This window comes from Microtus pennsylvanicus, chromosome 2, assembly GCF_037038515.1.
Source record: "Microtus pennsylvanicus isolate mMicPen1 chromosome 2, mMicPen1.hap1, whole genome shotgun sequence".
In the NCBI taxonomy this organism is placed as follows: domain Eukaryota; kingdom Metazoa; phylum Chordata; class Mammalia; order Rodentia; family Cricetidae; genus Microtus; species Microtus pennsylvanicus.
The window spans coordinates 96,728,791-96,781,424 of NC_134580.1; the positions used below are offsets into that span (position 1 = coordinate 96,728,791).

The window sequence follows — 52,634 nt, forward strand, 5'->3', positions numbered from 1 at the left end:
CTGGTGGCGGAGGTCGTGTTGAACACCATGCCTTTGGCGATCATCACTTCACCCCACTCATAAGGAGTCTTCACACCCTTCTTCCAGAGATTTCTGAGCTCCTTGTCAAGCTCTTTCCTAGGTGGTGGAGCTACGGTAGGGAATAAGACTGACCAGTTACCTCAGGCCCCTCCAGGCCTCATCAGGGACCTCCAGTCTATCTAGGCATGTCCAGAGCCACTCACCCAATCACAATCCACTGATGATCAAGAAAATGGTACCTAGATGCGCATAGCGACCCACGCCTTTTACTATAGCACTTGGGAAGCAGAGACAGATGGATCTCTCTTAGTTTGAGACTAGCCAGAGCTACATAATGCGGCCCTGTCTTGAACCCCCCTGCAAAAGAAAATGGTGCCAGATGTTAAAGAGATGCCTTAGTGGTTGGAAGCAGGTGCTGCTCTTGCAGGTGACCCAGGTGCCTTTCCCAGCACCCACATGAAACTCCAGTTCTAAGGGAACTAGCGCCCTCTTCTGGCTCCTAGGAGTCCCAGGCGTGCATATAGTGCACATAATGTAAACAAAACACTCACACCCAGAATAATAGAAACCAATCTGAAAGGAGAAAGAGAGAGAGAGAGAGAGAGAGAGAGAGAGAGAGAGAGAGAGAGAGAGAGAGAGAGAGAGAGAGAGAGATAGTGAGATAGTTAGTTAGTTCCCGGGAGGGGAACACTGAAATTTCATATTTAGAATGAACAGCTGTGGAACAGTGAATTGACTCCGTACTGGCCCTAATATCAGCAAAGAGGCTCACAGCTTTGATCCTATCAGACTCAGGACTGGAGGGTTTTTCTGTGATTCTGTTTAGAATAGTAGCCAACTCGAGTATATTCACATTTTCAGAGCCTCTGAAATTGGTGCCTGGGGCTCAGGGGCACTTGGTAAATGTGTGTTAGAAATGAGGTAACCACCGGGCATTGAACCCTCTCCACTTCAAAGTCAGAATCATGGGGCATAACCCTGGGCTCACTCAGGTGACAAACAAGAAACTTATATCAGGGTCGTACAGACCTCCTGGCCTCAGCCTGTTCCTCCTCTGGGTCTCCCATAGCCTCAGGCCATGTTGTCTGATACTTTCAAGGTCTGATTAGTTCTCAGACACTGATTCAGGATGAACCCTGAGACTCCGTGACCAGAAGTGCCTTTCTGTGTTTATGGAAAGGCACCCCTCTTTAAACTGGTTAAAAGTACTACAAAGACTGGCCACAAATGCCCTGTCTGGGTCAGAGTCGTGGCTTCCAAAAGAGCCAGTCCATTGTAACGGCTTTGGTCTCTGAGTGTGTGGACAGGAAATGTGGGTCCCTGACATCAGGAATGCAGTCTGATAAACACAAGTCTCCAGCGATTGCACAATTCTCCTTCACAGTACACAGATGGAGCAGAGGCAATGTCTCTCCTTGTGGATAAAGAAGACCCACGCAGGCTTCTAAGCCTCTGCAGTGCTTGCTCTTAAGCTTGTTGCTTTGCAATAAGACAGTCTTTATTACATTTTAAAATCTGTCTTAGCCGGGCCTGGTTCCAGCACTCAGGAGGCAGAGGCAGGTGGCAGATCTCTGTGAGGCCAGCCAGGTCTACATAGCAAGACCTACCTCAAAACAATCACACACACAAAAAAAACAACCTGATTTTGTTTTTGTTTTTGCTGTGTGTGTGTGTGAGAGAGAGAGAGACAGAGAGACAGAGACAGAGAGAGAGAGAGAAAATATGTCTCACTGTACAATCTCTCAATCTTTTCGCCTCAACCTCCCCAGTGCTGGGATTACAGGCATGTGCCAGCCATGCCCCAGCTAATTGCCTGAAATCTTACACACAAATCCTTGAGTTTAGACATACCGTATGCTTTTTTTCCTGGGGAGATGATCAGTATTTTGTTCCAGTATAAACAAAAGAATTCAAGATCTCCCACCCCCACAAAGAAACCAATGGACAAAATATGGACAGATAAGCCTAGTCCTATCCCACTGACAGATGATGATGCCCAAGACCAGAAAGGTCCTGCCCCGAGTCATTTCCCCAGTTGGTGACCGTGTCCTCTTACCAATCGCATCTCCGCAGTCCGGGCTGGGTAGGGTTTCCAATGTTCCGCGCCACCTGGATTTCTTGCAGGGTATGATCTTCAGGACAGGAGCTACGTGGCTTACTTTGGATCTGTGCCCTGGGCTTAGGATGGTTCCTTGTCTCTGCGGTCACTGGCTCATCAGTGGGCCTCACTCTCTCAGGCCCTGTCAGTGTCACTCAAATGCCGAGTGGCTTGGAGCCAGGGAAGTTTCCCACGTCCGTGGCTCACAGGATATGGTTAACATGGCTCCTTCTCAGCTCCGCAAGTGGCATTTCTTTTTTGTGTGTTCTCTTTTGATATTCGAGACAGGGTTTCTCCATGTAGCCTTGGCTGTCCTAGAACTCACTCTGTATAGCGGGCTGGCCTCGAACTCACAGAGATAGACCTACTCCTGTCTCTCAAGTGCTGGGACTAAAGGCGTGCGCCACCTCTGCCTGGACCAAATGGCATTTCTAATTTTAGTTAGATTCAGTCCTGTACAGTCTTCCCCCGTTAGGCAAAAAGTTCTCCCAGGAAGCGGGTGATCAAGGGCAGAGAAGTCGGGTTTAGTGGGCCAAAAGAGTCTCATTTTACAAAGGGATCAGTTCCAAGACCTCCAGTGAGGGGCAAAAAAAAAAAAAAAAATCACACAAAGTAAAAATTGTCCTTGAAAATCCTTTAAGATGCCCGTGAAGTTCAACAAGCAGACATGATCACTTCTCAGGAAAGCCCGGCCAGCCAGGTTTTTCTCAGTTGAGCAGCCGTCGAAAACACTGGCTGGCATTTAAAACACTGAAGCAGAGAGGCTTATCTGTGTATGATCAGACTCTGCTGTGACATGACCAGGGAAGGGCCTGTACATGCTCCATGTCACACACACACACACACACACATGCACGCACACACACACCACTTGCACATGAAGTAGAAGAGCAAGAGAGCCGTACTATGTCACTGTGCACTAATAATACATCATTGTGAGTTCCCCCTGATGCTATGAGCCCCTCTCTCTAGCCCTCCTCAGCTAAACCACACCCCTGGCTTGATGCAAACTAAATGGGCCTCTCAACTAACCCCACTTTATGCCAGCACTCCAGGCTTATTCTGCTGCCATCTTGGCTTGTCGATCGAGAATTCCTGACCCATAGAAACCGTGAGCCTGCCGGGCGGTAGCACACGCCTTTAATCCCAGCATTTAGGACTCTGTGAGTTCCAGGACAGCCAGGGATACATAGAGAAACCCTGCCTTGAAAAACAAATAAAGAAACCATGAGCTCATTAATGCCTGTCGTTTTAATCCGCTATGTGTAAGGGTGATTGGCTACACAGGGCTAACACGGTGGTATTAGTATTCCTTCAGGCCTAGGGATGCTCTGGCAGAGTTTTGTGGTAGGGGACTGAGACTGCAGTGGCCTTTACTGTTTTAAGATCTGTTTGTTTGTTTAGAGACAGGGTTTCACTATGTAAACCAGGCTGACCTCGAACTCACAGAATCTGACTGCCTCTGCCTCCTGAATACTCGAATTAAAGGCGTGCGCAACACCACATGTTGTGAAATATTACTTGAAGGTGTGGTACATTTGTTCAACGATGCAAAGATGTGTTGCATTCTTTTATGTTGCATTTGTTTAACTCTGTAAAGCTGTGTTACTACTGTGCCTGTCTAAAACACCTGATTGGTCTAATGAAGAGTTGAACGGCCAATAGCTAGGCAGGAGAGGGATAGGCAGGGGCTGTGAGGCAGAATAAATAGGAGAGATCTTGGCTTGAGAGGAGAAGAGAAGAGGGAGGATTGAGAAAAGAAGGAGAGGAGGATGCAGGGGCCAGTCACCCAGTCACACAACCAGCCACGGAGTAAGAAGGAAAGAAAGGTATATAGGATAGAGAAAGGTAAAAGTCCAGAGGCAAAAGGTAAAAAAAAGTTGATAGAAACAAGCCAAGCGCCGGGGCAGTGGTGGTGCACAGCCTTTAATCCCAGCACTCGGGAGGCAGAGGTAGGTGGATCTTTGTGAATTCGAGGCCAGCCTGGTCTACAAGAGCTAGTTCCAGGACAGGCTCCAAAGCTAAAGAAAGAAAAATAAGCCAAGCTAAGGCTGAGCATTCATAAGTAAGAATAAGTCTCTGTGTATTTATTTGGGAACTGGGTAGCAGGCCCCCAAAGTTTATTTATGTGTATGTACATGTATCTGTGTGAGTGTAAGCCATATGTGTGGAGTTAAAAGAGGGCATTGACTCCCCTGAACTGGAGTTGCAGGCTGTTGGGAGCCACCTAACATGGGTGCTGGGAACTGAACTCTGGTCCTCTTAAAGAACAGCAAGTGCTCTTAACTGCTGAGCCATCTCTCCAGCCCCTCCATCTGCCTTTAGGAAGACCCCGGCAGCTGAGAGGGGGGCTGCGGAAAGGGCAAGGCTGGGAGCAGCAGAGAGACAGAAGGCTGCAGCTAGGAGAAATACTTGTAGTAATTACAGTCTGTTCAAACTTACTGGCTCCTCACAAAAAGTATTAAAAAGCAATACTTTAACAGTTAACATTTATTGAATACTTTATCCCAAGCACTTTTCTAAGAACCTTACATGTTTTCACACAATTCTGTGTAGGTACTACAACTGGGGAAACTGAGGCACAGAAAGATTATGTCACCTGCCAGATGCCACACAGCTGGAGAATGGTAGTGCCTGGCTCCAACCCAGACCACCCAGAGTTTCCTAAAGTTTGCACTGTGCTGCCTCCAGATATTCAAGAAGGAAGCAGAGTGGGACAAGGGCGAGCCCCCAGGTTGCTACCAAAAATAGGGTCAAGATGACTTGCAAGATAGAAAAGTGGCCAGGCATGGTGACACTCACCAATAATCCTAGCACTTGGGAGGCAGACACAGGTAGATCTCTGTGAGTTTGAGACCAACCCAATCTACAAGAGAGAATTCTGGGCCAGCCAGGGTTATATAGTGAGATCCTGTCTCAAATTAAATAAATAAATAAGCAAAGTATATCAAAAACCTCAGAACTGGGGAGGCTGAGGCAGAAGAATTACCATGAGTTTGAGGCCAGTGAGGGCTATACTGAAAATTTTTGTCTCAAATAAATATTTTTTAAAGAATTTGAAGACATAACTATCACTAGGCACCTACTGATTCTCTGCATAGCTCATAGGAACTGCTTAATAGACCCAACTCCAGCTTAGCATGTAATGTGTAGAATAACATCTGGACATGGCACCGAGCCCCACTTCCACCATACTCCAGTAAAAATAAACCTTCCTGTTCAAATATAGAGTAGTTAGAAGTGCCATGTTTTACAGAAGAGGCAGTTATTTGGCATTAAAAATAGCCAAGTGTTGGCTTCCTCAAATAGCTGGGCATTAGCAATGCGATTTTCAAATGGAAACCCGGCTAGAGTGAGACACTCGCACACATCCGGTCTGACTCAGCTACTTAAAGAGCTTCCATAGGAGAGTGCAGGCCAGCGTGGGCCTCAGTTAGCCGGCCTGTAAAGACATAAAACAAGACTGTCCAAGTCGCCACGTTCTACGGAGGAGGACAACTGTGGAGAGCGGGTGGCTTCCCAGCAGTGTGGCACGGGGAAGGCCAGCTGGCCTTCTGCTCGCTCACAGGGCAGGGTCAAGCAGGAACCACAGCCGCTTTACCCTAAGGACTTGGAGAACTTGGTCAAGAGCTGGAAATCACCCTTGGAGTCTCACGCAGGGTTGATTCACACATACACAAGGAAAGGCCAACCAGGAAGTCCCTAGATACTCAGCACACGACTCCTGACAGGCTAATTAAATTAATTAATACAGTCTCACCATGGAGTTTGCCCTCTCCCTTCACTCAGTCCCTGCTCTTGTGAGCTGGGGATTGAAACTGAGGCTTCATGCCTGCTGGCAATGTGCTCTATCACCAAGTAGTATCCCCAGTCTTCTTTGCCTTTACAACAGGGTCTTGAACTCACTCTATAGCCCAGGCCAGGCTGGAATTTGTGATCCTCCTGCCTCAGTCACCCAGGCAGCTGCTACCAAGCCAGGTCTGAGATGTTTGTTATCTGCTTACCAGGAAGCCACGGAGCCATGGTTTGGCATGCCAGGGGCATAGGTTGTGTGTAGAGGGGCAGGAGGCTCCTCTCCACCGGAGAGAGCTGGGGTCCAGAGGGGGCAGGGCTTGTGGCACCTCCCATCACTGTCAAAGTCATTCTGGATGGAGGCCAGAGACTGGACCCAAAGCCAGACTGACCCCTCCAAAGCCCCCCTTTCCCATGACACTGGGCTTCTGCGGCCCTGCTACTATGCAGCCAGACTGTTCTTTCCCACTCCAAGAAGCGAAAGGCAGTGTGGCAAGCACACAACACCTCTAGGGCAACTCGGGATGCCGGGGGGCGAAACACATTAGTAAGAGTGTCTGATGCCCCTTCTTGTATTTTTACCACATCTTAGAAAAATAAAGAACAGATTCGCTTTAAATGGTTTTATTAAAAATTGTACCAGCTGATGAGGGAGGGGATATTTACACATGTATACAAGTAAAGAACAACAACAACAACAAAGCCAAATATTATGTACAGGTTAAAAAATAACGGTCCCCATTCCTCTCCTTAAGGCAGAATGCCCAGACCCCAGGGCAAGCAAACTGGGGACGAATGAAATGCTACATCTCACTCGGTCTCCCAGTCAGTTCCTGCGGACCCAGAGATGGGGTGGACCATCAGACACCTGTAGAGGGAGGGGCAGAGCAAGCCTGAGGCCACACACCTCATAGCACCTTGGTCAAAGCGAGCATCCATGGGAGAGCCCAGCTTTGTTCTGCTGTTCCCTTGAGGCCCTGGCCCCTCAGGCCTGCAGCTCATAGGAATCCCAGGAAACTCTGAATGCCTGTTGGTCCACCCTGTCCTACCAGGGTAACAGACCAGGATAGCCTGCCTCCAAAGGTCCTCATCTTCACGGAGTCAGTGTGCCCCACCAGGAGGATGGCAGCCACAGTACTGTTCCTCAAAATCCAGCAGAGCCATGAAGACCGAAGGCTTTGGCTACTCCGTGCACCCGTAGTACCCCATTCCCTATCAAGTCCCCAGAAAGGAATGCTCTCTTCAGAGAACTTTTCTCCTCGCTGACCAGGATGGTCATAGTGAGTTCGCTACCTATTTCCTGGAAAGCTTGGGGCAGACGGGGGTTCTGACCAGACTGTGCCAATACCAACTCCCCGCAATGCTCAGGGTTGGGCTCGGGTTTGTGGTTGAGGCTGCGAGGCAAGCCAGCTGGGCCTCTCTAGGCCCTGGAAACAAGCTTTGCCACATAGTTCTGGACACAGCCCATCCCTTGGGGCCTGAGGGAGGTCACCGGGAGGTGATCTTTTTCCACCTCTGATTGAGCAAGACAAGGCCACTGGGGACAACTGCACAGTGCAGCCAGACTTTGAAACAGACAGGGCCAGGCGAGAGCCCCCCCCACCCCCCGCCAGTCTGTCTCAGCCTCACTGGGGAGTCAGTAACTTGACTGGGGGATGCTCCTTTCCAGATCTGTTCATTGGCTTCTAGAAATGCCTACTGGGAATTGTGACTTAGGAGAGCAGTTTGGCTCCTGAACATGGGCTTGTGTCCCTCTAGGGCATGTCTACACTGGGTTTTCCCGTCTCTCTCCCACCCCCATCCTCAGCACACCACAAAAGCCCACTGCCTTCAGCCGGTTACAGGTCAGCACACAGGTCAGACATCCCCTCCCTCTAAATCTGAATCTCCACTCCTCACTAGAGACAGTCAGGCTCCTGGAGCAGGAGCGAGGCGATGGGGAGGGGCGGGCTGGCTGGCTGGCTGGCCCTGGGCTGGACTGGGAGACTATAAAGCCAATTCACCAGGCAGAGATCACTGGCCAATTAAAGCAACCAGCCAGGGGGAACCTCTGCCTCCTGGGGCTGGGCTGCCAGCTACCTCCTAGGGCTTGCAGGGCGGGGGTGGGGGGGTGGGGGGGTGGATTTTTGTTTATTTCTACTTTATAGCCCTGGGGATCCATCCAAGAGTCTTTGGACTGCAAGGCAAGTACTCTCCTATTGAGCTTCAACCCCAGCCTGGATTCAGGTTGGAGGAAGATAAAAGAGGGTTTAAATTTCACCCTGGCTTGCCCAAGTTAGTGAGTTTGGTCCTGGCTAGGCCCGAAGTGGAGACAGTGTATTCGGACCGACCAGCTTCCACCTGGCCCCAGACTCAACGTTCAGGTCAAACTCTGGGCTCAGTTCTTAGGACAGATCACAGGGCACCTAGCCGGCACCTGGCAAAGGTCTCTGAATGTAAAGTCTGCTAAGAGGTTTAAAGATGACTGATGTACACGGTTCTATATGGGGCGGGGGCACCCATGTACCATGCACATACCAGAAGCCTGCCTATCATAGCCTTGATCCCGGAGAGTGGACCCCCCACACACATCTAAACTGGGCTTCACAATGGTTAGTGCGCCCCAGAACCAGTCTTCATATTCATTAGTTAGGTCCCCTTCTCCTTGCAAACAGGAACCGACTTCTTAGCAGATGGACCACGGTATACACCCTGAGAAAATGATTGTGGCCAAGAAGAGGTAATATCTCCAGATCGTCTGAGCAGAAAAACACAAAGGCTTATATAAGTATTCTGGGGGCCTTCTCAGGAGGCCCGCTGTGAGTGCAGACAGTCCTTTGTGTAAATTAGGAAAGACATCTCCAAGTGAGCAGATCCAGCCTAGCACACAGCCTAGAGAGCAGAGCACAGGCCAGACTTCAGCCTCTAGAAATCCCTCAAACTCTGTGCACACCCAGGGGGTCAGTGGCCCTCCTACAGGACTGAAGCCCCACCCCCACCTCTCTACAAAGTTACTGGGCTTGCTCAATTTGCTCTACTCTGAGTTCCTCCTGCAAATTCCTTGCATGACCCCAGAGTCTTCTTTACCCAGGGAAGCCACCTTTCTTTGAGCCTCGTCTTTAGCACCAATGTCTTTTCATATATATGTAAAAGTTACAATTTGATCTCCAGGTATCGGGTTAGGAGACACCCTGTGATGAAGGTCAGCCGCTTTAAGTCTCCTCCCTAAGTACCACAGCAGGGAGAGAAGGAAGCTGAGATTCGGCTGGGTTCAGGAACTCTCTCTTCTGGCCTGGCTGGAAGCTGAAGGAAGATAGGAAATGTGTACCCAGCTCTGACAGCTCCATGTTCTAAACATTGTCTGTTGTTCAAAAGTCACCTTTCAGCTGGCAAAGTCACTGTGCCAGCTTCTTCCTGTATACTACTAGGTACGAAAAAGGGATGGGGATAAGGGGGAGGAGGTACACGTTTCCAAGGAAACCAAGAGTCAGACCCTGGGACTGACTGATCAGTGGATCCCCTGTGAATGCACCCCATCTCGGAGTGCAGCTGCTGAGGTGGTAGTCCAATCCAGTCCAGTAGTTGGCAGGGTCTTTTGAAAACAGCCGACAAAGGCACAGGCTCCCAGGCACAACACGATGGTTGATCAGCGACTCGGCTCACACACTGTTGACACCCAGCCAGCAAAGGTGGCAGTAGTTTGCACCTTGGGACCAATCAAGGGTCTTCCATGGGGGGAACCAAGTCAGACTTGAGACCTGTCAAGCTTGATTCCATTTTGAGGCACCTTTGAGAGGTTCTTAAAGAAGTCCGACCCTCCCTGAGGTCTTCTGGAGGTGACGGGTCTGGATAAGAATCCCTGAGCCCATGCGGTGGGCACTGGCTGTGCCAAGTGGGAACCCAGATGTAGGGCTGGCTAGCCAAGGCATTGCTGTTCTTAGCCAGGATACCCCGGGCAAGGTCCTGGTGGGTTAGAGCTGTGTTTCCATCAGGCGTGAGGGAAGGCTGACACATTTGGTGACTCTGGGAGTCTAACCTGACCTCCTATTTCTTAACCAGCTCCAGTAGGAAAGCCTCAGTCTACTTCCCGGAAAGCATCACCAACTGGTCACCGTCAGAGCCTTCGGGACTCCACCAGCAGGCACGGCCACCTCTCCTTCAACAGTGTTTGACCAAAGCCCCCATTCCCAGTGCAGGTTCTGAACAGGGGAAGGAGATCTCACTGGGGTATGTTGTATGTACAAACAGGAAACAAAAGTTAAAAATAACAAAACTTGACAAGATAGTGTCCGTCCTCCCAGATGTCTGTCCTGTTCCAGACTGCACTCTGGTGCTTCATTCTCCACGCAGCCTCACCAGGGACCCACGCCTTCCCTGTTTTCTTCTCTGTTCAAGGCCAGGTTTTGCAGGAAGAGGAAGACCTGCCACCATGCTCGGTCTCGGTTCTCCTGGTGCTGTAAGGGAAAGAGATGAGCGTTAGGTGCCAGGCACCAGCCTAGACCACGGGTTCCTTACTGTTTCCCAAAGAAGCTCCCATTGCCAGATCTCAGACTGGCACCATTGTGCCGGCTAGCAAACCGGGGAGGGGGACACGGGACAAAACTCCAAAGACATCTGCAGTTTGGGAAACACTCAGCTAGGCTGTGTGAACGGTAACAGGAGGATCAGACTTTCTCCCCTGCTCGCAGGACTTTTCCAGAGTTTAGCCAAGTACTGCTTTTAATCAGATTGGCTCCTGAGCCCCCCAAACCTCAGCTGCATGAACAACAATCTTGCTTGAGCGAGAAAGACAAGAAGTCCCTCCCTCTCCCCCATTCCAAAGGAACACAGAGAACAAGAGAGGGAAGGGGGGGAGCCTCCATCTGCAAGTGATTTGACACTGTGAAGGTCAAAGGGTTAATCTTCAATTTAAACCACACTGCTGAGGCAGCAAAAAACTGATTTCATCCAGTACAAACACACACACACACACACACACACACACACACACACACACACACGCACACTTGTGTGAGAGAGAGCCCGCCCTCTCCCCCTTCAGCATCCCCAGCTCTGGGCTGCCCTTTTTATAGCCGCTTTTGACAGTAAGCCATAAATAATCCCTCTTGGAGCGCTTTCCTACTGACTGGAGCCAATTAAACGTTAAGCAAGAACACACTTGAAAACAAAACAAAAACAAAGAATGCGCACCAGTTCTGGAGGTTATCCCAGGTCCTACTGTCAGGCTGGGAAGCCAGGAGGCAAAGTTCAGAGGTCAGAAGCACAAAGGTTTCTGGCTGGTGTCCTGTCCACACAGGTACCATTTCCCAGAGGCCAGCAGAGGCCTGGAGGGGACAAGGGAGTGCTGGAAGAGGCGGTCTTTGTTCTCTCCTTGTCTGCCAGGGGAGGAGGATAGGCTGGGGCCTCTCCGTGGGGTTCTTAGTGGACAGGGGGGATAAAAGCCTCCTGTGCAGAGGGGGGCCAGCCCAGGCTGGATTTAGAGTCCTTCAGTGGCCCAGTCAGCAAGTAAGTTTATGTGAGGTGTCCAGGGTGGGGGTCGCGGGGGCCCTCAGGGTGTCTTTAACCTTAGCCATCAGCTCCTACCAGGCAACTCCTACTCGCCTGTAGAGTAAGTCAGTAAGAGAAGCAGGTCACAAGCCCAGGTTTCCTGGACTCCGGGAGCTTTGAAGTTCCATACAGCCCCAGGATTCCCCCAGGGAACAAAGCAGGTTTTGAGTCCCTTCCCCACTGCCCTCAGCCACCAAGAGAAATGTAGTGTCCAGCTAAGGTTGACACAGACTACCCCCCCACACACGTCCATGGCGATGGTGGAGTGGAGTGTGGAGAACAAGCGAGCAGATCGGAGGCATAGTGGGTTAAGGGAAGCGGGTGTGCCACAGAGAAGCCTGGCAGCAGGCGCTGGGGAGACTGATGGCTTCCTCCTGTTTTGTAAACAAAGATGAGTAAAAAAGAGGAAACACGCGCAGCTTAACAAAGTCTGGTTCCAGTGCAGTGGCCTGAACTTCAGCTGCAGAGCTAGAGACCCAGGCCTGCAGCAGCTGGGAGAAGTCCCTCCACCAGGCCTCCCCAGCTGCTGCCCACGACAGGTGCAAAGGTCACGAGTGGCATAGGAGACCCCGGGAAAAGACGAGTCCTTGCAGTCGGAGAGGCTGGTCTGCTGGCACTGTGAGTCTCCTCAAGTACCTGTCTGACAAAGCCCAGTGACAATAACAACTATGGTTTTCAACAAATTGTGGTGGTCCCATACTGAGGGTTCTACGGTTCTGCTTCCTGAGGTGTGGTCCCCAGGACAGCAGCCTCAGCATCACCACCAGGGAAGCTCACTAGAAATGCTGACCCCCTGAGTCAGAATGCACACTTTCAACAAGATACCCAGGATTTGGGGGGTTGGGGTACAGCACAGGATAAAAAGCATTCTTCTATTTAGGGTAAAAAACCATCACCTTCCTAAACCCTATGAAATGAGTCTGTTGTCATGCCCTTAACAGATGAGATAACCAAAGATCTAACCCAGCTATCCCAGAGCTAGTAAGTGGCAGGGACGGGCTAGAACCCAGAGCGACGTCCCTACCTACGATCACTGTACGCTATGTGTCATCAGCCATCTTTCCCTGTGTCAGAGAAGACCCGCCATCCATCCCTTCACTACACCATCTCAGCTCAGGATCCCACGATCCACGACCTGCACCAATCCTATCTCCGTATGCCTTGCTTTCTCCCCAAGGCCATCCATGGATCATCTGCTCAGAGGATAGGTACTTCCTGGGACCCCAGGTCCTGTGGGAGTGAGGGAAGGAAACAATCTCACCCCATCCTTTAGAGTCAGAGAAGCATCTGTGAGCTGGTGAGTAGTCAGTCAGGATCGATGCACACTTCCGAGGGGCGGGGCCAAGCCCGAGTGCAGATGGTGGTGCATACAGCCTGGCCTCTGAGCAGAAGCCAGGCCACCCTGTGAGTTTTCAGGGCTCGTGACCTGGCAAGAAGGCACTAAGGGAGGGAGTTAGGGCCTCAATCGGGCATCAGAGTCTGGCTTAAGGCTGGATCTCTCACTAGCCTGTTTGTGAAAATACACCAGCGCTCTATTAGATCCACAACTTCTGAACCCAACTGATCAAGTGAACAAGATCAGTGTCCCAGTCCCACCCAGGTCAACAGGGTCAGAATGTCAAGGGAAGGGGCCCAGGAGCTTCCATACTAAACAAACTCCATGAAGAGGCAGACAGGTTAGATATCTCAGTGGTCAAGAGTGTGCACTGCTCTCGCAGAGGACCAAAGTTTGGTTCCCAGCACCGGTACCAGTGGCTCCCAAGCATCTGTAACTCTAGCTCCAGGGGATCTGATTCTCTGACCCCCAAGGGCACCTACACCCACATGCACTTAACCCCACACAGACATAAACACACTGCGGTGGTTTGAAAGAAAATGTCCCCTCAAGGGAGTGGCACTATTAGGAGGCATGACCTTGTTGATGGAAGTGTGTCACTGTGGGGGTGGGCTTTGAGTTATCTTTTGCTCAAGGAAGGTTCCTTCAGTATGACTGTCAATCAACTTCCTGTGACCTTCTGATCAAGATGTAGCCAGCACCACCTCAGCCAGCAGGCTACCAAGCTCCCCACCATGATGACAGTGGACTGAACCTCTATGTTTTCTTTATAAGAATTGTTGTGGTCATGGTGTCTCTTCGCAGCAATAAAAACCCTTACACTAAGACACACATAAATAATTAAAAATAGCGAAAGTATTTTTTTAAAGTGGAAATCAACTGGGAACATAGCTCAATGGTAGACCACTTGCCTAGCACACATGGAGGCCCTGGGTTCAATCCCCAGTATTACAAAAACAAAGGGAAGGAAGGAGGAAGGGAGGGAAGAAAGGAAGGTCAGAAGGAAAATTTATCATGTCTTTAAACAATAAAAGCAATACATATTCAATGTAAAACCATCATAAAATATAAGTACAAGTCCTTCCAAAAGAGAATATAAAAGCCGCTAGTGATCCTATAGCCTAGAAGAAAACGCTTCTGAGTTTGGCACCTTCTTCAGCGCCTTTTAACCTCTTTCCATTAAACCAATGTCCTGCCCTGGTGGCCAAGCCAGACGTAGATCCTGCCCAGGTGCTTCTGTGGCAGCCAGGCCAAAGCCAGGCTTTTGGAAACCACTGAGGTACTTTCCAACCCCAAAGAGTTTGTGACCGCAATTGCCTTCAGGAATACAGCACGGTGCCAAGCACTCGGTCCTTTCAGCCACCCCAGTAGTGCCCGGGCCGGCATGGACACCGGCTAGGGAGGGCTGGAGCCCGTCCCCGGGACTCTGAACACTTCCAGGACACAAACCAAGCCTGGAAGACTGCACTTAGGTCTCTCCTGCACACCCCAAAATGGAAAGCAAGCTCCCACACACCAAGAGTCAAAGAGCACCCTGATTACAAGGAGTAACAATAAACAAAATATTTCTACAAGTCAAACAAAAGAGACTAATGAGAAAAGGAAAGAAAAAGGACTTGCAAGGCGGCCAGAGAGAAACAGCGCAGGAAGGAAGTCAGCCTCTAGCAAACAGGAAGAAGGATACAAAGACACCAAAACAGCAGAGAGCCCGAGTCCTTCCATAGGAGGGAGAAGAAAGGGGGAACCAGGAAAAAGTCTGCGGACCTCTGAGTCTGAGGTACCTGGCCCAGCACCCAGCATACAAATCCATCACTGAGGGCAAACCCCTGGAACAGGGCCCAGCTCTCCCAGGCGGGGCATGTGTGCCTCAGGCTGGGAGCTCGCAGAAACCACAAAAGAGTGACCCAAAGATGAGAGACTGGGAATAGGGAATGAAACATCCCAAAGCGCCCCACACACACACTCACCAAGATTTAAACCCAAGAGTGGAGGGAACAAATAGCAAATGTTCAAGGGGGCTGACTAAATGTCTCAGTGGATCAAGGTGCCTGCCGCCAAGCCTGGTAGTCTGAGTTCAATTCCTAGAACCTATGGGGCATGGCAGCACACGCCTTTAATTCCAGCATTCAGGAGACACAGACAGGTGTATCTCCGCATGCCTGGTTTACATAGTAAGTTCCAGGCCACCCAGGGCTGTCTCAAAACAAACAAAAAACCCCGGACTCCATATAGTGGAAGGAGAGACTCCTACAGGTTGTTCTGACCTCCACGGCACAGATAAGCAAAAACCCAAATGTTTAGAAGAGCAACCGGGGTCCATCTCTCTTCCCTGCTATGGTCGGGAAGGGCAGAAATCACGGACAAGTTTCTAAAGCCCCGCTGTGAACAAGGGACTACGACGGAATGTTTGGTCACTTGTCCAGTGGAGGAGGGAAGCTGGAAGCCACACCGTGCATCCCAACCTGTGCACACGAGGCTGATGGCAGAAGGGGACCTGGGACCACCCTTCCCCTCACCCTCCCCTCCACCCCCACCCCGTCGAAGGCCAGGATTCCTGCCTAGTCTTCCCCAGGGGGAAGAGATGTCGCTTATGTGATAAATTAGCTTCTTGTCTGGGAGAGGCCAAATAGCAAAGAGAGGAGAGAGAAACAGAGTGAAATCTAGCTAGTTGTACTATCTGACACAGTTAGATTACACATATCAAACTCTGTTTGGTCCCGCGGGGCCTCCGCCTTAAGTACAAAGCATGCTCCTGGCCCTTTCTGGATAAGAATCTCCCATTGCCTCTCCCAGTTCAGATTCAATTCCTGCCCTCTGGGGGCTTCAAGTGTCACCAGAGCTCCAGAAGCTCCTGCAGAGCTAAGTCGCCCAAAGGATCAGAAGAGGTTTTCAAAAGGTCTACCATCTGAAAAGCAAATTTACCAAACAGCAATTTGTACCATCACAGAGAAAAAAAGTGTTTTCAGATCTCTTCAGCTGGTCACAGGACAGGCGGCTGTTACCAACCTTGTTTTTACAGATGGAGAAGAAAGAAAGGCCTCCACAAAATCATCCTAAGCAAGTTTGATGATGAGTTACTTAAACCCTTGACTTCGGAATCCCAAGCTATTCTTTTTAAAAAGGGAGGAAGAGGAGGAGGGAGAAAGGGAAGGAAGAAGGGAGGAAGAGAAGGAGGAAGAAAAGGAGGGGAGAGGGAGGGAAAAGGCCTGGAGAGGTTAAGAGCACTTATTCTTGCAGACCTGGGTTCAATTCCTAGCACCTACATGGTGGCTCATAATCAGTTCCAGGGGATCTGATGCCCTCTTCTGGCCTCTGAGGATAGCAGGCATGCACTCATGTGGTTATAGACATACATGCAGGGCAGCAGGCATGCACTTATGTGGTTATAGACATACATGCAGGGCAGCAGGCATGCACTTATGTGGTGTATAGACATACATGCAGGCAAAACAGCCATACAAGTTGATACAAGGACCCATTTATTTACTTACAGTGCTAGAGATCAAACACAGAGCCTTGGGAATGTCAGGCAAGCACTCTACTTCTAAGTTGCCTCCAGTCCTACAAAACTTTTCTTTCCTTAATATATTGCAGTGTCAGGGCTGGAGAGATGGCTCAGCAAGATTAAGAGCATTCCTTTAATCCCAGCACTTGGGAGGCAGAGGCAGGTGAATCTCTTGTGAGTTCAAGGCCAGCCTGGTCTACAGAGATAGTTCCAGGACAGCTACGGTTACACTGAGAAATCCTGTCTCGAAAACCAAAGAAAAAGAAAGAAAGAAAGAAAGAAAGAAAGAAAGAGAGAAAGAAAGAGGGAGAGAGGGAGGGAGGAAGGGAGGGAGGGAGGGAGGGAGGGAGGGAGGGAGGGAGGGAGGGAAGGACGAGCACTGGTTGCTCTTCCAGAGGACTGGGGCTCAATTCCCAGCACCCACACGGCAGCTCATGCCTGTCTGTAACTCCAGTTCCAGAGGATCTGACACCCTCACACAGACATACATCTAGGCACAATACCAATGAGCCTGAAACAAATTATATATATATATATATATATATATATATATATATATATATATATATATATCAGCTGGGCACAGTAGTGCAGACCTTTGATCTCTGAGTTCAGGGCAGCCTGGTCTACAGAGTCAGTTTCAGAACAACCAGAGCTATACAGGGAAGGGCTACACAGGGAAGGTCAGCCTGGTCTACAGAGTTACTTTCAGAACAACCAGAGCTATACAGGGAAGGCCAGCCTGATCTACAGAGTTGGTTCCAGAACAACCACTAGGGCTACATGGGGAAACCCTGTCTTAGAAAAAATAAAATTGGGAGGCAGAGGCAGGCGGATCTCTGTGAGTTCGAGACCAGCCTGGTCTACAAGAGCTAGTTCCAGGACAGGCTCCAAAACCATAGAGAAACCCTGTCTCGAAAAAACCAAAAAAATAAAAAAATATATATAAAATTGCAGAGTTTACTCACGTTATGCAAATAGTATTACCTGTGCAAAAAGAACCATCATTGAACTGCTCGCTCCCCAGTGTGCTTAAAGACATTGTTTCCAGATCATTAAGTGTTCAGAAAGGATGATGTGGACCAGAAAACAAGAACCCTTTCAGAGGCAGCGCTAACTGGAGATCAAACAGAACGAGAGACTGGCTGAAATTAGGACCTCAGACCATGTTTTGAAACCACCTTCGTTTACTTCAAAATGCAGAACTGCACGGTCTGTGTCACAGAGGGGTCTGCACACGGGCCCTTCTCACTCTCCTGTCACACTGTGAAACTACTCCAGGCCAAGGCTGAGGGAAAGAGCCTGTGGCTAAGAACAGGAACAATGATATGGCAACCTTAGGAAAATTCCACACTGCACAAGGTGGGAAGATGTTTTTGCTAAAGCCATCGAGGTTCAATGGAGCCCAGAGAGCTACGAGCTATGAGGGATTCAAAGGTGGCTCAGAATAATCTTGTTCTCACTTACTTTACAACCTAATGAGGAAGAAATCAAGAGACCAGAATTAAGTATCATGTTAGGGTGTCAACTGGGGTTACAGACAGGCGTGAGCTGCCGTGTGGGTGCTGGGAATTGAACCCCGGTCCTCTAGAACAGTAGCCAGTGCTTTTTTTTTCCCCCTTTGGTTTTTGAGACAGGATTTCTCTGTGATAAATGACAGCCCCATCACATCCTTGCCCTCTTGGCACGTATTTGCCAAGAAGCAGGAATGGTGAGGTGGAAAGGATTATGGTTTTAGAGTCAACCTAAACTTCGCAACTCTGACTGCAGCCACTAAAGAGTAACTCAGGCGCAGTGCTTGGCTTCTCTGAGCCTGTGTTCGAGAAAACAAGGGCTCTGCTGATGAAATGAGAGACTATACGTTCGCCCTCGGGCCTGGTGGCAGCACTGAGCAGCCTGGACACATTCTGCTCTCCAGCCTGCCTCTGCCCCACAAGCACCAGCTCCTGCCCAGGCCAGCCTTCCTATTTTGAGACAGCTCACAGTAGCCAGAGGCAGCTGGGTTCAGGTTTCAAGGCTTTCAGGCTGACTTGGGGTCTGACACCCAGAGGGTCATCCAGGGATCCAGCGAGGCCCTGCCCAGACACCCATGATTAGCAACAGAGCAAAGTGGAAAGGGAAAGACAGTCCTTGCCAAAGGCTCTCTCAGCACTAGCAGGATGTCAGTGCTGCCAAGGAAGAAAGGGCAGCCTAGAACAGCCACTTCTTGGCCGGGGTGGCGGGGAGTCCTCTGACCCAACTGGAAGTCACTGGATCCGGCCACTGGGGGCCAAGAGGCTGGGCAGGAGACAGTAATGTGGGACACTAGCCTATCTCTATAGCCTGGAGGAGGAAACTACCGTCATCCTGACCCAACTCCCTCCAGTGTCTCAGTTTCCCTCTATCTCAGACAGACCCTGAAGTGCTCTGGAGGGATGTGGTTGGGTCTCAGTAGAAGAGGAGGGAGGGAGGGAGGAAGGGAAGGAGGGAGGGAGGGAGGGAGGGAGGGAGGGAGGGAGGGAGGGAGGGAGGGGACCAGGAGGGGCAGCCAGTTGTGAGACACAGCTATGGAGACTCACACACACACACACACACACACACACACACACACACACACACAGGCTCATTCTCAACTTGGAGCCTTTGCAGCTGGCTGTTCTTTTCCTGTATGGGGTCGGTCTGCTGGACAGGACAAGGCAGACTGGGCAAGGAAAAGGCTTGGAACCCTCCTCTCGGTACACAGGCAGACTGTTCTTGCTGCGGTCATGGAATGTGCCCTCTTGACTGGCCAGGCCTGGATCAAAAGGCAAACCAGGCACTTTTCTTTATTCTTCTTTGTGCTTCCTCCAGGCCTGTCTTCCCACCCACCCCCCACCCTGAAAACACACCAAGGCTAACTCCCATCCCTATGGCCCGCCTTGGTGGGCAGAGAGGGATGAACTGCCCGGAACTAGAAGGCCTTCTCTTGGAAGAAAGAACAGTCAGGTGCAGAGTGTGTGGGGAACTCGGCCTCCAGTCTGCCACGCTGATGACTCAGAAGCTAAATATAGCGAGTGATATAAACAGAGCCAGCCACAGAGCAAACACAGGGCCCCCAAGCCCCAGCAGAGGCTTGCAGCGACCCCTCCCCCAGTCCCACTTTTCCCTTAGCACTGTCCTGCATAGACCTCTTACTCCTGGGACAGAAGATGGCTTCCTAGGGGCACTTTTCACTCTAGGACAAATCTCTGAGGCCCATGCTCTCTAGAGCCTGAGTGACCTCATTAGCCATGGTCTCTGCTCCAGAAAAACCACTCACCAACATGGAGAGCATCCTAAGGGTCAGAAAGCAGTCAGGGATTCCCAGAACAAAGGATCCAGGATGCTGGGCAGAGAAGCCACTAGGTGATGAACCATGCAAACAGCAATCTGGGTACAACTTCCGAAAGAGCTTCCCAAGAATTATAAAGTCAGGCCCAAACAAAATGCCAAATTCATGGTGTATGTGTACCCGTACTAGGTAAGCTTTCTCCCACTGATGTACAGCTTCCTTTGTGAGACAGGGTGTTACTAAGTTGCCCTGGTGGTCCTTGAACTTGTGATCCTTCTGCCTTGCTCCACCCTTGCTAATAGCATGTGTTCAACTCTCCAAGCAATCATAGTTCCTTCTTTTTTGTTTTTTTTGCAGCCAGGAGTATCAAAGCCAGGGCCTCCAGGATGCTAGGCAAGCCTCTAATGCCCACCTGAGCTATAAGCCCAGACCAATAGTGCTTTTATTACCATTCCCAAAGGCCTTTCACAGCAACTCTGCAAGGTTAGCTTTGGAACCTGAGGTCTGGACCTGTAAAATGATTCGCTCATAAACACACAGCTTGTGTAAGTGACAGGAAGGGAATTCTCTCCAGACCCGCTTGGAAGTCCACCATCCTTCCTTTGATATTACAAACGAAGTTGGTTTCAAACAAGGGGTTGAAAGTTTCCTTAGATTTCATTTTCCAAAGTATCTAATTACTATTTAGGGAATTTCTAAATCTGATTTTTCTCTGAATGGAGTCACTCACGGGCCAAATGAAAGGAAGAAAATCCCAACATAAAGAACCCTAACCTCCTGTTCACTTACTCAAGGGCCCACAGGAGCTACTTTTTGTGAGTTTCTCAACACTCTCTAGAAATATCCCTTTAGACTTGGCCACAGCAGGCTTTTCCACAGGGTAGGAGACAAGGTACCGACTGTCCCTGGGCCCACAGTGGCTGGAGGGGCTACTCACAGAGAACACGGGACAACAGAGGCTCCAACCTTCTGAACCAGGGCAGCTGTAAGTTTGTCAGGAACTGAATCTGATCCTCCCGCTTCACAGAGAAACCAGAGGGGCCATCCTCTCAGAACCCAAATCTGAGGATACCCTGGGCAGCATGGTATTAGAGATCCCTGCTGCAGCCTGTCAGCTGAAAGAAGCCAAACAGGAGCCTCCCTCTGACCCAGCATAAAAAGGTGGAATATACAGGGAAGTCTGAAAAATCTGGACATGGTGGTGCATGCCTGTAATCCCAGCACTCAGGGAGACTGAAGCCAGTTTAAGTTACATAGCAAGTCCCTGTCGCACCTACCCAAGCCCAGAAGGAAGGGAGGGAAGGAAAGAGGGAGGTAGGGAGGAAGGAAAGGAAGGAGGGAGGGAGGGAGGGGGAGGGAGGGAGGGAGGGAGGGAGGGAGGAAGAGAGGGAGGGAGGGAGGGAGGGAGGAAGGAAGGAAGGAAGGAAGGAAGGAAGGAGAAAGGGAACCTTCCACCTCCACTCACATTGCCTCTATCTTTCTAACTGCTTTAGAAACCAAGGAACTCGCAGTGAGCAGCACCTGCCGATGTCTGCCTACAGACTCTCGCCTAAGAATCCAGGGCAGCCACCCTGAAGCAGCCACTGGGGGAACCAGGTGAGTCCTGCACCTTGCCACACTCCTCAGGAAATACGGTGAGATAACAAATGGCACAGAGGTAGGTGGAAGGAATGTGGCCAACATAAACTAACACCCAGGGCAGTCTGGTGCTGTCATTTATCACCCCATCCAATCTGACCCATGATACTCAGCCATGATGAATACACCCTGTCTGCCAGCATGCCACCCTGTATCTGCGTCATTCCTGGGCAGGAAACGGAGAAGAGAAATAGTGGTAACAACTAGAGGGAGAACTCAGTTGGCTGAGTGCCTGCCTGGCATACAGGAAGCCCTGGGTTTGGACCCCAGCACCACAAAGATAGAGCACAATGGTGCAAATCTGCAATCTCAGCACTTAAGAGGTGGGTCTTATGTTAAAGGCCATCCTCAGCTACGTAGTGAGTTAGTGGGCAGCCTGGGCTGAGATTCCACATCATCATCATCATCATCATCACTGAAGTCTATTACAAGGACTAAAGGGCAACTAACACTCATTCAATTCTCCTTCTAACCTCTTGGGGGCACTCTGGACGAGAGGCTAGCACCTCATCTAGAACTGACCTGTGCTCCCAAAGAAGCAGCCCTAAACCAGGAGAAAGGTATCAGCTAGCAGAGAGCAGGGGCCACTGTATTGGAATAGAGTATTAGTTTAAATATGGAAAGATGTGTTACATTTGTGTTGTAGAATAATTGTTTAACTATGTAAAAAAAAGCGGTGCCTTTGTTTATGCTGAATTTTTTTAATTATGCAAAGGTTTGTTGCTTTTGTTTATGCCATGTTTGTTTAGGTAACAATGTGTTGCTGTTTCACCTTACCTGCCTAAGGCACTAGGCTGGTCTAATAAAAAGCTGAATGGCCAATAGCTAGGCAAAGGAGGGAATAGGTGGGGCTTGCAGGCAGAGAGAAAAGGGGGGGGCGGGAAGGGGGAGCCAGCTGTGGCCCAGTCAGCCAGACACAGACAAGGAGGAAGCAGAAGCAGCAAACAGGAGGGACAGAATATAGGTGAGGTAAATGAGTCTTGGAGCAGCACAGAGACTGACAGAAATGGGTTAGTTTAAGTTTTAAAAACACTAGCTAGAGCCAGGCAGTGGTGGCATGTGCCTTAAATCCCAGCACTCGGGAGGCAGAGGCAGGCAGATCTCCGTGAGTTTGAGACCAGCTTGGTCTACAAGAGCTAGTTCCAGGGCAGGCTCCAAAGCTACAGAGAAACCCTGTCTTGAAAAATCATTTTTAAAAAAAGAAAAGGGAAAAAAAATAAACACTAGCTAGAAACAAGCCTAAAGCTAAGGCCAAGCAGTCATAATTAATAATAAGTCTCGTGTCATGATTTGGGGTTGGCAGTCCAAGAAAGCCTGCTACAGGAGACTTCAGGATAGGGTTTCTTCCTGAACCTAGGTGAGCAGCCAAGAGGTCTCTAGCCTGGTCTCCAATATGTCAGGGCACTACCGGAGAGAGGACTATCCAGGACACAGCTGCCGAAGAGGGCAGGTCATTGTGAATGAAGAATGTCTTCCAGATGTGCTCTAGATGAGTAGGCTAGAGTACAGCCACTGGGTCTTCCCACGCTAGCATCAGGACCAAACGCCATGCGTGAGCTAGACTGAGCCGTGGACCGGTACAACCAAGGTGTATTAAATCAGGATGGAGGCCAAGAGGCTGAAAGCAAGAACCAGAAGCATCCATACATGGACGGCAGTTTGTACAATATAATCATGGAGGGAATGGAGACTGTGGCTTTGCCACAGCAATTAGCCAGGCCCCCTTATAACCTAAGCACAGGGCCACCCTCTGTCCACATCACGTAAGGGCTGGGGAGAACCCTTCAGAAACAGCTGTGGCCCCAAATCTCTCTCAGACTCCCTGACAGAGAAGTATACCAATAATGCCCTGTGGCCTGTTCTCAGAAAACTCAAGGTCAATTCCTCCACCCACTGCCGCTGGCCATGGTTTGTTCGCAAGTTATTATTAAAGTTATTATTGCCAATAACTGTTCCGGTCATCTGAAGTTATTCATCTAATCCTAGTTGTGCCCAACCCTGGTAGTTATTTGTTCCTGTGATCTACACACACACACACACACACACACACACACTCTGCTAGGATAGGAACACAGTCCTATAGGTAGAGATTGTGTTCATTTTCCTGTGTTGTGGCTTTGCCAGGTAGTATCTGTACCAGCAAGGATCAAGCTTCAGGCTCTGCCCCTGCCTTGGCAGCCATCCAAAAAGCCAGCCAGTCTGGGAAGGGTTAAGCACCTGGGGGCCCAGCACAGCCGGTGGCTGAGCTGTCGAGCAGGGCAGCCTCCCATCCATGGCACAACGGGCTCACGCACGAGCCTGCCAGCCGCCGCCTTTGTTGATGGACTCTGCCACATGCTCGGCTGACACGCGATGCTCCGCCCTGGCGGGGTTGGTGCCAGGCCGCCGGCCAAGCACCAGGCATAGCGCCCCGCCGCCGGTCGCAGGTCTGGAGAGACTCTGAGGTACAATCTCCAGAGTCCTGGGCCTGGGTTCCCAGACGCAGACAGTGAGGAGTGGCTCCCCAGCTGGAAAGTGTCAGGTTTCAACCGGTTCTACCACTTTCCCCCACTCAGGCCCCAGCTCAGGACTGATTACCGGTTTCCCACTGTTCCTCGGCCAGGCACACCCCCAACTGCTCAACACACCCCCAACTGCTCACTTCAGCCTTCTCCAAGAGGCAAGCCCCCAACTTGGGTCTGGGGAGTTTGTCCTGCCAGCCTGCAGGAAACCATCCCATTGGCAGGGAGGGATCGCAGTATCTCTCTCACCTCTCGTGAAGCTAAGTAGGCAGCAGGAGCTCTCAAGGACAAGAGTACCCATCTAACTGCGCCTACCCAGTCCATCATAATGACAGCAGCCAAGGCCAAAACTCTGAAACACATCCTGAGGCCTGGCACCTCCAGAGTAACTGACGAGAGGACAAAGGCGGGCCCTGGCTTCCCAGCCCCAGCGGTCTCAAGCCCCGCCCCCCCAACCTCGCATGCCTACTTGCTGCAAGTGAAGCCGATGGAACTGGTCTGCAATGCACTGAAGCTTTCTGGCGATCTGTACCTCCGCTCGATGCTGCCACTGTCCTTCAGGGGGCTGCTCCCCAAGGGGCAGGCCTGCAGGGAAACTGGCAGGGAGAGGAAGCCTGTAGCCAGCATTGCCTGCAAAGATAGAGGAGCCACAACTCAGCATTTTCTATCCCTACCCCATCTTCTCCATGTCAAGACCTGGAGTTACTGGTAAACCTTATGATAGAAGGAAGAGGAAGCGGCCTGCCTGCTTTACCAGGGCATTCTGCCAAACTTGGAGAGCTGCCCAAGAGTATAAAAGTTGGTACAAGGACTGAGAGTGTAGCTTAGAAGTAGTTGAATATTTAACACACTCGAGGGTTTAGATTCAATCACTCACGCACACTCATACACGCACACTGGAAAAACAGACAAGAAAATAGACCCTGCCTTCTTCTCCACTCTCAGTACCATAGCATAGCGCAGGCGCTAATGTGAATGACGAACACACCAATAATCTGTCATTTATCAAGCTACACTTGACCTCAATGTATTGTTCGTGTAGTGGCAGGTTGAAGCTCTTCTCTGGGAAAACTCTCCAGAGTTCGTGGGCTGAGCAAAGCAGAGAAAAGCAAAACAAAACAAAACCAAAAAAAAAAAACAAAACCAAAAGTGTCTTCGTTTTTCTAGTACAGTTAAGGAAAGCTGGGCTCAGCACTCAAGATGAGAGAGCAGCAGCAAAGCCAGTGAGAAAACTCCTGAGGCTCACATAGCAGCCAAGTCGGCTCACCGCGTGCTGGCACCAGAATGGCCGCTGGGGGCGCCTGCCACCTCCTGCCTCCTCCCTCTTCCAGCCTGAAGCAGGCCTCCTCCAGCTTCTCAGACTCCCGCCAGAACTGCTTTTCCAGAAGTGCCCTATGGGCAGTTCCCTCTGAGATTAAGCGCAGCGGCTTCTCAGTCTCCTCCCGCAGACACAGCAGGATGACCTCTGAGCCTTTACCCTCCCTCCACAGGCCAGTGTGCTAAAAGAAGAAAACAGACCAAGTGTCTAATCCTGCCCTTTTGCCAGAGGAGGGCAGATTTCTCATAAAACAAACCATTTAAGCCCACAAATGAAGGGGTCTTGTCTGATTTAGCCTTGGGAATAGCCCCTCCTCTGGCGCTGAGCCCAGGCAGGCCCAACCTCTTTCTCCAGTTCCCCTTCCAAGCACAGAAAGTCCCAAGTGACAACTCAAAGCCACCTTCTGTCTTTAGGAACCTTCCGTATAAGAACTGGCTGGGCTTTTCCTTGAGTGACACACAGTTAATAGTCCTTCCACTCCGTGAAAAACAGATTGGCACCGGGGGCCCAAAATGCAGAGCCACAGAAAAGACATGAGGATGTGAAGGAGACTGCATGGACCCAAGGATCCCCCAGGAAGCAACAGAAGGAACAGAGCAATTTGTCCTTTGGGGGCCCAAGCAAGGTGAAGAAGGTTGAAGGATTGATAGATAGCCCTGGCTGTTCAGTTTGGGGAAGGAACTAGTAACCAGCAGGTTTGGCAAGGGAAAGTCCCCTCATTTCCCCCATCTCTAAGGCTAAGAGCACTCACCGTAAAAGAGTCTCTGGGGTTCCTCTGTCACCCCACAAGGCAGCATAACGCCCTGGCTTGGGGAAGCTGGGCTGAGGGTCTGGGTGGCCTTGTCTTCCTGGCTTATGGGCCGGAGCCCAGGACCACAGCAGTGGGTGAGGGGGAAGAGCTGAAGCCGACTGAGGGGACAATCCAGCTGGCTCTGGGCAAACAGGTCCGCAGAGAGCAAGCTCCCAGGTTGTGTCCCTGGCTCCCCATCCTCTGGCTGGAACACATCATCTTCCAGCTCCTCCACACACTGAGGTGGCTCCATCTCTCCTGTCAGAGAACAATGGAAGCATCTGGAATGCTGTCCTACTGAGGCCAGACCAAGGATTCTCCTCCCTCCTTCCTCTCCCATTCTTCTTCTTTGAGGGAACCAAGCTAGCTTCTGATGATACACAACCCAGTGATAAAACACTGCCAAGGGTGATAATCACCCCTAAAGTGTGGACCACCCCAATGGTCAGGACCCCTCCATATCTCCTCCTTGCACCCACCACTGCCACCTTGCCCCACTCCCTCTGACTTGGTGGGTCACAAAGTTTGACACTGAGGGCTGTAAGCAAGGGATAAGATCAGGGGCTACCATAGGGTACCTGGGAAAATATAAGCAAGACTAATCTCTATAAGTGACTGTGGGGGCACATAAAGGGACAGTGACTAACAGTACAAAGTGTACACAATATACATATGTATGTACACGTACACACACACACTAAGGAGGAACCTCCAAGCTCTTGCCTAAGTCTGAGCTGAACTCCAGGCTCAGCAGCAAAAACAAAAGCCAACAATTGTAGAGCCGCCAGGTTCCCTCCTAACGTGCTAAGCCCCACCCTCCTGCACATCTCCACCCCCCTCCTTGCACAACACAACAAACAGGCTCTGTGGTGTGGTGAGAGTGTCCTGGAACAGGGGACCGAAGCTAGTCACTCCAGCTGCCTGGCTCAGCTCTCTTCCAGTGGAGCAGAGCTGTCTGCCCACCACAGGTTAAACTCGAGGGTTGGATCGGCCCCTAGCAAAGTGTCCAGCTAACTCTACCCACTAATCTCCATGACTTCAAATTCTCATCCCCTCAGCCTCCCACTCCTGCCAGAGCTGAACCTGAGATAGGTACAACGTGCCACACAGAAGGAAGTGAAATTCAGCCCGCTTGCCGCGCACTCTCTCACTGCCTACACCGTAGAGCTGTTTCTCAGTGCTAAGTTCCTCTCGCTCCACCTGACGGCTCTTGAAATTCTGCCCTTGGAGTCACCCAGCAGCTCGAGCTTCCAAGCATGCCCGTGGGGCAACCAGAAGCATCCGCAAGCACCTGAATGGTCAAGGCGACGCAAAAACAAATTCTGTCACCTTCGGACTCAGCTAGAGACTCCCAAGGAGGTCCGGCACCTCAGGGTCTTGCCTTTGAAAGACAAGCCAAGTGGTTTGTGGGTTTTTTTAAGAAACCTTATTTTTTTTAATCCTTGCCTTTAAAGAAATCTCAGTTAAGTTCAGAAATCTTCCTTTCCCAAATGCGAGCTCTGTGAGGTTGCTTCAGCTTCCCTCCACCTCATCCCATCCCTGAGCTAACTGCAGTCTCATCTCTCTCTGCTCTCTTCCCTGGAGAACGATGCCATGCCTGCTAGGATGGCGAAGCAGAGATCTTTGGATATTGTTCCAATTGGTCGGGGGAACACCAGCTTATCAGCAACAGAAAAATCAAGTTCCCACATAAAAGGACCAAGAGCTGTCACCTAGCAGGGCTTCTCCTGTCCCTCAACCCATTCTCTGCAGGCTGGCAATCCCAACCAAAGTGGGGACCCTCCAGAACCAATCACAAGTGGGCGTCATTGTCTTGGTGTTTCTTTTGATGCCTATCACTCCCCTCCCCCTCGCAGCAAAGCCCCAAAGTTCAACCCTTGCTTAGACTGGACAATGGGGGAGGTGCAGACAGAGGGTGTGATTCTGAAAAACGCAGAGACCCTCTCCCACTCCGCACAAGAACTGCAGGTGGCTCTCCGGTTGGTGCGAGCCTCCGCGGGGTTCTGGGCAAAGCCATATAAAACGGGGAAAAGTAAACCCTCGGCTTCCCTGAGCTAAAGTGGTAATGATAGGAAGAGGGCACTTCCTGAGAGCACAGTCAGAGAACGCTTTTTTCCTAGCAAAAGGATTGAAGTCCGCTGAAGCCATACCAGAGCCTCAGAGCTCCAACTGGGATGCTCAATTAAAACTCCTCCTCTTCATAGGAGCTGGCACTAGCTCGATAGTGACTAAAATCTCAGAACACACGCGCGCACACACGAGCGCACACACACCTGGGTGACTCCAGGACAGCGTCTCAGCCTCCGAGTCGTGATGCCAAGGCTCTGCGCCAGGGTCCAGGGTGACGAGCACTCGGGGGGCTTGGTGCCCACGCTCGATTGGGAAGGAGGGGGCAAACTCCAGCTGTTAAGAAGAGGACCCTTCAGACTCCGCAGGGAGGCAAAATGCACCACAACTCACGGCCCCACCCCAGAGTCAGACCCGGAGGCCAGAGCGTTCAGGGCGCTTGGCAGTGCATCTTAGGGTCACTTGCCCACCTACTCTTAACTCCTAGTTTCCAATGTTTCCCGCAAGCCCCGCCTGGAAGAGCAAGCCCAAATTTGTGCTCTGCACCCCGTTCCCACATCCCGGCACTCCAACTCTTCATGGTCACCCCAGATGCCCACAATCCAAACCCTTCCCGGGCCCCCACGCCCCCCGCGACTCCGCTCCCCACTTCCCGGAGGAGGTACGATCCAACTCCGCCTGGCCCCCGGCCGCCCGGGCGCTCACCGGGCTGCGGCGGGAGGCGGTGGCGAGAACTGGGGCAGCGACTGCTGCGGGCGCGAGCTGGCGCGGGAGGAGGGCCACGGCGCACCGCGCGGTATTGTTTCCAAAATACGCCCGCTCCGGGCATCCCGCAAACAGCTGATGAGGCCCCGCCCCTCCTCGCGTCACTCCAACCATTGACCAATGACAAGTGGAGCTCCAAGTCTCAGGCTGGGCAGCTGCCAGGGACGGTCACTAATGTACGAACCTTCCCTTGGAAACACTATAAGGGGCCGAGCGCATTTCTGACCTTCGCCAGAAGCGCAATTGGAGCGCCGTGTCGGGTGAGGATTCGGTTCCAAAGACAGGCCCCAGAAGCACCAGAGAGTCCCTGGGTTCTCCACTAGGTTGGGGGGTGACAGGACGCCGAAGTGACTTTTGTCTACTTGGAAATGGGCTGAATTATTGCGGGGCTTCCAGAAAGACGGTTCAGAAGGCGGCAAGGAGCCCTCAGCGGCTTGCAACTTGTAGTGGGGGGAAAAAACGAGTTGTCGGTCCCTAGTGAAGAAAACAAAAACAAAAACCACCCCCTCGCCTGCTTGGGCGGGTCCGAAGAAAGCTGCAGAAGAACACGTGTGTCCGTGTCTGTAACCAAATGACATTTGGTTTCAACAAGTGCAATGAGAGACCCACATCCTCTCTTCTGGACTGGGCAAGAACACGGCGAAAAAAGATTCTGGCAGAGGAGAGATCAAAGGGGCAGCTTGGGCAGCCAACATACTTGGTGGTAGCGTCGGAAAACTGCGTGGGCCTGGAAAGCAAAACGCCGCCCATGTACTATGGTCAATCCAAGGAGGACTGCACATTTCTTGAACACCTACTATGTGCCGGGTACTGGACTAAGTGCCAGACTTCTGGTGCCTGTCCTCAGTGAGCTTCTACTCCGCCTGCGAATAACGGGAAGCAGTGGGAATGATGTTCATTTTCAGGATAATGATAGCTTATGGGTGCAGAAAAATTCAGAATGAAAAGATTTTTGAGTCGGGCCTAGAAGAATGGAGAATTTTTCATTTCTTTTTTTTTTGAGAATTTTTCATTAAGTGAAAACCAAATATAACAGCACAGGCCCAGAAAGGCGGGAAGCTAGAATAAAGCACTCATCTGGAAAGCTTGTCCAAGAAGCAGGGGCAGGCCGCTTCACCAAACTCTTTGAAATGCTCACCTTGATTTAAACGTGTAAGTGTGGGGAGGTGGGTTTGGGTCAGATTGCAGAGGTGCCCCTGGAATAATGCCAGGCTGAGGAATCTGAATTTTATAGAGGGCTAGCAGCAAAGATTTTCCAGAAGATGAATTTGGGGAGGAAAGGGGAGGAAGGGCAGAGGGGGAGCAGAAGTCAGGGAAAGGAAGCAATCCCTGCCACAGTGTGTGTCTGATGCCTAGAGAGGCCCTAAGAGGAGGAGGAATCCCCTGAAACTAGAGCTAAAGATGGGTGTGAACCACCACATGGGTTCTGGAAACCAAACCCTGGGTCCTTCAGTTCTCTTAACTGCTGAGCTGAGCCATCTTCAGCTCTTTTTTTCTTTTTTTTTTTGGGGGGGGGTAGGGGGCATGATTTGAAACAGAGTTTCTTTGTGTGGCACTGTCTGTCTTGGAACGCACTCTGTAGACCAGGCTGGCCTCGCAGAGCTGTGCCTTCCAAGTGCTAGTATTAAAGGCTTGCGCCACTATTGCTGCTGCTGCTTCTTCTTCTTCTTCTTCTTCTTCTTCTTCTTCTCTCTCTCTCTCTCTCTCTCTCTCTCTCTCTCTCTCTCCCTTTTTTTTCCTTTTTATTTTTTGTGATAGTGCCTTGTGTGTAGTCCGCTGACTTCAAACTCTGTGTATAGCCAGAGATGACCTCTTGATCTTCCTGCCTCCATCTTCCAAAAGTTGGGATCACAGGCATACACCACCACGCCAGGCTCCCTTTGCCTTTCTATCTGTTATTTCCTGTTTCCTCAAAATTCCTCCGAAAGAAGTAAAGAATGAAGCAGGTGTCCAGAGGGCTGTGGTCTGTGATTGTTCCTGTAAGAGAATTCTAATCCTGGATGAGAGACAGAGGGGAGGAGGGTCAAGGTTGGCCAGGAACTGATAGATGTTCAGCAGGACATGCTGGAGCCAAAAGGAGGTACACATTATTTCCCCAGGAGGCGTGGTCACGGGAGACCGTCAGAGGTCAGAGTGACCTAGGACCCATGCCATGTACGGGGAGGTGAAGGACCAGGGGCTCAGGAAAGCATGAGGAATCCCCCATTGCTACTCACACACTGGACCCTTTCCCTCCTTTCCTGTATCTTCATCACTGACGCTCTCCTGGGGCCTGTGCCTCAGGCTGGCTAAATGCATCGCAAGAGGGTAGGAGGCTCAGACCCTGTTGTGGTGTTGCTTTCTGGGCCCTCTCTCCAGCGTGCTCCCTCAGGCTACTTCTGAAGGACACTGGTGGCTTGGTCTCTGGTACCCTGAACCTTTAGGGTCAAAGAGCAAGAGGCCCAGCCTTCCAGTGGGAGAGACCAGAGAAGGGATGTCTGGGATAAAGAGGTCAGAGAGGTCGGGAGCCTCACTCCCACCACTCATCATTGTCAAAGCAGACCCCTCCCCCTCTGCCCTTTCTCCTCCAGCAGCACCGGGACAGAGCAAATGTCAGGACCTGCCAGCTGGGGATTCGGGTAGAGTCTCCGGACTCGCAGCAGCAGCAGCAGCAGCAGAGGAGTTGCGCCGCACGCGAGCCTTTGGGCTCTGAGCGAACGCATGTCGTTACAGCATAGCAATCCGCCTTTTGGGCAATTTTCTCCTTCCCTTTCCACCTTCTCACTCCAGTTTGTTCTCTGCTGACTGATGCTGGCACTGCCAAGCGGGTCCCCAGAGAAAAGCCTTGGCCAGGAGGCTGAGAGGGAGAAGGAGCCTCTGGACAATGCGGGGGAGATGCAAAGATGAGGCCGATCCTCTGCAGGATCCCACCGCACTGATTCACCCGGCAAGGGGAATGGGCTCTGAAGCTCCAGTGACTGGATCACTGGGGAGCGTGGTTTTTAAAGCCCAGGCATGCTGTCCTGGGGTTACTGAGGTTTGTAATGTAACCTCCAGAGGAGGGTTAGATGGGAAACTGATTTATGTAAGGTAGGATCCTGCTGGGGAAGTCCATGGTGCTTTCCCCTTGACCCCCTCCAGGAGGGATCAGCCATGTAGGAAGACTAGGGACCTCCAAGGTTTAGGGGTCCTCTCCTTTGTTGGACCTGCCTAGACAGATTCTCTATGCATCATCCTATTTGTGCACACACAATCCTCTTTTCTGAGTTGCAGTGTGTGTGTGTGAGAAACTGACAGGCAAAGACAGAAAAACATAATATACAAGTGTAGAAGCTCTACCTGTAATCCCAGCACTGGAGAGGGATGGCAGGAAGACTGCCAGGAAGCCAAAGAATATACCAGAACAGATTGACTTCTGTGCACACGGAAGGACTTGATCTGCATGGCAGTGAGATTACTGCTTGCTCATTATGGACTCAGGGGGATGCAGACATGAGAAACAGGTGCCGAAGAGGCAGCATCCGGGGATTCCAACATCAAGAACTAAGGCACACTAGATCCAGGACAACCTGGAAGATGGTGCAGAGTTCAGGGCCCGCCCTATGCACTGTGAACACCCAGTACAGGCTCAGTCTGGTTTGAGAGACTACTCAGCATGTGTTTGCAGAGTGAGAACAAGAGGGCTCGCTCCCATTTTCAAAGGAGCAAAAACAAGTGCCACAAAGTGGGGAGAAAGCGGCCTTGGAGCGGTTAAAGTAAGTGTCTTTGTCCTTGGGACACCCGACTTTCCTTAGGTTCTCATCAGCAGAGGGAACCCCTCAAGGAGGCAGAGGTGATGTCGACCGTCCCTGGTCCATATTTGGGACATCATAACTTCATTATCTGTGCAGGCATTTTACTAAAAAATTAATCCTAAGCCAGGTACTAGGTCAGTGTTCGGGGCTCCTCTCCCCCTGCTGCCCAGACCAGGGGAAAGAACTGACTTTACCTTACCAAGGACTGGAGAGACCCCCATCAAAGTATACTCCTTTTTGCTTCACTAATGCCAAAAGAAGATGGCCTCTTTTGGACAAATGTACATCACTATATTGTTACATACTTTTCACTGGATTAGCAGAGAAATTACAGGATTTTTCAGGGGAGACCAAACAGGTGGACAGCTATCAAGAAATCCTGACATTGGGAAGAGGTGGCGACCAATCCCTCCTGACATTATCTGTGGTAGTTTGAACAAGAATGTACCCCATAGTCTCAGGCATTTGAACACTTGGTCCCCTGTTGGTGGTGCTGTCTGGGGAGGGTTAGATGGTAGAGCCTTGCTAAGGAAGTGCTATTATCCCACCAGGTGAGAAGACCACTACTACAATTTTGAGTCAAATTTGAAGCAAGCTTTAATTAAATACTGGCCAGGACGATGGCCAGGCCCATTCCTGGGTTCCTAGAAAAGGGTGATGAGCCACATTTTACAGAGGCTTAAAAAGATAACCCCAGCCGGGCGATGGTGGCGCACGCCTTTAATCCCAGCACTCGGAAGGCAGAGGCAGGCGGATCTCTGTGAGTTCGAGACCAGCCTGGTCTACAAAGCTAGTTCCAGGGCAGGCTCCAAAGCCACAGAGAAACCCTGTCTCGAAAAACCAAAAGAAAAAAAAAAAGATAACCCCATAAGCCCACAGTATTTTCCATCAGGTCCAATGGGGCAAGCATACATCCCGACATATTTCCTGCCTGTGAACCTCCCACCTACATGTGATCAATCCTGTACAGTGTAGTTGAGTCAAGCAAACTTGTTTAGGGTGGTGAAAGCAAACGGTAGCCTCCAGCATCAAAAGTGTCTGTCTTTGGGCGGTGGTGGCACACACCTCTAATCCCAGCACTCGGGAGGCAGAGGCAGGTGGATCTCTGTGAGTTCGAGACTAGCCTGGTCTACAAGAGCTACTTCCAGGACAGGTTCCAAAGCTACAGAGAAACTCTGTCTCGAAAAAAACCAAAAAAAAAAAAGTGTCTGTCTTTTGTTTGCTTGTTTGTTTTGATTTTTTTTTTTTGAGACAGGGTTTCTCTGTAGCTTTTGGGGCCTGTCCCAGACCAGGCTGGCCTTGAACTCACAGAGGTCGGCCTGCCTCTGCCTCTCAAATGCAGGTACCTCCACCACCATTGCCAGGCTGACATTTTTGTTTCATGGAACTCTTAGGCATAGCAATTAAAACTTAAAACATAATTTTAGTTCTCACAGTGTTTCCCTGGAGGCTTTGGAATTAAAATCCAGGAGCCATTCCGGGATGACGTAGTCTGTCTTTCCTGTTTGCTGTTGAAGATAGGCACTTCTCAGCTTTCAGTCCCTGCCGCCATGCTGAGCCACCACGATGGACTCTTAGCCTTTTGCCACCATAAGCCATAACTCTTCCTTCTAGAAGTTGATTTTGGTCATGGTGCTTTATCATGGCTAGAGAAGAGTGACTGATCCAGTGCCCATTAGATTTTGAACCTGGTACTCAGGAAGGTATAGGTTGAGAAGGCAAGTTAGAGCAGCTGCTTCCCAGCCAGCCCTTCTGCCCCCACTGCGCAGAAGTAGGAACAAGTCTCTAGCAATGAGGGAGAGATCAGAGTTTATCAGACAAGTAGTGATGCTTAGTGTTAAACTCCACACCAGGATCTAGCGGTATAATCCCAGGTACCCGAAGTGTAAACAGCTTATGCCCTTTCATACACTACACACAGGACACATGACAGACACTAGGGACAGGAGCAGGTTATAGCAACAAACAAACAAATACCACTGGAACTAGACAAGCAGTAGAATAATACGCTTTTGGGGAGGCTGAGCTTCCTCTCCAGTGGCTTTGCCTTTGATTGCATGGAGATATCTAGAAAGGTCTGATGTCCCCACTCCTTCGTGCTCCCCAATGTCCCACCTGCCATTAGGGAGAATAGAAGAAATCCCAGACCAAACATCAGATCTGGGTCTGCTCCCATCACCAGCACCAAAAAGATGACTTTCCAACATGCACACTTAAGTCCTCGTCATGCTGACCTCTGAGTAAAGTCGGCCACAGCAGGGGTTCAAACCAAAGGCCTACAAGAGGCTACCAGTCCTGCCCAGGTCCTTCAGTATAGCCAAACCAACCCTTACCATGAGAACACCCTCAGGTAGTCAGACCTGATGGTATAAATTGCCTCTCATTCCATCTTTGACAACCCAAGGCTGAGCTAGTCTACACTTATGCAAACTCAGGTCATTTCTCCAGCAACAACAGCAGGTGAACAATGGCACCTTGGTTTAAACTGTTGGCTCTATCTTCTGCCTTGAAGGCAAGCAAGCCCTGCCTCCACCCAGACACACCACCTTCCTGTCCCTAGAATAAGTGAATGCCTGGGGCAGCCTAGTGAGGTAAATCCCAGCCTGTCAGTTGTGGACACGCCCACTGTCACCCCCTGGCCACCTGTGGCAGAAGCTGTTGCATCATCCACAGGAAGCAGCCCAGCAGCTGGCTCCTCTCTGAGGCACATTTTCACTTCCTACTTCCATCCTCCTGCCTGCCACCCTGTTTCCTGCTCCCTGCCCTGACTCTGTGGGTGCCGGCGACTGTGCATAAACACTGTACGGTCTGTCATAGGGAAGGGATTTGTCTAGGACCAGTAGGGCTTTCTAGTGCCTGTTCTGAGCATGGCCCTGATGGGCGGAGTGGGCTCTGGCTGAAGGGACTTTCCCAGCGAAGAGCCACTTTGAGATCCTATGGGCACAGAGAAAAGTCCTCAGTGGACAAGGGACACAGGACGGAAGGAACTTCCGGGTAGTTACCAACCACTTACATATACCTTTCAAGGATCAGTGGCCCACAGGCCTGGGTCATGTCATGTTGTTGTTGAACACATGCACCGTCAACAGAGGTGGATGTCTCTGGGATGGTGTCTGAGTCCTGTAGGAACTACATTTGGCTTTGCATTCTTCCTTTATATTCCCATAAAATCTTCTGGAACTGAGGATACGTTTTTTGGTTTTTTTTTTTTTTTTTTTTGGTTTTTGTTCTTTGTTTTCTTTTTTCCCCACCCTGAACTTGCCCTCCTCTTTATCCACAGTTCTTTTTATCTCTTAATCTCCCCCCTCTTTTTTCTGGCTAATTCCTGTATCTGCTGCCTCACCTGGATGGCAGTCAGCTCCTCCTCAACTCGAAATACTCCACGACTCTTGCTTTTTTGAGGCAAGGTCTCCATTTGTCTTTCAGGCTAATCTTGAATTCAAGATCTTTCTGCCTCAACCCCCCAAGTGCTAGATTACAGAAATGTGCTACCACACCCAGCAAACAGACGAAAAAGTATTTTAATGGAGGACTCTAGCTGGAGAGGCTACTTTTAAGGTTATCTTCTCCCATCTTCTCCATCTGAAAATGGCTTTTAGCCTGGTGGTGGTGGTGCATGCCTTTAAATCCAGCCCTTGGGAGGCAGAGGCTGGCCAATCTCTGAGTTTGAGGCCAACCTGGTCTACAAGAGCTAGTTCCAGGACAGGCTCCAAAGCTACATATAGAAACCCTGTCTTGAAAAACAAACAAAAAAAAAAAAAGAAAGAAGAAGAAAAAAATGGTTTGTTTATGCCTGAATGACTGTTTATTTGCTTGTGTATATATGATATGTCCTTAAATTCACTATATAGTTTAAACTGGTCTTAAATTTATGGTAATCGGCCGGGCGGTGGTGGCGCACGCCTTTAATCCCAGCACTCGGGAGGCAGAGGCAGGTGGATCTCTGTGAGTTTGAGGCCAGCCTGGTCTACAAGAGCTAGTGCCATGACAGGCTCCAAAGCTACAGAGAAACCCTGTCTCGGAAAAACTAAAAAAAAAAAAAAATTATGGTAATCTTGCTTCCTCAGCCCCTCAAATGTTGGGATTACAGTTGAACACTACCACACCCAGCCAGGTAAGATTTTGTTTGATTAATTAATTAATATTAATTAGTGTGTTAGATGCATGTGTATATATGTTTGGGTATGTGCACCTTTGTACACATGTGTGGAGGTCACAGATGGGTATCACTGTTATCATTTACAAAGAGGTGGTGGGTGAGCGGTCCCACCAGAGGCCTTGGCGGGTCCCCTGGCAGGTGGCCCGAGGTCTCAGTGGGAGACAGACAGTAGATATGCCATGCAGAGAGAGCTTGGGTATGGAGTTTATTCAGTAGGTTATTAGGGAAGAGGAGAGAGAGGGGCTGAAGCTGTCTCTCCAGAAGAAGGACAGAGAGAGAGAGAGAGAGAGAGAGAGAGAGAGAGAGAGAGAGAGAGAACTGCTGGAGAGGACGGAGAGGGAGAGAAAGAGAGAACTGGAAAGGAGGTGGGAGAGGAAGAGGGAGAGAGAGAGAGAGAACAGGAGAGGAAGTAGGAAGGCAGAAGGGGGGAGGTTGGGAGGACATGGTGCTTGTCTCTTAAACGGATAAAGTACCCAGGTGACAGACTAGGCCAGCAGATTACATCACAATCTTTCTAGAGTGCTGCACTCCACTGGTGACAGCTTTGCTAGTCCCCTAGTTCTCTGGTTGCTCTTTGCACGTCTAAGCTGACTTACTCTATGGTAAGTGTTAAGGACATTTGGTTCAGTATTTTATCTATCTATCTACCTACCTATCTATGTATCTATCTATGTATCTATCTATGTATCTATCTATGTATCTATCTATCTATCTATCTATCTATCTATCTATCTATCTATCTATCTATCTAACTATCTGTCTATCATTTATTGAGATAGCTCTATGTCACTTTGTAGACCAGGCTGACTTTGAATTCACAGAGATCTGCCTCCCAGATTCTGGGATTAATAGTGTGTACCACCACCCCTAGCCTGGTTCAATATTTGAATAAATATGAAAGTGTCTTTTTTGACAAGCTCAGCTGTAATTGCCATTATTGGATTACATTGTCTAAAACCGTGGTTCTCAACCTTTCTAATTCTGTAACCCTTTAATACAGTTCCTCATGTTGTAGTGACCACCAACCATAAAATTATTTTTTGTTGATACTTCATAACTGTAATTTTGCTACTGTTACAAATTGTAATGTAAATATTTTTGGAGACAGAGGTTTGTCTCGGGGTCATGATCCATAGTTTGAGAACAACTGGCCTAAAGAAACATCAATCTACAATGAAACTGGAAAAGGTCATTTTAGGCTTTGATGTAGTCAAGTCTGTTCTAGATGCAACTAACCTATAGCAATGAATGGGAAATCCCAAGAATTCTGAATTCTTCCCCTAGATCAGACAAGGTTCTGAGGTTGCTCCAGGCTTCAGCAGCAGCAACCATGTGGCCTTCTGATAAAGAAACTAAACACCAGGATCAATCATGGATTTCACAACTGGAGTAAAACATCACAAATGTTTTAAAGTGGAATTGTTTTTTCAGATCTGGCTCCCTTACAATGAGGGTATGAAGTATGTAAGCCTGTTAAGTCCAAATTGGGCTTCCTCTAACGGCAGTGCTGGTGAGTGTCCTAAACAGGACGCTGGCTGGCGGGGAAACAGCAGGATTGCTCCTGGACAAACAGAAGCTCAACTTCAGCATTCCTCGTGAATCTCATAAGGTGGGTTTCTGTTTACCAGGAACCCCCCCCCCCCTTAATCCACCCCAAAGGTCAACTATCTCAGACAAGGACATCTGGTTCCAGGTCAATACAGACAACTTGTCTCAGCTCAAAGCCCCTGACTGCCAATATAAAGTTGGCTTGCTTTTCTGTCATTTTGTTGCACCCACCCACCCAGGGATAGTCTTGGAAGTTTGATTCCCCCCCCCCCAAAATCTTTACTTCTACCCTCAGAGTAGTCTAGTTCTGACCCCTGTTCTCCATGTACATTTCTGTTGACTTCTCCAGTATCTTCTAGATGTAAGACTGTCCTTAACTGTGTCTTTGGACTAGGTAAGTTTTCAGAGATTTGAAGAGGAGTCCAGCTCCTCAGCAAGTGTCCCTGGTGTCTGTTAGTTTTCTTATCTATGGGAAGGATGTTTTTGCTTCACTGTTTATTGCTTGACGATTTCCTGCAAGCAGACAAGCCTCCTACTTCATTTCTTTGGGTTTTGGGGAGATTTGCTGTTGTTTTACAGTTCTAGGAACAGAACCCAAGGCTTTTCAACACTAAGCAAGTGCTTTACCACTGAGCAACTTCATTCAAGCTACTATTTCTTTGTCACTTAGAAGAAAGGCTTAGGGTTGGCAAGATGGCTCAGTGGGTAAAGATGCTTGCCAGGAAAGCACAGAACCTCAGTTCTATCCTGGTACTTAGGGTGGAAGGAGAGAACCAACTGCACACGGACCATGGCATGTACAACTACACATGTAATCATAATAGATAAATACAAATATTTAGACTACAGTTGAAAAATGATCTTGAGTTTTTAAAAATTAAGACTTTTCACCAGGTGGTGGTAGCACACATCCTTAATCCCATCACTTGGAAGCCAGAGGCAGGTGGATCTCTGAGTTTGAGGCCAGCCTGGTCTACAGAGTGATTTCTAGGCCAACCAGGGCTACAATGAGAAACCCTGTCTTCCAAATGTTCAAATCTTTAAAATATTCCCTATCAACACAAAAAGCATGACTCTTACCCCGAAGAGGATAAGAGATTATTCTGAAGGCAAATATGAATGGCTATGGCCTAGGAACACAGACTTACATTACCCCAAATTTTACGATGTTTTCATAGTAACAGAACAAAAAAGTCATAAATCAGTGTGCTTTTCAAATACGTTGGTGGAAATATTAAGTACATGCTTACAGCAAAGTGGAAAAATCTCAGAGATTTGCCTCAAATGCTGATGATGATGCTCTTAGTTTCTTTATTGGTGGAAACTGGGTTTTGTTGAGTTAATTACATTCTAAAAGGTTTTAAGTCAAAGGGTGTTAAGTCAGCCCCAAAGGTGGTTGAAATTACAGGGAGCAAGCAAGATCACGAAACACACAGCGAAACCCACTTTAAGTGTTTATTAAGAGAAAGACATTTGCGCAGGCCTAAGGAAGCTGGTGCAGGGAGAGAGTGAGGGAGAGATAGAGAGAGATGGGGTGAGGAGAGGGAGACCTCTTCAGAAGAAGGACAGAAAGAGAGAGCCTGGAGCTTTTAAAGGCTGCCTAGCGCATGTGCACATGGGGCTTACGTAGCTGTAGTGCATCACGTGTCACGACCACGCTGCACGTCTGTCAGGTCTGGCTTGAGGGCCCCGGTGGCTATGTAAATTGCCTAAGCGCCTCATGGCGCATGCGCGTCCCTGGAACCGGGAAGTGCCAGCGAAAGGCTAGACATTTTGCCCAAGTGTTGGGTAATGGAAACTATTAACAGTGGTCAAGGAATGGCTGTTTAGGGGGCTAAAGCTAGCCCAAGATAAATTATTAGGCTCTGAGCTGTAGCATTCCAGCCTCTAAACTCATTTTTTAATCAGTCAATTGGCCTTGTAGAGAGAAGGTGCAGCTTCTCTCTGGGAACCTTCATTCGCAGGCCACTGGGACAATAGTGGCATGGCTGCTGTAGGGCCACCCACTGCTCTCTGATCAGATCTTGCTCTGCAGGAGGGAACGCATGTCTGGCTCGGTAAAGCTGATCAGAAGCCCATGTCTGAAGAAGTGATAGGCCCTAGGGGCAGCCTGCTATTTTATTAAAGGGTCATGTTGTCAAAACTCTGTTCTAAATATTTATGTGTTTGCCCCTAGAGTCACACTAATCTCAGCCTTGGTCCGAGAAGCCTGTTTTTGCAGTGGGCCTCTCTCAGTTACTACAGAGACTTCTGGTCAGAGTGCTGAGACTAATTGGCTGTGGGCTTTCAGGCCCAAGGCTCAGGGCACACTGAGGAAGAGCGTGCCGAAAGAATGGAAGAGCCGGAGGATGGAAAGGACGGTTGTGAAGTGCTGCTTTCTGGAGATGGCAGGGCTGTGGCTTTCCTCAGCTCACAGCAGCGGTGGTTGCCTGCACAAGATGAAGCCAGGCAGAATGCCAACTTGATAAAGGAGAGTTCACGTGGCTCTACCCCTAGCTGAGGAGCCATTTGCATTGATGGGTGCATAGGGAGACAATCACTTTTGTTCAGGGGCGTGACTACTAGTAGGTACCCATGCTCCAGTGGGTGGCTCCCTCCGCCCCTTGTACACAGAGCAAGTAACTGGACTCAGTGGACTGTTTGTCTTTTTAAAAGAAGAAAAGGGATATGAAATGGGGAGGGGCAATGTTGGGGGACCCAGGGGAAGTTGGAGGTGGGGGGTAGATATGATCAAAATACATTGGACATATGTATGAAATTCTCAAAGAAGAAACACAAAAGATACTAATAAAAAATTAGGCCGGGAGGTGGTGGCGCACGCCTTTAATCCCAGCACTCGGGAGGCAGAGGCAGGCAGATCTCTGGGAGTTCGAGGCCAGCCTGTTTTACAAGAGCTAGTTCCCGGACAGTCACCAAAGCTACAGAGAAACCCTGTCTCGGAAAAAAAAAATTAGGTGCTTTTGGGTGGACAGTCTCACCATGTAGCCCAGGATGGCCTCAAACTTCCAGTTGGCTTGCCTCAGCTCGACCCGTGCTAGAATTACAGGAATGTGCCGCCACACCTAGTTTAAAATGTTTGTGTTTTATTTTGAGAACCTTGTTTCACTTTGTCTCTGACAATAAGGTCACTTCCTAGTTTCAGACAATCCCAATGGGTTTAACTGAAATAATTATCACTTCTTCTCTAAAAAGAAACTTTCACAGTATTTATTAGGTGCATGCTATGTGCCCCAAGACACACAAGTACCACTAGGAAGGCACTAGAAAGGGGTGAGTAGCTCATCCCTCTTCCATTTTAGTCATGCCTGGCAGCCACAGAAGAAAAAGCTGGGATCCTTGGAGATCTAATTTACTGGGAACACACAGCACTGTAAGACAATGCTCTTACTTAGTGGAGCAATCAGTATAAATTAGATATGGTGGTCCATGCCTGTAATCCTCATACATGGGAGGCTGAGGCAGGGTGATTGCCACAAGTTTGTCTAGTAAATCCTAGGCCATCCTAGGCTACAGTGACAGAGATTCTGTCCCAAAAAGGAAGTCTTTCTTTCTTTCTTTTTCTTTTTTTCTTAGAGCCAATGGCGGCCGTGTGGTGGCGTTCACCTTTAATCCCAGCACTCAGGAGGCAGAGGCAGGCGGATCTCTGTGAGTTCGAGGCCAGCCTGGTCTACAAGAGCGAGTTCCAGGACAGGATCCAAAGCTATAGAGAAACCCTGTCTCGAAAAAACAAAACACACACACACACAAACACAAAACAAAAAGAGCCAATGGCCAATATAAAAGGGTAAGAGCAAGATTTAGAGTCTACATTGTGGAGATTTGATATGGGATTTCCCTCTGTATGCTGTGATTACCATTGATAAATAAAAAAAACTGCTTTGGGCCTATAGCAGAGCTATAGGGGAACCGAGCAAGGTGGGGAAAACTAAGCTGAATGCTGGGAGAGAGAAGGCAGAGTCAGAGAGAAGCCATGTAGCTGCCGCCAGAGACAGATGTGCTGAAACTTTGCTGGTAGGCCATGCACAGATTAATAGAGATGGGTTAAATTAAGGTGTAAGAGTTAGCAAATAAGAAGTTGGAGCTAGCTGGGCGGTGGTGGCGCACACCTTCAATCCCAGCACTCGGGAGGCAGAGGCAGGCGGATCTCTGTGAGTTCAAGACCAGCCTGGTCTAGAAGAGCTAGTTCCAGGACGGGAACCAAAAGCTAAGGAGAAACCCTGTCTCGAAAATTAAAAAAAAAAAAAAAAAAGAAGTTAGAGCTAATGGGCCAAGCAGTGTTTTAATTAATATAGTTTCTGTGTGATTATTTCAGGGCTAAGCAGCTGGGAACAAACAAGCGGCCCCTCCTCCAACAGAGATTCACGCCCCAGCTTTGCACCTGTTATAAGGTAGCCTCTAAGTTCTGTCACATCACCTATCAGATGGGGTCTGTGGTGGCTTGAATAGACTCACGTGTTCTGGAGTAGGTATGGCCTTGTTGGAGGAAGTGTGTCACTGTGGAGGCGGGCTTTGAGGTCTCATATGCTCAAGCTATGCCCAGGGTAGCACACAGTTTTCCTTCTGCTGTGTGTTGAACAAGGTGGAGATCTCTCAGCTACCTCTCCAGCACCATGTCTGCCTGCACACCACCATGCTCCCTGCCATGACAATGGACTAAACCTCTGAACTGTAAACCAGCCCCAATTAAATATTTTCCTTTATAATGGTTGTTGTGGTCATGGTGTCTCTTCACAGCAAAGACAGGGTTCTTGCATAAGGTTGGAGTATAAACTGCCATAAGTTAATAAACAAATACAAATAAATGTAATAAGTAAATACAAAGTACCTCTACATGAGAGTGTTCAACTAACAGAAGCTATGACCATGTTCTCCTTGTGATAAAAATTCTCTCTCACACACACATACAGGCCAGAGAGATGGCACAGTGGGTAAAGACACCCACTGCCAAGGTTGACAAGCTAAGTTTGACCCCCAGAATCTACCAGCCAGATCCCATATGTTATTCTCTGACCTCCACATATGTCACTTGCACCCAAACACCTGTTCACACACATTTGTAAATAAGTAAATTCAATAAAAATAAATCCACAAAACAAATGAAAAAAAAACACACACACAAAAACGGTTGACCCGCTTTTCAGAAATGGAACCTGCAAAACGAACTGTAGCATGTGTTAAAAACATGAATTATCTTAAAAGGCATGTATAGGATGTAACTACTTTCAGAATAAATAAGGTGCTAGGCAGTGGTGGCTCACACCTTTAATCCCAGCACTTGAGGGGTAGAAGCAGATGGGTCTCTGTGAGTTCGAGGTCAGTCTGAACTACAGAGTGAGTTCCAGGACAGTCAAGGCTAAACACACACACACACACACACACACAATACACAAACCCTGTCTCAAAAAAACAAATATAAAACAAACAAGAATAAATAAGATTATGTATGTAAATGCTTTATACCAAATTATACCAAAATTCCTGGCACATAATGTTTGGTGGTGCCTTAGGGTTACCATTGCTATGAGGAAGCACCGTGACCAGAGCAAGTTGGGAAGGAAGGCTTTATTTGGCTTACACTTCCATCACTGCTCATCTTGATGGAAGTCAGGACAGGAACCCAAACAGGACAGGAACCTGGATGTTCTGATGTAGAGGTTATGGCAGGCTGCTGCTTACTGCCTTCTCATCAGGGCTTGCTCAGGAGAGAACACAGGACCACAGGTATAGAGATGTGACCATCCACAATGGGTTGGGTCCTTGCCCATCAATCGTTAATTAACAAAACGCCCTACAGCAGGATCTTGTAGAGGCATTTTCTCAATTGAAGTTCCCTTCTTTCAAATAACTCTAGTTTGCATCAAATTGACATAAAACTAGCCAGCACAACGGTTGGAGTATTTATTTATTTATTTATTTATTTATTTATTTATTTATTTATTTACTAGCAAGCAGACTCTCCTGAACTCCAGTTAGACAAATTCTCTAAGCAGCACCCTGGAACATCAGAAAAGTGGGTTCTCAACCTCCCTCCCAGACCTCCTCACTGGTAAACACGGGGTGTGGGGGGGGAGACACCCAGCAAGCAGCCCTCCCGGTGATGAATATGGGGTTCTCAGCAGACCTGCGTGTTAGAACTGCCTGAAGATTGCCAGTGAGCTGGCTTGGTGGCTGAAGATGCTTGCCACCAAGCCTGCTGACCTGAGTTTGACCCATGAAGGTGAGAACTGACCCCCACAAGTTGTCCTCTGACCTCCACACATATGCCATGATATGCCAGCATGGGACCACACATGTACGTAAATGTAAAATTAAAAAAAAGGGGGGTTAAAAGAATTACCTGGGAAATTAAAAAATCCGAGATGCTCCATTGAGATCAATTGTCATCATCTGAGGGAAAGGGACCAGTTATAGAATTTCTTAAAGCTCCAAGATTTTATTTATATATATCTCAAGGGTTTAAGAAGCTACCAGATACCTGTTAAGGCTGGAGAGATGGCTCAGCAGTTAAGAGCACTAGTTGCTCTTCCAGAGGTCCTGGGTTCAATTCCCTTCAACCACATGGTGGCTCACAACTGCTATAACTCCAGTTCCAGAGATCTGCTACTCTCACACAAACATACATACAGGTAAAACACTAATGCACACAAAATAAAAATAAATTAATTATTTAAACAATATACCTCTAGGCAGAGCTTTTTTGTTTGTTTGTTTTGTTTTTATTTGTTATTTATTTATTTATTTGAGACAGGGTTTCCTGAAACTCACTCTAGACCAGGTTGACTTCAAACTCAGAGATCCGCCTGCCTCTGCCTCCTGAGTGCTGGGATTAAAGGTGTGCGCTACCACTGATCAGCTAGGCAGAGCTTTCTAATAACAGAATATTCTAATTTTAAAATTGGTACATCTTCTAATGCAGGCTTCTTAAAGGTCCTAAAATGTGCTCTTTCCATTCTGCCATCCTCGTCCCAACCTTAGCCTGTGAGATATGAAACCCAGAAAGGAAATGAGCTTTTCCCAACCTCAGCTTGAGTCAGGGTTCCTGGAGACATGCAGCCTGCTCCCATCTTTTAGAAGGCCAGCCAACCCTGAGAAGACTTGAAGTACTTGAATCTGACACCTTAGCCCCCAGCCTGCTCCAGGCAGAGTATCCTATAGCTCAGGATAGCCTGGAACACACTATGTAGATGAGACAACTTTGAACTTTTGCCTGCACCTCCCAAGTGTACAGTCCATTTTAAATCAGTCAGTGGCGAATGCCTCCTAGAAGACAAGCTGAATTATCTGAGAAATAGAAAAGATGTTCTATTTTCCAGTCTCAGTCATGCACTGAATGAGCCTGGAACCAGACCGAGGCTACCTCCCTCTCTCTCTCTCTCTCTCTCTCTCTCTCTCTCTCTCTCTCTCTCTCTCTCTCTCTCTCTCTCTCACACACACACACACACACACACACACACACACTGTCCAACCTGGCGTGTCTGCTATTTCCAGAGTCTGGGAAGTGAAATGGAAGCCACATCACTTAGTACCCACGTACATGACCGATTGGATAAGAGCTGATTTGTGCAGACCTGAATGTTTGCTTCCAGCCTCCTCACTTTTGATTAGAGGGAATGGCCACCTGCTTGTTGAGGACGCAGAGGAAGAAAACAGCAATCAGTGGAGGGTGGATCTGGGATTCTCAGCAACAATGGAAATCATGCTTTGCACCCTGTATGTTCTTGTTGTTGTTTGTTTTGTTTTTTATGTTTCCTGGTCTGGTCTCAAGCTCACCGTGTAATAATGATGCTCTTCACCTCCGGATCCTGAGTGCAGAGACTCCAGGTGTGCACACCACACCCAGTTTATCCCTTGTTAGGGATCAAACCCAGGGCTTCCTGCATGCCAGGCAAACATTCTACCGACTGAGCTACTGCTTCAGCCCAGGTCACTTAAATTTTGAGTCCCAGTGTCTTAGATGACGAATGTAGAAGTATTCTGCAAACTGCCAACTGTGTAGCTGCACTGTTAGTTTCTCTTCCCTTCTTCCAAAAGGGAACATGAGTGGACAGCCTCAGCTGACCCCTTAGAGCTACCAGTGTCCTTCCGATGGCTTGTGCCTTTCAGAACTCCCACTAACTAAAAAGGCTAAGAGTTACATGACAACTACTTTTTTTGTTTGTTTGTTTTTGTTTTTGTTTTTCGAGACAGGGTTTCTCTGTAGCTTTGGAGCCTGTCCTCCTGGAACTACCTCTTGTAGACCAGGCTGGTCTCGAACTCACAGAGATCTGCCTGCCTCTGCCTCCTGAGTGCTGGGATAAAAGGCGTGCGCCACCACTGCCTGGCTGAGATAGTTATTTTCTATTAACTAATTAATCAATTAACTGATTGATTTGTGAGGAAGGGTCTCATGTAGCCAAGGCCGACTTCAAATGCCCTGTGCAGCCAAGGAGGACTCTCCTCTCCTCACCTAGAGATTACAGTCTAGAGATTACAGGCACGGGCCACCACCCCCACCCACTCTGCCCCACCCATTTGCCACTTCCTGTGAGAGAAGGGAGAAAAATGAACCTAAAGCTAAAGATGAAACCGAAAGCCGGTAAGAGAGCCCCAAGCTTTCATGATCTCGGGGACCTATAGCCTGTGCGACAGGCTCGCGGGGCTGCCATCATCACTTTTACAATAGTAATTTTGAAATGTTAAGCAGAGAAAGTCATTATTTTGAATTGAACTTTTGTATTGGGCCACTACAAACCAACAAAAAAATGGAGTCAGTTATGCTAAACATCACATTATCATACTGAGACTTTAAGGAACAAACAGGCTGATCCCAAAACAGATCAGCATTTCCTGAGAACTAGAGAGTTCAGTCCTAGTCATCTAGTAAGGAAGTTGCCCCTGCTTTAACCCCTAAAAAAAAAAAAGCCTGGACTAACCTGGTGTTAACCAATCAGCTCTCTCTCTCTCTCTCTCTCTCTCTCTCTCTCTCTCTCTCTCTCTCTCTCTGCATTCCTTGCTTCTATAGGAGAAAACTTGCAATGCTACTATTGCACTATTGCCTTGAGAGAGCTTATCCTATTTACAGAATTCTTAAGGAAAAGCCAACTATATCTCTAAATGTGTTCTGACTCTTTGTCTTTTGACAAGAACCAAGCTATTGATTCTTCCATTTTAGTTCCTAAATAATGTACTAATGTACTGGAAATGGAAATTGTAATTGAGAGTGAGTGAAATCACACATTTAATTACTTTAAAAAATTACTGGAGAAGTAGCTGGCATGTGCTGGGCGGTGGTGGCTCATGCCTTTAATCCCAGCACTCGGGAGGCAGAGGCAGGCGCAGGCGGATCTCTGTGAGTTCGAGGCCAGCCTGGTCTACAAGAGCTAGTTTTAGGACAGGCTCCAAAGCCACCGCAGAGAAACCCTGTCTCGGATAAAAAAAAAACAAAAACAAACAAACAAAAAACAAAAAAAGAAAGAAAATAACTATCTCTTTAGTGCACCTGGGCCTCTGAAATGACCACATAAACCCCACATTTCCAGCTTGGGACTAGCCACAGATGGTATGTTTATTGGCACGCATTCACATACTCTGAGAAGAAAGCGGGAACAATGAGTTAATTAGGTCACTTAGTAATGATTGCAATCAGCCTCAATATTAGAAGCTGACTTGTGGGAAGCAGATGGCAGACCTTCCGAGCAGGGCTGCAGGCCACAAGCAGGTAGCAACTGTTCAGGAACCTCCCTAAAGTGAGGCCAAAGGCCCAAGGCAGGTACATTCTTCCCAGATCTCTCTGCCTTCCCAAATGCTGCTTCTGCTTCCTCTAGATCCAGGTGAGACCTGGCTCCGGGGCTCCCCACTTAAGCTCCAGAGAACACTCAGGTCACTTGGCAAGAAGAGGGTCCTCACTAGACACAGTGAGGCACCACAGTGAATCTACACACACCCACAACAGCACAAGCATTCAGATGCATGGTCACAGTGTGGGACCGTGGAAGGAAATCTCCACGAGGGCAGGCAGGACAGACCTGGGAATGCGAAAGAACTTGGCCCTGATCCATTACCCCTGCTTTAAAGTTGTACCATCAAAGTCTCGTGTTGTTTTCAAGTCTGCAGAGTCCTTTGTTCTCTGGCCATGGCGGAGCAGCTTGGCTCCAGGACGAAGTCAGATTGTTCTAAATTCTGGTTTTCTATTGGCCTTCTGAATCCCATGTGTTGTCACTCAGTTCTGCCCCAGAAGCCATCAGTGTGTGGAGGAAACCCAGCGGGATGGAGTGGGTGCCAGCATCCCCAGCGGGGCTGGAACTTTTCTGGCTTAAAGGGAAGTCTGGACTGCCTTGACTTCTGACCTCAAGTTCTACTCTCAAGGGACTCTTTAGCCTTTGCGTTGTCTGCATCGGAAAAGCCAAGTCTAACTGTGGGTAAGGTCTCTGGATCCCCCAGGATGCTCAAATTTGGACCCCGTCTTTGGAGTTTCCACAGATCCCTCTCAGGGCACAGCTATTAAACCAGGAATGGTGGTACACACCTATATAACCCTGCACTTGAGGAATGTAGACAAGAGAGTCAGGAGTTCAAGGCCAGCCTCAGCTACATCGTGAGTATTAGGCCTGCATGGGTTACATGAGACACTAAGTTAAAACACACATACTACTAATAATAAATAAACAAATCAGTAAATAAAGTTGATGAAAAAGAAAGAAAAGCTGGGGGCTGGAGAGATGGCTCAGTGGTTAAGAGCATTGCCTGCTCTTCCAAAGGTCCTGAGTTCAATTCCCAGCAACCACATGGTGGCTCACAACCATCTGTAATGAGGTCTGGTGCCCTCTTCTGGCCTGCAGACATACACACAGACAGAACATTGTATATATAATAAATAAATAAATAAATAAATAAATAAATAAATAAATAAATATTAAAAAAAATAATAAAAAAAAAAAGAAAGAAAGAAAAGCTAGCAAGGACAAAGAGAGGGGAGCTATGTCCTCTAATCTTCTTGGAGAATAGAGAGCAAAGAAGGCTGTTTGATTGGCTTTGGAGCCAATCTCAAAGGGCAGGGTCGTACCTGGTGATTCAGTTCTTTAGAGGTAGAAGGAGGAAAGGCCATTATGGTAGCTTGAATGTAATTGGCCTCCATAAGCTCATAGGGAGTGGCACTATTAGGAGGTGTGGCCTCGTTAGATGAAATGTGTTATTGTGGGGGTGGGAGTTGAGGTCTCATATATGCTGAAGCCATGCACCTTGTCTCAGCCCACTCCCTATTGCCTGCGGGTCAAGATGTAAGACCCCCTCAGCTCCTTCTGGACTGAACCTCTGAACTGTAAGTGAGCCGCCACAGTTAAATGTTTTCCTTGATAGGAGTTGCTGTGGTCATGGTGTCTCTTCACAGCGATAGAAACCCTAACTAAGGCAGCCATACTCTCTGACTGCTGAGAACGGTGTAAGTCAGCCTGGAGTTTTGATCCTTTCTGGCCCAAGTGACAGAGGACCAGTAGAAGCAGGGTCTAGTAGGCTCCCAAAGCCTGGCAGCCTGTGTGACTGGGCTCGCAAAGGACAGTCCCTGCAGTTTTCCTGTCAGTACAGAGGCTGTGCTCAATTTGCTGCTGTTTTAACCTGTAAACAAGGCCAGAAGTTACATCTGCTTCTCTGGTAACAACCCTTGAATTTCTGGTAACGCCTTTAATCTCAGCATTTGGGAGGCAGAGACAGGCAGATCTCTGTGAGTTCGAGGCCAGCCTGGTCTACAACAGGTAGTTCCAGGACAGGCTCCAAAGCTAAAGAGAAACCCTGTCTCGAAAAACAAACAAACAAACAAACAAACAGAACTTGAAAGTCAAAAGCTGGGATGAAAACCTTCTAGCTCAGGGAAGTTGAGTAGCAACTAGCTGATCTTAAAGAAACATTCTTCTGCCCTGTCAAAACAAAAGAACCCATACTACACTTCGCTCTCTATAACTTCCTGTGTATCTATAGTCTTACATACACCCTAGGACGCTCTGATTACTTTCTGTCAACTGGTTGCTAACTCAGCCTCCTGATCCAAAGTTGATTTTATTTAATTATTGCAAATGTAAATTCAGGGTTCACAGTATGATCAAATATCTCACAACAAGTACTTATAAGAACATAAGTCTGGTTGTAATTTCAGACTTGCCTTCCTTCGACGGGATCCTGCTATGGTGTGGATGTGGTTCTTAGTGTGTCTTCCGATGGTTCCTGTGTTGAAATTTAATCCACATTAAGAAGAATTAACAGGGTGAACATAGCTAGGGCTTTAAGATGTGATTAGGATAAGATAATGTCATTCAATCTTGGAGTTAATTGAATCCTGGTGGCTTATAAGGAGAAATGCCAGAAGACACAACACACTCCCTCTATGTGTATGCCTGTCTCTGTCTCTTTCGGTGGATTTCTTCCTGGCTCTCTGTCTCGATGTGTTTCTCTGTGTGTCTGTCTGTCTGTCTGTTTCTCTCTCTCTATGTTAGTCTTGCTGTTGCTGTTGTTGCTTGTGACAAGGCCTTTACGCCACTCAGGCTGACCTGGAATTTGCTGTACAGCAGAGTATGACCTTGAATTCCTAATCCTGCTTCCATTCCTAAAGGCTGAGATTACAGAGAGAGCCGTACTAATAAACCTACTACAGTTAATGGTCTGGGTTTTATTTCTTTCTTTCTTTATTTTGCTTTTTCGAGACAGGGTTTCTCTGTACCTTTGGAACCTGTCCTGGAACTTGCTCTGTCAACCAGGCTGGCCTCGAACTCACAGAGATATGCTTGCCTCTGCCTCCCAAGTGCTGGGATTAAAGGCATGTGCCACCATCGTGCGGCTTTGGTTTTTTTACTACAATTATTTATTCACTCAGTGTGTGTGTGCGCGCACATGCATGCACATGTGTGTATATGCGCCACAGTGTGCATGTGGAAGCAAGTGGACAACTTGTGGGTATCAATGAGTCAGTTCTCTCCTTCCATCATGTCTGGATTGGACTGAACTAAGGTCAGTATTTCAAGCTTGGTAGCAAATGCCTTTCCCCTCTGAGCCATCTTGTTGGCCCTTTAAAAATATCTGGCTTTTGATGCGTGACATTGCATCATTTAGGGACTGTGCCAGCAAAAAAATCAATTCCAGATAAGGCTCCTCAACCTTAGACCACCAGAATCACAGCCAAAATAAACCCACATTGCCTGAGTTGATCTCATGGGCTCAAATGATCCTCCAATCTCTGTCTCCTGGTGCAACAGGCACACAGACCTAGTTCAAACATCCTCCTTCCTCTCCCTATTTCTCCCCTTCCTTTCCTTCTCTCACTGTTACCTTCCCTCCTTTCTTGAGTCAGTTTCATGTAACCCTTGCTGGCCTCTAACTCTGCCTGGCCAAGAGAGACCTTGAATTTGTAATCCTCCTACCTCCGATTTCCTAAATGCTGGGATTATAGGCAAGTGTCATGGCGCGTGCTTCATGAGGTGTTGCAGATCAAACCCAGGGCTTTGTGCATGCTAGTCCAGCCTTTTACAAACTTAGCTATACCCCCAGCCCCAAACTTGTTTCTTTATCATTTGATCAGTTTGTAGTATGTTATTGGTGACAGTAATGAACTAATACAGACCCTGCCTGGGTTTTTGCTTCTAAAAGAGACCTTTTCTTTCCTTGAAGCCTGGATGGTGCCATGTCTCCCCATATGATCCTCAAGCTGGGGGCGTGGGGGGCAAACTTCATCCCAAGCCTAAGACATTCGTTGAGTCCAAGCATGCAGACAGCACCAGGCCTCTGCAGTGTTCACTCAGCAGCAATCTTGGTGACACTGGAGTCAAGGTCGTGGGTGAGACTCCAGCTGGTGCTCTGCTTAGCCAAAGATCTCTTGGAGAGAGTCTCAGCAGGAAATCTATAAAAGGGCCAAAGCGCAGTGAATCTGTAGAACAAATCTGCCATCCCTGGCATGACTGCCTACCGTAGACATTGACTAACTGAGAAGTAGCCATCTTACTGAAGCCAGGGCTTCCTGGTATATCTATTACCCAGAGCCAAGGTAAGGCTTATTGACAATTGTGGTGACATATACCTGCAATACCAACACTGAGGAGATAGAAGCAGGAGAATCAGGGGTTCATGGCCATTCAAGTCTACATTGTTTGAGCCCAGCTTGGACCGTTTATTGTTGTTGTTCAAGACAGTTTCTCTGTGTAGCTTTGGAGCCTGCCCTGGAACTCACTCTGTAGACCAAATTGGCCTCGAACTCACAGAGATCCGCCTGCCTCTGTCCTGAGTGCTGGGATTAAAGGTGTGCACCGCTACCACCTGGCCAGTCTGGACTTTGCTCACACTCCATTTGGTCCCAAGAATAATTTGAAACAATTAATAGTAAATGACAAAAACACAAAAGAATCATTAAAACAAGGATAAACAAGTAAGAAGCATGGCATAAGCATGGGGTAGCCATTATTCCAGAAAATGTGAGTTGGTGGTAGTTACAGTGACTTCATGCACTATCTCATATCTAACTTCCCCACAAACAAATCAGACAGGGGACACCTG

The 52,634-nt window shown here is 48.8% G+C and overlaps 1 protein-coding gene across 1 annotated transcript; it reads right to left on the reverse strand.

The window, feature by feature from the left end:
• Nucleotides 1–6,519: 6,519 nt before the first annotated feature.
• On the reverse strand, nucleotides 6,520–28,710 carry Bmf (Bcl2 modifying factor). The gene is given in 6 exon segments (XM_075961772.1): nucleotides 6,520–10,344; nucleotides 24,176–24,336; nucleotides 25,776–26,072; nucleotides 28,088–28,217; nucleotides 28,587–28,658; nucleotides 28,660–28,710. Coding segments are annotated over 6 exon segments (813 nt in total). The 3' UTR covers nucleotides 6,520–10,242.
• Nucleotides 28,711–52,634: the final 23,924 nt, after the last annotated feature.